Source organism: Pseudophryne corroboree, unplaced genomic scaffold (assembly GCF_028390025.1).
Source record: "Pseudophryne corroboree isolate aPseCor3 unplaced genomic scaffold, aPseCor3.hap2 scaffold_611, whole genome shotgun sequence".
NCBI classification, from domain to species: Eukaryota; Metazoa; Chordata; class Amphibia; order Anura; family Myobatrachidae; genus Pseudophryne; species Pseudophryne corroboree.
In genome coordinates this window covers 231,622-302,662 of record NW_026970207.1, presented here as the reverse complement: position 1 = coordinate 302,662, position 71,041 = coordinate 231,622, and the positions used below count along the sequence as shown (strand labels likewise).

Genomic DNA, 71,041 nt, shown 5'->3' with positions numbered 1-71,041 from the left:
CACTAGACCAGTGGTTCTCAAACTGCACCCTGGGGTGCCTCAGGACACTTGCAGGGGTGCCTTGGATTGGTGGTCCAGGACCAATTCAAAATATTTATAGTTAGTGTTATAGGCAAAACCAGTGCTGTTGGCTGGCAATCATAACATATGTGCACAAGCAGAAGCAAATCCTGTCCCCTACCAAAGGGCCAGTGCTAGGGTATTTGGCGCCTCCCTGCAAACTATTAATTTGGGCCCTCTCTCCAATACTTAATAAAGGGACAGTGCGCTCCTTAAAAAAAGAAGGTGTGGTATCACAAGGAAGGGGCATGGCCACACAATAGCACCCCAAATCAAAATACGCCACACAGTAGCACTATCTTATTGTCATTACACCGCATGTAATAATAATAATAATAATAATACCCACAGTCGCAGTGCCCTTTATACACATAACCACCATATCAGTGCAGTTTACACACATAATGCCAACAGTAGCAGTGCCCCTTCTACACATGCCCACGGTGGCAATCCTTTACATGGCAAATATCAACCTGGTTTTGCCATGTAAAGGATTGCCACTTTAAAAACAAACAATCAAACAAACAAAAAAAAAAACAACAGGAAAAAACACAAAATCTCTCACTTTCTGATTCTCACACCCTATTACATTCCTCCCTATATATTTAAATGTTTCTATTACTGTATGTTCCCTCTTCCCTTCTCCAAACTATACACATCAACATTTTTTAGTATTTCCAGGTAAGTTTTGTGATGTAGGCCATGCACAATTTTAGTTGCCCTAATGTATTTACAGCCTTCTGGAGATATGGCTTCTGGAACTGAACACAGGATTCTAAATGTGGCTGTACCAAGGACCTATACAGTGGCATTACAGGTTGAGTATCCCTTATCCAAAATGCTTGGGACCAGAGGAATTTTGGATATCGGATTTTTCTGTATTTTGGAATAATTGCATACCATAACGAGATATTATGGTGATGGGACCTAAATCTAAGCACAGAAGGCATTTATGTTTCATATACACCTTATACACACAGCCTGAAGGTCATTTTAGCCAATATTTTTTATAACTTTGTGCATTAAACAAAGTGTGTGTACATTCACAGAATTCATTTATGTTTCATATACACCTTATACACACAGTCTGAAGTTCATTTAATACAATATTTTTAATAACTTTGAGTATTAAACAAAGTTTGTGTACACTGAGCCATCAAAACACAAAGGTTTCACTATCTCAGTCTCACTCAAAAAAGTCCGTATTTCGGAATATTCCATATTTCGGAATATTTGGATATGGGATACTCAACCTGTATTACTTTTTTCTGCTACTGGTTCTTTAACCTATGCAAACAAGCATCTGACTTGCCTTTCCTATTGCTTTGTTACATTGCTCACCTGAAATAGTAATACTTAGATAGCTTTCCTCTTGCCATTATAATGCCCTTAATATTATAGTTAGCCTTTGCATTTTTGAGACGTGTATGATTTTGCATTTTTTGGCATTAAATGTTGCCATGTTCTTGACCATTCCTCTAGTCCAGGGGCGGAACTGCTCTGGCAGTCAACGGAGTCAGTTGCCGCCGGGCTCCAGCCCTAAAGGGGCTTCCTCCATTGCCCCCCGGCTGTTACGTGCCCTTCCTACTAAATAGACAAAGGCGCTACCAGCAGGGTCTCGCAGTTTGTACATTCCATGCCGTAACACCCTTCTTTCCACCTTCACAATGAAGCTATTGGTACTTTGCAAAAAAAAAATTATTAGCATTGCAACTCAGCAGATCTATGCAGTGTGCAGCCACACACTCCATATATCTGCTCAGCCACAAAGCTGATTATTTCTTCACAAAGTACAAGGTGAGCTCCAAATAGAATTCTCTAGCTTAGATTATACCTTTCTATGCAAGGGTAAATAGTAGAGATGAGCGCCTGAAATTTTTCGGGTTTTGTGTTTTGGTTTTGGGTTCGGTTCCGCGGCCGTGTTTTGGGTTCGAACGCGTTTTGGCAAAACCTCACCGAATTTTTTTTGTCGGATTCGGGTGTGTTTTGGATTCGGGTGTTTTTTTCAAAAAACACTAAAAAACAGCTTAAATCATAGAATTTGGGGGTCATTTTGATCCCAAAGTATTATTAACCTCAAAAACCATAATTTACACTCATTTTCAGTCTATTCTGAATACCTCACACCTCACAATATTATTTTTAGTCCTAAAATTTGCACCGAGGTCGCTGTGTGAGTAAGATAAGCGACCCTAGTGGCCGACACAAACACCGGGCCCATCTAGGAGTGGCACTGCAGTGTCACGCAGGATGTCCCTTCCAAAAAACCCTCCCCAAACAGCACATGACGCAAAGAAAAAAAGAGGCGCAATGAGGTAGCTGTGTGAGTAAGATTAGCGACCCTAGTGGCCGACACAAACACCGGGCCCATCTAGGAGTGGCACTGCAGTGTCACGCAGGATGGCCCTTCCAAAAAACCCTCCCCAAACAGCACATGACGCAAAGAAAAAAAGAGGCGCAATGAGGTAGCTGTGTGAGTAAGATTAGCGACCCTAGTGGCCGACACAAACACCGGGCCCATCTAGGAGTGGCACTGCAGTGTCACGCAGGATGTCCCTTCCAAAAAACCCTCCCCAAACAGCACATGACGCAAAGAAAAAAAGAGGCGCAATGAGGTAGCTGACTGTGTGAGTAAGATTAGCGACCCTAGTGGCCGACACAAACACCGGGCCCATCTAGGAGTGGCACTGCAGTGTCACGCAGGATGTCCCTTCCAAAAAACCCTCCCCAATCAGCACATGATGCAAAGAAAAAGAAAAGAAAAAAGAGGTGCAAGATGGAATTGTCCTTGGGCCCTCCCACCCACCCTTATGTTGTATAAACAAAACAGGACATGCACACTTTAACCAACCCATCATTTCAGTGACAGGGTCTGCCACACGACTGTGACTGATATGACGGGTTGGTTTGGACCCCCCCAAAAAAAGAAGCAATTAATCTCTCCTTGCACAAACTGGCTCTACAGAGGCAAGATGTCCACCTCATCTTCACCCTCCGATATATCACCGTGTACATCCCCCTCCTCACAGATTATCAATTCGTCCCCACTGGCTGCACATGTAAGTGCAAGAGATCCTGAAGCACTCACTCATCATGGGAAAGTACCAATGTGTTTCTTCGTTGGTTGATGGAAGAAACATCTTACAAAAACTCTCCAGATTATTGACTTTTTAAAGTTTTTCTAGGAAACGTTTTAGATGAATGCTTATTAGCCTTTGTCAGTATGGACTTTTGCAAAGTGTCTCTGTGGCGCAATCGGTTAGTGTGTTTGGCTATTAACCAAAATGTTGGTGGTTCAATCCCACCCAGGGACGTAATTAACCTTGTGATCAGATTTTGGTGATATTTAAGGAGACAAGTCAAAATTTCAAACCTCCTCTTATGGTGTAGGGTACATGGCCTTCTCTGATGTAATCAGAGTTAGATTTGATTCAGTGATTTTATAAAAAACAGCTAGGAAGCACAATTTAGCAGTGGGTTGCAGAGAAAAAAAATATGCTGGCAGAAAAATCCAATCGAGTGATTAAACAGCTCTTCATTTTCTGGCTTTATTTTTATGCTAACAAATTTGTTCTCTGAAAAGTGTCCACAAAGCCAAGTCTCTGATTAACACCTTTGTAAGGATGGTTTTTCACCTATTACTAAATTAAACTTGCTTCATTGGAAAGGCAGCAAGATGCATCCTCATTTCAATGTCTACTGAAATAATACAAGTTGACACCAGGAAACATTAACGCCACTGCATCCTTGCTGCTTTCTCATGTGGAAGTCTGTTTAATGTGAAAACAAGGTGATATCTAATTAGCACACAGGTAAGGAATTAAGAAAATCTTTATTTAAGGGTGAAGATGTTTCTCACAAAAATGTTGACCCAATGCAACATTGAAATTCAAGCTGGAAAGATGATTTTAATATATCACTTGTACATTTTGTATTGCTCTTCTGGTGACAATGTAGTTTGTTTTTGTCAATTACCATTTTAATAATAGGGTAAAGAAAATTAAGTGGATTTTTGAAAGAAAACAATACTGTCAATATACTATTAAAACAAATTAAAATGGTAAAAGTTATTGTACTTTAAGTAAAAATAAAAGAGACAAAATATCAATCCCAGTTTTGGATTACTTTAATTAACAAAAAAAATGCATATAGCAGAGGATAGTTTCAATCTGCCTACCTCTGGGTTATGGGCCCAGCATGCTTCCATTGCAGTACTCTGCTGCACATGTAAGTGCAAGAGATCCTGAAGCACTCACTCATCATGGGAAAGTACCAATGTGTTTCTTCGTTGGTTGATGGAAGAAACATCTTACAAAAACTCTCCAGATTATTGACTTTTTAAAGTTTTTCTAGGAAACGTTTTAGATGAATGCTTATTAGCCTTTGTCAGTATGGACTTTTGCAAAGTGTCTCTGTGGCGCAATCGGTTAGTGTGTTTGGCTATTAACCAAAATGTTGGTGGTTCAATCCCACCCAGGGACGTAATTAACCTTGTGATCAGATTTTGGTGATATTTAAGGAGACAAGTCAAAATTTCAAACCTCCTCTTATGGTGTAGGGTACATGGCCTTCTCTGATGTAATCAGAGTTAGATTTGATTCAGTGATTTTATAAAAAACAGCTAGGAAGCACAATTTAGCAGTGGGTTGCAGAGAAAAAAAATATGCTGGCAGAAAAATCCAATCGAGTGATTAAACAGCTCTTCATTTTCTGGCTTTATTTTTATGCTAACAAATTTGTTCTCTGAAAAGTGTCCACAAAGCCAAGTCTCTGATTAACACCTTTGTAAGGATGGTTTTTCACCTATTACTAAATTAAACTTGCTTCATTGGAAAGGCAGCAAGATGCATCCTCATTTCAATGTCTACTGAAATAATACAAGTTGACACCAGGAAACATTAACGCCACTGCATCCTTGCTGCTTTCTCATGTGGAAGTCTGTTTAATGTGAAAACAAGGTGATATCTAATTAGCACACAGGTAAGGAATTAAGAAAATCTTTATTTAAGGGTGAAGATGTTTCTCACAAAAATGTTGACCCAATGCAACATTGAAATTCAAGCTGGAAAGATGATTTTAATATATCACTTGTACATTTTGTATTGCTCTTCTGGTGACAATGTAGTTTGTTTTTGTCAATTACCATTTTAATAATAGGGTAAAGAAAATGAAGTGGATTTTTGAAAGAAAACAATACTGTCAATATACTATTAAAACAAATTAAAATGGTAAAAGTTATTGTACTTTAAGTAAAAATAAAAGAGACAAAATATCAATCCCAGTTTTGGATTACTTTAATTAACAAAAAAAAAATGCATATAGCAGAGGATAGTTTCAATCTGCCTACCTCTCGGTTATGAGCCCAGCATGCTTCCATTGCAGTACTCTGCTGCACATGTAAGTTCAAGAGATCCTGAAGCACTCACTCATCATGGGAAAGTACCAATGTGTTTCTTCGTTGGTTGATGGAAGAAACATCTTACAAAAACTCTCCAGATTATTGACTTTTTAAAGTTTTTCTAGGAAACGTTTTAGATGAATGCTTATTAGCCTTTGTCAGTATGGACTTTTTGCAAAGTGTCTCTGTGGCGCAATCAGTTAGTGTGTACGGCTATTAACCAAAAGGTTGGTGGTTCAATCCCACCCAGGGACCTAATTGACCTTGTTATCAGATTTTGGTGATCTTTAAGTAGACAAGTCAAAATTTCAAACCCCCTGTTATGGTGTAGGGTACCTGGCCTTCTCTGATGTAATCAGAGTTAGATTTGATTCAGTGATTTTATAAAAACAGCTAGGAAGCACAATTTAGCAGTGGGTTGCAGAGAAAAAAAATATGCTGGCAGAAAAATCCAATTGAGTGATTAAACAGCTCTTTATTTTCTGGCTTTATTTTTATGCTAACAAATTTGTTCTCTGAAAAGTGTCCACAAAGCCAAGTCTCTGATTAACACCTTTGTAAGGATGGTTTTTCACCTATTACTAAATTAAACTTGCTTCATTGGAAAGGCAGCAAGATGCATCCTCATTTCAATGTCTACTGAAATAATACAGGTTGACACCAGGAAACATTAACGCCACTGCATCCTTGCTGCTTTCTCATGTGGAAGTCTGTTTAATGTGAAAACAAGGTGATATCTAATTAGCACACAGGTAAGGAATTAAGAAAATCTTTATTTAAGGGTGAAGATGTTTCTCACAAAATCGTTGCCCCAATGCATCATTGAAATTCAAGCTGGAAAGATGATTTTAATATATCACTTGTACATTTTGTATTGCTCTTCTGGTGACAATGTAGTTTGTTTTTGTCAATTACCATTTTAATAATAGGGTAAAGAAAATTAAGTGGATTTTTGAAAGAAAACAATACTGTCAATATACTATTAAAACAAATTAAAATGGTAAAAGTTATTGTACTTTAAGTAAAAATAAAAGAGCCAAAATATCAATCCCAGTTTTGGATTACTTTAATTAACAAACAAAAAAATGCATATAGCAGAGGATAGTTTCAATCTGCCTACCTCTGGGTAATGGGCCCAGCATGCTTCCATTGCTGTACTCTGCTGCACATGTAAGTGCAAGAGATCCTGAAGCACTCACTCATCATGGGAAAGTACCAATGTGTTTCTTCGTTGGTTGATAGAAGAAACATCTTACAAAAACTCTCCAGATTATTGACTTTTTAAAGTTTTTCTAGGAAACGTTTTAGATGAATGCTTATTAGCATTTGTCAGTATGTAGTTTTGCAAAGTGTCTCTGTGGCGCAATCAGTTAGTGTGTACGGCTATTAACCAAAAGGTTGGTGGTTCAATCCCACCCAGGGACGTAATTGACCTTGTTATCAGATTTTGGTGATCTTTAAGTAGACAAGTCAAATTTCATACCCCCTGTTATGGTGTAGGGTACCTGGCCTTCTCTGATGTAATCAGAGTTAGATTTGATTCAGTGATTTTATAAAAACATCTAGGAAGCACAATTTAGCAGTGGGTTGCAGAGAAAAAGAAATATGCTGGCAAAAAAATCAAATTGCGTGATTAAACAGCTCTTCATTTTCTGGCTTTATTTTTATGCTAACAAATTTGTTCTCTGAAAAGTGTCCACAAAGCCAAGTCTCTGATTAACACCTTTGTAGGGATGGTTTTTCACCTATTACTAAATTAAACTTGCTTCATTGGAAAGGCAGCAAGATGTATCCTCATTTCAATGTCTACTGAAATAATACAGGTTGACACCAGGAAACATTAACGCCACTGCATCCTTGCTGCTTTCTCATGTGGAAGTCTGTTTAATGTGAAAACAAGGTGATATCTAATTAGCACACAGGTAAGGAATTAAGAAAATCTTTATTTAAGGGTGAAGATGTTTCTCACAAAATTGTTGACCCAATGCATCGTTGAAATTCAAGCTGGAAAGATGATTTTAATATATCACTTGTACATTTTGTATTGCTCTTCTGGTGACAATGTAGTTTGTTTTTGTCAATTACCATTTTAATAATAGGGTAAAGAAAATGAAGTGGATTTTTGAAAGAAAACAATACTGTCAATATACTATTAAAACAAATTAAAATGGTAAAAGTTATTGTACTTTAAGTAAAAATAAAAGAGACAAAATATCAATCCCAGTTTTGGATTACTTTAATTAACAAAAAAAAAATGCATATAGCAGAGGATAGTTTCAATCTGCCTACCTCTGGGTTATGGGCCCAGCATGCTTCCATTGCAGTACTCTGCTGCACATGTAAGTTCAAGAGATCCTGAAGCACTCACTCATCATGGGAAAGTACCAATGTGTTTCTTCGTTGGTTGATGGAAGAAACATCTTACAAAAACTCTCCAGATTATTGACTTTTTAAAGTTTTTCTAGGAAACGTTTTAGATGAATGCTTATTAGCCTTTGTCAGTATGGACTTTCGCAAAGTGTCTCTGTGGCGCAATCAGTTAGTATGTACGGCTATTAACCATAAGGTTGGTGGTTCAATCCCATCCAGGGACCTAATTGACCTTGTTATCAGATTTTGGTGATCTTTAAGTAGACAAGTCAAAATTTCAAACCCCCTGTTATGGTGTAGGGTACCTGGCCTTCTCTGATGTAATCAGAGTTAGATTTGATTCAGTGATTTTATAAAAACAGCTAGGAAGCACAATTTAGCAGTGGGTTGCAGAGAAAAAAAATATGCTGGCAGAAAAATCCAATTGAGTGATTAAACAGCTCTTCATTTTCTGGCTTTATTTTTATGCTAACAAATTTGTTCTCTGAAAAGTGTCCACAAAGCCAAGTCTCTGATTAACACCTTTGTAAGGATGGTTTTTCACCTATTACTAAATTAAACTTGCTTCATTGGAAAGGCAGCAAGATGCATCCTCATTTCAATGTCTACTAAAATAATACAAGTTGACACCAGGAAACATTAACGAAACTGCATCCTTGCTGCTTTCTCATGTGGAAGTCTGTTTTATATGAAAACAAGGTGATATCTAATTAGCACACAGGTAAGGAATTAAGAAAATCTTTATTTAAGGGTGAAGATGTTTCTCACAAAATCGTTGCCACAATGCATCATTGAAATTCAAGCTGGAAATATGATTTTAATATATCACTTGTACATTTTGTATTGCTCTTCTGGTGACAATGTAGTTTGTTTTTGTCAATTACCATTTTAATAATAGGGTAAAGAAAATTAAGTGGATTTTTGAAAGAAAACAATACTGTCAATATACTATTAAAACAAATTAAAATGGTAAAAGTTATTGTACTTTAAGTAAAAATAAAAGAGCCAAAATATCAATCCCAGTTTTGGATTACTTTAATTAACAAACAAAAAAATGCATATAGCAGAGGATAGTTTCAACCTGCCTACCTGTGGGTTATGGGCCCAGCATGCTTCCATTGCTGTACTCTGCTGCACATGTAAGTGCAAGAGATCCTGAAGCACTCACTCATCATGGGAAAGTACCAATGTGTTTCTTCGTTGGTTGATAGAAGAAACATCTTACAAAAACTCTCCAGATTATTGACTTTTTTAAGTTTTTCTAGGAAACGTTTTAGATGAATGCTTATTAGCATTTGTCAGTATGTACTTTTGCAAAGTGTCTCTGTGGCGCAATCAGTTAGTATGTACGGCTATTAACCAAAAGGTTGGTGGTTCAATCCCACCCAGGGACGTAATTGACCTTGTTATCAGATTTTGGTGATCTTTAAGTAGACAAGTCAAATTTCATACCCCCTGTTATGGTGTAGGGTACCTGGCCTTCTCTGATGTAATCAGAGTTAGATTTGATTCAGTGATTTTATAAAAACATCTAGGAAGCACAATTTAGCAGTGGGTTGCAGAGAAAAAGAAATATGCTGGCAAAAAAATCAAATTGCGTGATTAAACAGCTCTTCATTTTCTGGCTTTATTTTTATGCTAACAAATTTGTTCTCTGAAAAGTGTCCACAAAGCCAAGTCTCTGATTAACACCTTTGTAGGGATGGTTTTTCACCTATTACTAAATTAAACTTGCTTCATTGGAAAGGCAGCAAGATGTATCCTCATTTCAATGTCTACTGAAATAATACAGGTTGACACCAGGAAACATTAACGCCACTGCATCCTTGCTGCTTTCTCATGTGGAAGTCTGTTTAATGTGAAAACAAGGTGATATCTAATTAGCACACAGGTAAGGAATTAAGAAAATCTTTATTTAAGGGTGAAGATGTTTCTCACAAAATTGTTGACCCAATGCAACATTGAAATTCAAGCTGGAAAGATGATTTTAATATATCACTTGTACATTTTGTATTGCTCTTCTGGTGACAATGTAGTTTGTTTTTGTCAATTACCATTTTAATAATAGGGTAAAGAAAATGAAGTGGATTTTTGAAAGAAAACAATACTGTCAATATACTATTAAAACAAATTAAAATGGTAAAAGTTATTGTACTTTAAGTAAAAATAAAAGAGACAAAATATCAATCCCAGTTTTGGATTACTTTAATTAACAAAAAAAAAATGCATATAGCAGAGGATAGTTTCAATCTGCCTACCTCTCGGTTATGAGCCCAGCATGCTTCCATTGCAGTACTCTGCTGCACATGTAAGTTCAAGAGATCCTGAAGCACTCACTCATCATGGGAAAGTACCAATGTGTTTCTTCGTTGGTTGATGGAAGAAACATCTTACAAAAACTCTCCAGATTATTGACTTTTTAAAGTTTTTCTAGGAAACGTTTTAGATGAATGCTTATTAGCCTTTGTCAGTATGGACTTTTTGCAAAGTGTCTCTGTGGCGCAATCAGTTAGTGTGTACGGCTATTAACCAAAAGGTTGGTGGTTCAATCCCACCCAGGGACCTAATTGACCTTGTTATCAGATTTTGGTGATCTTTAAGTAGACAAGTCAAAATTTCAAACCCCCTGTTATGGTGTAGGGTACCTGGCCTTCTCTGATGTAATCAGAGTTAGATTTGATTCAGTGATTTTATAAAAACAGCTAGGAAGCACAATTTAGCAGTGGGTTGCAGAGAAAAAAAATATGCTGGCAGAAAAATCCAATTGAGTGATTAAACAGCTCTTTATTTTCTGGCTTTATCTTTATGCTAACAAATTTGTTCTCTGAAAAGTGTCCACAAAGCCAAGTCTCTGATTAACACCTTTGTAAGGATGGTTTTTCACCTATTACTAAATTAAACTTGCTTCATTGGAAAGGCAGCAAGATGCATCCTCATTTCAATGTCTACTGAAATAATACAGGTTGACACCAGGTAACATTAGCGCCACTGCATCCTTGCTGCTTTCTCATGTGGAAGTCTGTTTAATGTGAAAACAAGGTGATATCTAATTAGCACACAGGTAAGGAATTAAGAAAATCTTTATTTAAGGGTGAAGATGTTTCTCACAAAATCGTTGCCCCAATGCATCATTGAAATTCAAGCTGGAAAGATGATTTTAATATATCACTTGTACATTTTGTATTGCTCTTCTGGTGACAATGTAGTTTGTTTTTGTCAATTACCATTTTAATAATAGGGTAAAGAAAATTAAGTGGATTTTTGAAAGAAAACAATACTGTCAATATACTATTAAAACAAATTAAAATGGTAAAAGTTATTGTACTTTAAGTAAAAATAAAAGAGCCAAAATATCAATCCCAGTTTTGGATTACTTTAATTAACAAACAAAAAAATGCATATAGCAGAGGATAGTTTCAATCTGCCTACCTCTGGGTTATGGGCCCAGCATGCTTCCATTGCTGTACTCTGCTGCACATGTAAGTGCAAGAGATCCTGAAGCACTCACTCATCATGGGAAAGTACCAATGTGTTTCTTCGTTGGTTGATAGAAGAAACATCTTACAAAAACTCTCCAGATTATTGACTTTTTAAAGTTTTTCTAGGAAACGTTTTAGATGAATGCTTATTAGCATTTGTCAGTATGTAGTTTTGCAAAGTGTCTCTGTGGCGCAATCAGTTAGTGTGTACGGCTATTAACCAAAAGGTTGGTGGTTCAATCCCACCCAGGGACGTAATTGACCTTGTTATCAGATTTTGGTGATCTTTAAGTAGACAAGTCAAATTTCATACCCCCTGTTATGGTGTAGGGTACCTGGCCTTCTCTGATGTAATCAGAGTTAGATTTGATTCAGTGATTTTATAAAAACATCTAGGAAGCACAATTTAGCAGTGGGTTGCAGAGAAAAAGAAATATGCTGGCAAAAAAATCAAATTGCGTGATTAAACAGCTCTTCATTTTCTGGCTTTATTTTTATGCTAACAAATTTGTTCTCTGAAAAGTGTCCACAAAGCCAAGTCTCTGATTAACACCTTTGTAGGGATGGTTTTTCACCTATTACTAAATTAAACTTGCTTCATTGGAAAGGCAGCAAGATGTATCCTCATTTCAATGTCTACTGAAATAATACAGGTTGACACCAGGAAACATTAACGCCACTGCATCCTTGCTGCTTTCTCATGTGGAAGTCTGTTTAATGTGAAAACAAGGTGATATCTAATTAGCACACAGGTAAGGAATTAAGAAAATCTTTATTTAAGGGTGAAGATGTTTCTCACAAAATTGTTGACCCAATGCATCATTGAAATTCAAGCTGGAAAGATGATTTTAATATATCACTTGTACATTTTGTATTGCTCTTCTGGTGACAATGTAGTTTGTTTTTGTCAATTACCATTTTAATAATAGGGTAAAGAAAATGAAGTGGATTTTTGAAAGAAAACAATACTGTCAATATACTATTAAAACAAATTAAAATGGTAAAAGTTATTGTACTTTAAGTAAAAATAAAAGAGCCAAAATATCAATCCCAGTTTTGGATTACTTTAATTAACAAAAAAAAATGCATATAGCAGAGGATAGTTTCAATCTGCCTACCTCTGGGTTATGGGCCCAGCATGCTTCCATTGCAGTACTCTGCTGCACATGTAAGTTCAAGAGATCCTGAAGCACTCACTCATCATGGGAAAGTACCAATGTGTTTCTTCGTTGGTTGATGGAAGAAACATCTTACAAAAACTCTCCAGATTATTGACTTTTTAAAGTTTTTCTAGGAAACGTTTTAGATGAATGCTTATTAGCCTTTGTCAGTATGGACTTTTGCAAAGTGTCTCTGTGGCGCAATCAGTTAGTATGTGCGGCTATTAACCAAAAGGTTGGTGGTTCAATCCCACCCAGGGACCTAATTGACCTTGTTATCAGATTTTGGTGATCTTTAAGTAGACAAGTCAAAATTTCAAACCCCCTGTTATGGTGTAGGGTACCTGGCCTTCTCTGATGTAATCAGAGTTAGATTTGATTCAGTGATTTTATAAAAACAGCTAGCTGAATTTTCCAATGCGTAGCTCTTTGCAAAAGAGAGATATTGGCAAGGAAAAGCTGTCTTGTACCTTTGCATTTTTCTCCCAAACGAAGGACACTAGAAAGAAAATTTTAGAGCCTCCTGTTAGGCCATCATCTACACGACATAGTCCTGAATTTTCCAATGCGCAGCTCTTTGCAAAAGAGAGATATTGGCAAGGAAAAGCTGTCTTGTACCTTTGCATTTTTCTCCCAAACGAAGGACACTAGAAAGAAAATTTTAAAGCCTCCTGTTAGGCCATCATCTACACGACATAGTCCTGAATTTTCCAATGCGCAGCTCTTTGCAAAAAAGAGAGATATTGGCAAGGAAAAGCTGTATTGTACCTTTGCATTTTTCTCCCAAACGAAGGTCACTAGAAAGAAAATTTTAAAGCCTCCTGTTAGGCCATCATCTACACGACATAGCCCTGAATTTTCCAATGCGCAGCTCTTTGCAAAAGAGAGATATTGGCAAGGAAAAGCTGTCTTGTACCTTTGCATTTTTCTCCCAAACGAAGGACACTAGAAAGAAAATTTTAAAGCCTCCTGTTAGGCCATCATCTACACGACATAGCCCTGAATTTTCCAATGCGTAGCTCTTTGCAAAAGAGAGATATTGGCAAGGAAAAGCTGTCTTGTACCTTTGCATTTTTCTCCCAAACGAAGGACACTAGAAAGATAATTTTAAAGCCTCCTGTTAGGCCATCATCTACACGACATAGCCCTGAATTTTCCAATGCGCAGCTCTTTGCAAAAGAGAGATACTGGCAAGGAAAAGCTGTCTTGTACCTTTGCATTTTTCTCCCAAACTAAGGACACTAGAAAGAAAATTTTAAAGCCTCCTGTTAGGCCATCATCTACACGACATAGCCCTGAATTTTCCAATGCGCAGCTCTTTGCAAAAGAGAGATATTGGCAAGGAAAAGCTGTCTTGTACCTTTGCATGTTTCTCCCAAACGAAGGTCACTAAAAAGAAAATTTTAAAGCCTCCTGTTAGGCCATCATCTACACGACATAGCCCTGAATTTTCCAAAGCGTAGCTCTTTGCAAAAGAGAGATATTGGCAAGGAAAAGCTGTCTTGTACCTTTGCATTTTTCTTCCAAACGAAGGACACTAGAAAGATAATTTTAAAGCCTCCTGTTAGGCCATCATCTACACGACATAGCCCTGAATTTTCCAATGCGTAGCTCTTTGCAAAAGAGAGATATTGGCAAGGAAAAGCTGTCTTGTACCTTTGCATTTTTCTTCCAAACGAAGGACACTAGAAAGATAATTTTAAAGCCTCCTGTTAGGCCATCATCTACACGACATAGCCCTTAATTTTCCAATGTGTAGCTCTTTGCAAAAGAGAGATATTGGCAAGGAAAAACTGTCTTGTACCTTTGCATTTTTCTCCCAAACGAAAGACACTAGAAAGAAAATTGTAAAGCCTCCTGTTAGGCCATCATCTACACGACATAGCCCTGAATTTTCCAATGCGCAGCTCTTTGCAAAAGAGAGATATTGGCAAGGAAAAGCTGTCTTGTACCTTTGCATTTTTCTCCCAAACGAAGGACACTAGAAAGAAAATTTTAAAGCATCCTGTTAGGTCATCATCTACACGACATAGTCCTGAATTTTCCAATGCGCAGCTCTTTGCAAAAGAGAGATATTGGCAAGGAAAAGCTGTCTTGTACCTTTGCATTTTTCTCCCAAACGAAGGTCACTAGAAAGAAAATTTTAAAGCCTCCTGTTAGGCCATCATCTACACGACATAGCCCTGAATGTTCCAATGCGTAGCTCTTTGCAAAAGAGAGATATTGGCAAGGAAAAGCTGTCTTGTACCTTTGCATTTTTCTCCCAAACGAAGGACACTAGAAAGAAAATTTTAAAGCCACCTGTTAGGCCATCATCTACACGACATAGACCTGAATTTTCCAATGCGTAGCTCTTTGCAAAAGAGAGATATTGGCAAGGAAAAGCTGTCTTGTACCTTTGCATTTTTCTCCCAAACGAAGGACACTAGAATGAAAATTTTAAAGCCTCCTGTTAGTTCTTCATCTACACGGTATAGCCCTGAATTTTCCAATGCGTAGCTCTTTGCAAAAGAGAGATATTGGCAAGGAAAAGCTGTCTTGTACCTTTGCATTTTTCTCCCAAACGAAGGACACTAGAATGAAAATTTTAAAACCTCCTGTTAGTGCTTCATCTACACGGTATAGCCCTGAATTTTCCAATGCGTAGCTCTAAAAATCCAATTGAGTGATTAAACAGCTCTTCATTTCTGGCTTTATTTTTATGCTAACAAATTTGTTCTCTGAAAAGTGTCCACAAAGCCAAGTCTCTGATTAACACCTTTGTAGGGATGGTTTTTCACCTATTACTAAATTAAACTTGCTTCATTGGAAAGGCAGCAAGATGCATCCTCATTTCAATGTCTACTGAAATAATGCAAGTTGACACCAGGAAACATTAATGCCACTGCATCCTTGCTGCTTTCTCATGTGGAAGTCTGTTTAATGTGAAAACAAGGTGATATCTAATTAGCACACAGGTAAGGAATTAAGAAAATCTTTATTTAAGGGTGAAGATGTTTCTCACAAAATCGTTGCCCCAATGCATCATTGAAATTCAAGCTGGAAATATGATTTTAATATATCACTTGTACATTTTGTATTGCTCTTCTGGTGACAATGTAGTTTGTTTTTGTCAATTACCATTTTAATAATAGGGTAAAGAAAATAATTGAGGTGCAATTTAGTAATAGGTGAAAAACCATCCTTAAAAAGGTGTTAATCAGAGACTTGGCTTTGTGGACACTTTTCAGAGAACAAATTTGTTAGCATAAAAATAAAGCCAGAAAATGAAGAGCTGTTTAATCACTCAATTGGATTTTTCTGCCAGCATATTTTTTTTCTCTGCAACCCACTGCTAAATTGTGCTTCCTAGCTGTTTTTATAAAATCACTGAATCAAATCTAACTCTGATTACATCAGAGAAGGCCAGGTACCCTACACCATAACAGGGGGTTTGAAATTTTGACTTGTCTACTTAAAGATCACCAAAATCTGATAACAAGGTCAATTACGTCCCTGGGTGGGATTGAACCACCAACCTTTTGGTTAATAGCCGTACATACTAACTGATTGCGCCACAGAGACACTTTGCAAAAGTACATACTGACAAATGCTAATAAGCATTCATCTAAAACGTTTCCTAGAAAAACTTAAAAAAGTCAATAATCTGGAGAGTTTTTGTAAGATGTTTCTTCCATCAACCAACGAAGAAACACATTGGTACATTCCCATGATGAGTGAGTGCTTCAGGATCTCTTGCACTTACATGTGCAGCAGAGCACTGCAATGGAAGCATGCTGGGCCCATAACCCAGAGGTAGGCAGATTGAAACTATCCTCTGCTATATGCATTTTTTTTTGTTAATTAAAGTAATCCAAAACTGGGATTGATATTTTGTCTCTTTTATTTTTACTTAAAGTACAATAACTTTTACCATTTTAATTTGTTTGAATAGTATATTGACAGTATTGTTTTCTTTCAAAAATCCACTTCATTTTCTTTACCCTATTATTAAAATGGTAATTGACAAAAACAAACTACATTGTCACCAGAAGAGCAATACAAAATGTACAAGTGATATATTAAAATCATCTTTCCAGCTTGAATTTCAATGATGCATTGGGTCAACAATTTTGTGAGAAACATCTTCACCCTTAAATAAAGATTTTCGTAATTCCTTACCTGTGTGCTAATTAGATATCACCTTGTTTTCACATTAAACAGACTTCCACATGAGAAAGCAGCAAGGATGCAGTGGCGTTAATGTTTCCTGGTGTCAACCTGTATTATTTCAGTAGACATTGAAATGAGGATGCATCTTGCTGCCTTTCCAATGAAGCAAGTTTACTTTAGTAATAGGTGAAAAACCATCCCTACAAAGGTGTTAATCAGAGACTTGGCTTTGTGGACACTTTTCAGAGAACAAATTTGTTAGCATAAAAATAAAGCCAGAAAATGAAGAGCTGTTTAATCACGCAATTTGATTTTTTTGCCAGCATATTTCTTTTTCTCTGCAACCCACTGCTAAATTGTGCTTCCTAGCTGTTTTTATAAAATCACTGAATCAAATCTAACTCTGATTACATCAGAGAAGGCCAGGTACCCTACACCATAACAGGGGGTATGAAATTTGACTTGTCTACTTAAAGATCACCAAAATCTGAATACAAGGTCAATTACGTCCCTGGGTGGGATTGAACCACCAACCTTTTGGTTAATAGCCGTACACACTAACTGATTGCGCCACAGAGACACTTTCCAAAAGCACATACTGACAAATGCTAATAAGCATTCATCTAAAACGTTTCCTAGAAAAACTTAAAAAAGTCAATAATCTGGAGAGTTTTTGTAAGATGTTTCTTCTATCAACCAACGAAGAAACACATTGGTACTTTCCCATGATGAGTGAGTGCTTCAGGATCTCTTGCACTTATATGTGCAGCAGAGTACAGCAATGGAAGCATGCTGGGCCCATAACCCAGAGGTAGGCAGATTGAAACTATCCTCTGCTATATGCATTTTTTTGTTTGTTAATTAAAGTAATCCAAAACTGGGATTGATATTTTGGCTCTTTTATTTTTACTTAAAGTACAATAACTTTTACCATTTTAATTTGTTTTAATAGTATATTGACAGTATTGTTTTCTTTCAAAAATCCACTTAATTTTCTTTACCCTATTATTAAAATGGTAATTGACAAAAACAAACTACATTGTCACCAGAAGAGCAATACAAAATGTACAAGTGATATATTAAAATCATATTTCCAGCTTGAATTTCAATGATGCATTGGGGCAACGATTTTGTGAGAAACATCTTCACCCTTAAATAAAGATTTTCTTAATTCCTTACCTGTGTGCTAATTAGATATCACCTTGTTTTCACATTAAACAGACTTCCACATGAGAAAGCAGCAAGGATGCAGTGGCGTTAATGTTTCCTGGTGTCAACCTGTATTATTTCAGTAGACATTGAAATGAGGATGCATCTTGCTGCCTTTCCAATGAAGCAAGTTTAATTTAGTAATAGGTGAAAAACCATCCCTACAAAGGTGTTAATCAGAGACTTGGCTTTGTGGACACTTTTCAGAGAACAAATTTGTTAGCATAAAAATAAAGCCAGAAAATGAAGAGCTGTTTAATCACGCAATTTGATTTTTTTGCCAGCATATTTCTTTTTCTCTGCAACCCACTGCTAAATTGTGCTTCCTAGCTGTTTTTATAAAATCACTGAATCAAATCTAACTCTGATTACATCAGAGAAGGCCAGGTACCCTACACCATAACAGGGGGTATGAAATTTGACTTGTCTACTTAAAGATCACCAAAATCTGAATACAAGGTCAATTACGTCCCTGGGTGGGATTGAACCACCAACCTTTTGGTTAATAGCCGTACACACTAACTGATTGCGCCACAGAGACACTTTCCAAAAGTACATACTGACAAATACTAATAAGCATTCATCTAAAACGTTTCCTAGAAAAACTTAAAAAAGTCAATAATCTGGAGAGTTTTTGTAAGATGTTTCTTCTATCAACCAACGAAGAAACACATTGGTACTTTCCAATGATGAGTGAGTGCTTCAGGATCTCTTGCACTTATATGTGCAGCAGAGTACAGCAATGGAAGCATGCTGGGCCCATAACCCAGAGGTAGGCAGATTGAAACTATCCTCTGCTATATGCATTTTTTTGTTTGTTAATTAAAGTAATCCAAAACTGGGATTGATATTTTGGCTCTTTTATTTTTACTTAAAGTACAATAACTTTTACCATTTTAATTTGTTTTAATAGTATATTGACAGTATTGTTTTCTTTCAAAAATCCACTTAATTTTCTTTACCCTATTATTAAAATGGTAATTGACAAAAACAAACTACATTGTCACCAGAAGAGCAATACAAAATGTACAAGTGATATATTAAAATCATCTTTCCAGCTTGAATTTCAATGATGCATTGGGGCAACGATTTTGTGAGAAACATCTTCACCCTTAAATAAAGATTTTCTTAATTCCTTACCTGTGTGCTAATTAGATATCACCTTGTTTTCACATTAAACAGACTTCCACATGAGAAAGCAGCAAGGATGCAGTGGCGTTAATGTTTCCTGGTGTCAACCTGTATTATTTCAGTAGACATTGAAATGAGGATGCATCTTGCTGCCTTTCCAATGAAGCAAGTTTAATTTAGTAATAGGTGAAAAACCATCCTTACAAAGGTGTTAATCAGAGACTTGGCTTTGTGGACACTTTTCAGAGAACAAATTTGTTAGCATAAAAATAAAGCCAGAAAATAAAGAGCTGTTTAATCACTCAATTGGATTTTTCTGCCAGCATATTTCTTTTCTCTGCAACCCACTGCTAAATTGTGCTTCCTAGCTGTTTTTATAAAATCACTGAATCAAATCTAACTCTGATTACATCAGAGAAGGCCAGGTACCCTACACCATAACAGGGGGTTTGAAATTTTGACTTGTCTACTTAAAGATCACCAAAATCTGATAACAAGGTCAATTAGGTCTCTGGGTGGGATTGAACCACCAACCTTTTGGTTAGTAGCCATACATACTAACTGATTGCGCCACAGAGACACTTTCTGAAAGTACATACTGACAAATGCTAATAAGCATTCATCTAAAACGTTTCCTAGAAAAACTTAAAAAAGTCAATAATCTAGAGAGTTTTTGTAAGATGTTTCTTCTATCAACCAACGAAGAAACACATTGGTACTTTCCCATGATGAGTGAGTGCTTCAGGATCTCTTGCACTTATATGTGCAGCAGAGTACAGCAATGGAAGCATGCTGGGCCCATAACCCAGAGGTAGGCAGATTGAAACTATCCTCTGCTATATGCATTTTTTTGTTTGTTAATTAAAGTAATCCAAAACTGGGATTGATATTTTGGCTCTTTTATTTTTACTTAAAGTACAATAACTTTTACCATTTTAATTTGTTTTAATAGTATATTGACAGTATTGTTTTCTTTCAAAAATCCACTTAATTTTCTTTACCCTATTATTAAAATGGTAATTGACAAAAACAAACTACATTGTCACCAGAAGAGCAATACAAAATGTACAAGTGATATATTAAAATCATATTTCCAGCTTGAATTTCAATGATGCATTGGGGCAACGATTTTGTGAGAAACATCTTCACCCTTAAATAAAGATTTTCTTAATTCCTTACCTGTGTGCTAATTAGATATCACCTTGTTTTCACATTAAACAGACTTCCACATGAGAAAGCAGCAAGGATGCAGTGGCGTTAATGTTTCCTGGTGTCAACCTGTATTATTTCAGTAGACATTGAAATGAGGATGCATCTTGCTGCCTTTCCAATGAAGCAAGTTTAATTTAGTAATAGGTGAAAAACCATCCCTACAAAGGTGTTAATCAGAGACTTGGCTTTGTGGACACTTTTCAGAGAACAAATTTGTTAGCATAAAAATAAAGCCAGAAAATGAAGAGCTGTTTAATCACGCAATTTGATTTTTTTGCCAGCATATTTCTTTTTCTCTGCAACCCACTGCTAAATTGTGCTTCCTAGCTGTTTTTATAAAATCACTGAATCAAATCTAACTCTGATTACATCAGAGAAGGCCAGGTACCCTACACCATAACAGGGGTATGAAATTTGACTTGTCTACTTAAAGATCACCAAAATCTGAATACAAGGTCAATTACGTCCCTGGGTGGGATTGAACCACCAACCTTTTGGTTAATAGCCGTACACACTAACTGATTGCGCCACAGAGACACTTTCCAAAAGTACATACTGACAAATACTAATAAGCATTCATCTAAAACGTTTCCTAGAAAAACTTAAAAAAGTCAATAATCTGGAGAGTTTTTGTAAGATGTTTCTTCTATCAACCAACGAAGAAACACATTGGTACTTTCCAATGATGAGTGAGTGCTTCAGGATCTCTTGCACTTATATGTGCAGCAGAGTACAGCAATGGAAGCATGCTGGGCCCATAACCCAGAGGTAGGCAGATTGAAACTATCCTCTGCTATATGCATTTTTTTGTTTGTTAATTAAAGTAATCCAAAACTGGGATTGATATTTTGGCTCTTTTATTTTTACTTAAAGTACAATAACTTTTACCATTTTAATTTGTTTTAATAGTATATTGACAGTATTGTTTTCTTTCAAAAATCCACTTAATTTTCTTTACCCTATTATTAAAATGGTAATTGACAAAAACAAACTACATTGTCACCAGAAGAGCAATACAAAATGTACAAGTGATATATTAAAATCATCTTTCCAGCTTGAATTTCAATGATGCATTGGGGCAACGATTTTGTGAGAAACATCTTCACCCTTAAATAAAGATTTTCTTAATTCCTTACCTGTGTGCTAATTAGATATCACCTTGTTTTCACATTAAACAGACTTCCACATGAGAAAGCAGCAAGGATGCAGTGGCGTTAATGTTTCCTGGTGTCAACCTGTATTATTTCAGTAGACATTGAAATGAGGATGCATCTTGCTGCCTTTCCAATGAAGCAAGTTTAATTTAGTAATAGGTGAAAAACCATCCTTACAAAGGTGTTAATCAGAGACTTGGCTTTGTGGACACTTTTCAGAGAACAAATTTGTTAGCATAAAAATAAAGCCAGAAAATAAAGAGCTGTTTAATCACTCAATTGGATTTTTCTGCCAGCATATTTTTTTTCTCTGCAACCCACTGCTAAATTGTGCTTCCTAGCTGTTTTTATAAAATCACTGAATCAAATCTAACTCTGATTACATCAGAGAAGGCCAGGTACCCTACACCATAACAGGGGGTTTGAAATTTTGACTTGTCTACTTAAAGATCACCAAAATCTGATAACAAGGTCAATTAGGTCTCTGGGTGGGATTGAACCACCAACCTTTTGGTTAGTAGCCGTACATACTAACTGATTGCGCCACAGAGACACTTTCTGAAAGTACATACTGACAAATGCTAATAAGCATTCATCTAAAACGTTTCCTAGAAAAACTTAAAAAAGTCAATAATCTAGAGAGTTTTTGTAAGATGTTTCTTCTATCAACCAACGAAGAAACACATTGGTACTTTCCCATGATGAGTGAGTGCTTCAGGATCTCTTGCACTTATATGTGCAGCAGAGTACAGCAAAGGAAGCATGCTGGGCCCATAACCCAGAGGTAGGCAGATTGAAACTATCCTCTGCTATATGCATTTTTTTGTTTGTTAATTAAAGTAATCCAAAACTGGGATTGATATTTTGGCTCTTTTATTTTTACTTAAAGTACAATAACTTTTACCATTTTAATTTGTTTTAATAGTATATTGACAGTATTGTTTTCTTTCAAAAATCCACTTAATTTTCTTTACCCTATTATTAAAATGGTAATTGACAAAAACAAACTACATTGTCACCAGAAGAGCAATACAAAATGTACAAGTGATATATTAAAATCATATTTCCAGCTTGAATTTCAATGATGCATTGGGGCAACGATTTTGTGAGAAACATCTTCACCCTTAAATAAAGATTTTCTTAATTCCTTACCTGTGTGCTAATTAGATATCACCTTGTTTTCATATTAAACAGACTTCCACATGAGAAAGCAGCAAGGATGCAGTGGCGTTAATGTTTCCTGGTGTCAACTTGTATTATTTCAGTAGACATTGAAATGAGGATGCATCTTGCTGCCTTTCCAATGAAGCAAGTTTAATTTAGTAATAGGTGAAAAACCATCCTTACAAAGGTGTTAATCAGAGACTTGGCTTTGTGGACACTTTTCAGAGAACAAATTTGTTAGCATAAAAATAAAGCCAGAAAATGAAGAGCTGTTTAATCACTCAATTGGATTTTTCTGCCAGCATATTTTTTTTCTCTGCAACCCACTGCTAAATTGTGCTTCCTAGCTGTTTTTTATAAAATCACTGAATCAAATCTAACTCTGATTACATCAGAGAAGGCCAGGTACCCTACACCATAAGAGGGGGCTTGAAATTTTGACTTGTCTACTTAAATATCACCAAAATCTGATCACAAGGTCAATTACGTCCCTGGGTAGGATTTAACCACCAACCTTTTGGTTAATAGCCGTACACACTAACCAATTGCGCCACAGAGACACTTTGCAAAAAGTACATACTGACAAAGGCTAATAAGCATTCATCTAGAACGTTTCCTAGAAAAACTTTAAAAAGTCAATAATCTGGAGAGTTTTTGTAAGATGTTTCTTCCATCAACCAACGAAGAAACACATTGGTACTTTCCCATGATGAGTGAGTGCTTCAGGATCTCTTGCACTTACATGTGCAGCAGAGTACAGCAACGGAAGCATGCTGGGCCCATAACCCAGAGGTAGGCAGATTGAAACTATCCTCTGCTATATGCAATTTTTTTTGTTAATTAAAGTAATTCAAAACTGGGATTGATATTTTGGCTCTTTTATTTTTACTTAAAGTACAATAACTTTTACCATTTTAATTTGTTTTAATAGTATATTGACAGTATTGTTTTCTTTCAAAAATCCACTTAATTTTCTTTACCCTATTATTAAAATGGTAATTGACAAAAACAAACTACATTGTCACCAGAAGAGCAATACAAAATGTACAAGTGATATATTAAAATCATCTTTCCAGCTTGAATTTCAATGATGCATTGGGGCAACGATTTTGTGAGAAACATCTTCACCCTTAAATAAAGATTTTCTTAATTCCTTACCTGTGTGCTAATTAGATATCACCTTGTTTTCGCATTAAACAGACTTCAACATGAGAAAGCAGCAAGGATGCAGTGGCGTTAATGTTTCCTGGTGTCAACCTGTATTATTTCAGTAGACATTGAAATGAGGATGCATCTTGCTGCCTTTCCAATGAAACAAGTTTAATTTAGTAATAGGTGAAAAACCATCCTTACAAAGGTGTTAATCAGAGACTTGGCTTTGTGGACACTTTTCAGAGAACAAATTTGTTAGCATAAAAATAAAGCCAGAAAATGAAGAGCTGTTTAATCACTCAATTGGATTTTTCTGCCAGCATATTTTTTTTCTCTGCAACCCACTGCTAAATTGTGCTTCCTAGCTGTTTTTATAAAATCACTGAATCAAATCTAACTCTGATTACATCAGGGAAGGCCAGGTACCCACACCATAACAGGGGGTTTGAAATTTTGACTTGTCGACTTAAATATCACCAAAATCTGATCACAAGGTCAATTACGTCCCTGGGTGGGATTGAACCACCAACCTTTTGGTTAATAGCCGAACACACTAACCGATTGCGCCACAGAGACACTTTGCAAAAAGTACATACTGACAAAGGCTAATAAGCATTCATCTAGAACTTTTCCTAGAAAAACTTTAAAAAGTCAATAATCTGGAGAGTTTTTGTAAAATGTTTCTTCCATCAACCAACGAAGAAACACATTGGTACTTTCCCATGATGAGTGAGTGCTTCAGGATCTCTTGCACTTACATGTGCAGCAGAGTACAGCAACGGAAGCATGCTGGGCCCATAACCCAGAGGTAGGCAGATTGAAACTATCCTCTGCTATATGCAATTTTTTTTTGTTAATTAAAGTAATTCAAAACTGGGATTGATATTTTGGCTCTTTTATTTTTACTTAAAGTACAATAACTTTTACCATTTTAATTTGTTTTAATAGTATATTGACAGTATTGTTTTCTTTCAAAAATCCACTTAATTTTCTTTACCCTATTATTAAAATGGTAATTGACAAAAACAAACTACATTGTCACCAGAAGAGCAATACAAAATGTACAAGTGATATATTAAAATCATCTTTCCAGCTTGAATTTCAATGATGCATTGGGGCAACGATTTTGTGAGAAACATCTTCACCCTTAAATAAAGATTTTCTTAATTCCTTACCTGTGTGCTAATTAGATATCACCTTGTTTTCGCATTAAACAGACTTCAACATGAGAAAGCAGCAAGGATGCAGTGGCGTTAATGTTTCCTGGTGTCAACCTGTATTATTTCAGTAGACATTGAAATGAGGATGCATCTTGCTGCCTTTCCAATGAAACAAGTTTAATTTAGTAATAGGTGAAAAACCATCCTTACAAAGGTGTTAATCAGAGACTTGGCTTTGTGGACACTTTTCAGAGAACAAATTTGTTAGCATAAAAATAAAGCCAGAAAATGAAGAGCTGTTTAATCACTCAATTGGATTTTTCTGCCAGCATATTTTTTTTCTCTGCAACCCACTGCTAAATTGTGCTTCCTAGCTGTTTTTATAAAATCACTGAATCAAATCTAACTCTGATTACATCAGGGAAGGCCAGGTACCCACACCATAACAGGGGGTTTGAAATTTTGACTTGTCGACTTAAATATCACCAAAATCTGATCACAAGGTCAATTACGTCCCTGGGTGGGATTGAACCACCAACCTTTTGGTTAATAGCCAAACACACTAACCGATTGCGCCACAGAGACACTTTGCAAAAAGTACATACTGACAAAGGCTAATAAGCATTCATCTAGAACGTTTCCTAGAAAAACTTAAAAAAGTCAATAATCTGGAGAGTTTTTGTAAAATGTTTCTTCCATCAACCAACGAAGAAACACATTGGTACTTTCCCATGATGAGTGAGTGCTTCAGGATCTCTTGCACTTACATGTGCAGCAGAGTACTGCAATGGAAGCATGCTGGGCCGATAACCCAGAGGTAGGCAGATAGAAACTATCCTCTGCTATATGCATTTTTTTTTAATTAAAGTAATCCAAAATTGGGATTGATATTTTAGCTCTTTTATTTTTACTTAAAGTACAATAACTTTTACCATTTTAATTTGTTTAATAGTATATTGACAGTATTGTTTTCTTTCAAAAATCCACTTAATTTTCTTTACCCTATTATTAAAATGGTAATTGACAAAAACAAACTACATTGTCACCAGAAGAGCAATACAAAATGTACAAGTGATATATTAAAATCATCTTTCCAGGTTGAATTTCAATGATGCATTGGGGCAACGATTTTGTGAGAAACATCTTCACCCTTAAATAAAGATTTTCTTAATTCCTTACCTGTGTGCTAATTAGATATCACCTTGTTTTCACATTAAACAGACTTCCACATGAGAAAGCAGCAAGGATGCAGTGGCGTTAATGTTTCCTGGTGTCAACCTGTATTATTTCAGTAGACATTGAAATGAGGATGCATCTTGCTGCCTTTCCAATGAAGCAAGTTTAATTTAGTAATGGGTGAAAAACCATCCTTACAAAGGTGTTAATCAGAGACTTGGCTTTGTGGACACTTTTCAGAGAACAAATTTGTTAGCATAAAAATAAAGCCAGAAAATGAAGAGCTGTTTAATCACTCAATTGGATTTTTCTGCCAGCATATTTTTTTTCTCTGCAACCCACTGCTAAATTGTGCTTCCTAGCTGTTTTTATAAAATCACGGAATCAGATCTAACTCTGATTACATCAGGGAAGGCCAGCTACCCACACCATAACAGGGGGTTTGAAATTTTGACTTGTCGACTTAAATATCACCAAAATCTGATCACAAGGTCAATTACGTCCCTGGGTGGGATTGAACTACCAACCTTTTGGTTAATAGCCGAACACACTAACCGATTGCGCCACAGATACACTTTGCAAAAAGTACGTACTGACAAAGGCTAATAAGCATTCATCTAGAACGTTTCCTAGAAAAACTTTAAAAAGTCAATAATCTGGAGAGTTTTTGTAAGATGTTTCTTCCATCAACCAACGAAGAAACACATTGGTACTTTCCCATGATGAGTGAGTGCTTCAGGATCTCTTGCACTTACATGTGCAGCAGAGTACTGCAATGGAAGCATGCTGGGCCCATAACCCAGAGGTAGGTAGATTGAAACTATCCTTTGCTATATGCATTTTTTTTGTTAATTAAAGTAATCCAAAACTGGGATTGATATTTTTGCTCTTTTATTTTTACTTAAAGTACAATAACTTTTACAATTTTAATTTGTTTTAATAGTATATTGACAGTATTGTTTTATTTCAAAAATCCACTTAATTTTCTTTACCCTATTATTAAAATGGTAATTGACAAAAACAAACTACATTGTCACCAGAAGAGCAATACAAAATGTACAAGTGATATATTAAAATCATCTTTCCAGGTTGAATTTCAATGATGCATTGGGGCAACGATTTTGTGAGAAACATCTTCACCCTTAAATAAAGATTTTCTTAATTCCTTACCTGTGTGCTAATTAGATATCACCTTGTTTTCACATTAAACAGACTTCCACATGAGAAAGCAGCAAGGATGCAGTGGCGTTAATGTTTCCTGGTGTCAACCTGTATTATTTCAGTAGACATTGAAATGAGGATGCATCTTGCTGCCTTTCCAATGAAGCAAGTTTAATTTAGTAATAGGTGAAAAACCATCCTTACAAAGGTGTTAATCAGAGACTTGGCTTTGTGGACACTTTTCAGAGAACAAATTTGTTAGCATAAAAATAAAGCCAGAAAATGAAGAGCTGTTTAATCACTCAATTGGATTTTTCTGCCAGCATATTTTTTTTCTCTGCAACCCACTGCTAAATTGTGCTTCCTAGCTGTTTTTATAAAATCACTGAATCAAATCTAACTCTGATTACATCAGGGAAGGCCAGGTACCCACACCATAACAGGGGGTTTGAAATTTTGACTTGTCGACTTAAATATCACCAAAATCTGATCACAAGGTCAATTACGTCCCTTGGTGGGATTGAAACACCAACCTTTTGGTTAATAGCCGAACACACTAACCGATTGCGCCACAGAGACACTTTGCAAAAAGTACATACTGACAAAGGCTAATAAGCATTCATCTAGAACGTTTCCTAGAAAAACTTAAAAAAGTCAATAATCTGGAGAGTTTTTGTAAGATGTTTCTTTCATCAACCAACGAAGAAACACATTGGTACTTTCCCATGATGAGTGAGTGCTTCAGGATCTCTTGCACTTACATGTGCAGCAGAGTACTGCAATGGAAGCATGCTGGGCCGATAACCCAGAGGTAGGCAGATTGAAACTATCCTCTGCTATATGCATTTTTTTTTAATTAAAGTAATCCAAAATTGGGATTGATATTTTAGCTCTTTTATTTTTACTTAAAGTACAATAACTTTTACCATTTTAATTTGTTTAATAGTATATTGACAGTATTGTTTTCTTTCAAAAATCCACTTAATTTTCTTTACCCTATTATTAAAATGGTAATTGACAAAAACAAACTACATTGTCACCAGAAGAGCAATACAAAATGTACAAGTGATATATTAAAATCATCTTTCCAGCTTGAATTTCTATGATGCATTGGGGCAACGATTTTGTGAGAAACATCTTCACCCTTAAATAAAGATTTTCTTAATTCCTTACCTGTGTGCTAATTAGATATCACCTTGTTTTCACATTAAACAGACTTCCACATGAGAAAGCAGCAAGGATGCAGTGGCGTTAATGTTTCCTGGTGTCAACCTGTATTATTTCAGTAGATATTGAAATGACGATGCATCTTGCTGCCTTTCCAATGAAGCAAGTTTAATTTAGTAATAGGTGAAAAACCATCCCTACAAAGGTGTTAATCAGATACTTGGCTTTGTGGACACTTTTCAGAGAACAAATTTGTTAGCTTAAAAATAAAGCCAGAAAATGAAGAGCTGTTTAATCACTCAATTGGATTTTTTTGCCAGCATATTTCTTTTTCTCTGCAACCCACTGCTAAATTGTGCTTCCTAGCTGTTTTTTTTTTATAAAATCACTTAATCAAATCTAACTCTGATTACATCAGAGAAGGCCAGGTACCCTACACCATAAGAGGGGGTTTGAAATTTTGACTTGTCTACTTAAAGATCACCAAAATCTGATAACAAGGTAAATTACGTCCCTGGGTGGGATTGAACCACCAACCTTTTGGTTAATAACCAAACACGCTAACTGATTGCGCCACAGAGACACTTTGCAAACGTATGTTCTGACAAACGCTAATAAGCATTCATCTAGAACGTTTCCTAGAAAAACTTTAAAAGTCAATAATCTGGAGAGTTTTTGTAAGATGTTTCTTCCATCAATCAACGAAGAAACACATTGGTACTTTCCCATGATGAGTGAGTGCTTCAGGATTTCTTGCACTTACATGTGCAGCAGAGTACTGCAATGAAAGCATTCTGGGCCCATAACCCAGAGGTAGGCAGATTGAAACTATCCTCTGCTATATGCATACTATATTATTGCATACTATGCAATAATGTTTCAATTTGCATTACCCAGCAGAATTAGCTTTGCATATATAGATATAGTGCAGCAGAATATATTGGTGGTTGTAGTCAATTGTAATTACCTGTAGGTGACAAGAAGAGAAGAAACGTAAATTCACAATCGACATCAGCTGAAGATAAATTGATACTGATTGAACGCTGCTGTTATGTGTCAATTTTATCACGCTTTGATAAAAATGCACGCTTAGATCAATAAATGCACAGCCAAATGGCTTTGCACAGCCTACACCATTGGACTTAAGTAGAAGACTATTACAAGTGAAACCAATAATTGAAATCTGTAACCACCCCCCACCCCCTCAAATGCCAGGCAATAAATTACCTTAAAAACAACAACCAGGCATTCCACAAAGATTAAACTGGGTCTATATCATTCAAAACTTTAAAAAAGTACTTCAAAATCACATACTATGCAATAATGTTTCAATTTGCATTACCCAGCAGAATTAGCATTGCATATATAGATATAGTGCAGCAGAATATAATGGTGGTTGTAGTCAATTGTAATTACTCAGCAGAATTAGCTTTGCATATATAGATATAGTGCAGCAGAATATATTGGTGGTTGTAGTCAATTGTAATTACCCAGCAGAATTAGCTTGCATATATAGATATAGTGCAGCAGAATATATTGGTGGTTGTATTCAATTGTAATTACCCAGCAGAATTAGCTTTGCATATATATAGTGCAGCAGAATATATTGGTGGTTGTAGTCAATTGTAATTACCCAGCAGCAGCTCTACTGCACTCAACATCACCAGTGCTCACAATATATATAATGCTATATACTATGCCATAGTGGTGCTTACTATATAACACCTCCTACTGCGTTCCCCCTGGCAATGAGCATGACACCCAGAGAGTGAAACCCCTGGCAATGAGCATGACACCCAGCACGTGAAACTCTTGGCATTGAGCAGTTTTTGTAAAAGTAATTAGAAGCTTTACTGTAGGGCATAGTGTATCACAGATATTGTGGTGAGTGACATAATATGTTCCAAAGGGCATTAATGTGTGGGGCTTAACATGGTGGAAATGACTGTACTTTTTTCCCTGTGGTGGCCGAGGTCTGTTGGTGCAGGGTCAAGAACTGGGGTGTAAGGTAGTCTTTGCCTGAAAGGCTACGCCCATTTTATGGAGACCATACCCATTTTTGCGAGGTCACGCCCCCCCATCCCGTCCGGAGCGCTCATGCAAATATAGTTTTTTTTATATATATATATGGGGGAGGGGCACAATTTTTAATGCCAATGGTGGCGGGGGGCACGCATTTTTAAATCTCGCATTTGAAGCCAAATTGTTTAGAAACACCCCTGCAAGAAAATATCTGCAAATCCAATGTTACCATAAGTGTGGCATATACCTGCGCTTGCTCGCGGGGTGAGAACATCTCCCTAATTTAATTCAGCGATATGAATAGAGGTTGTGCAGCAGCCACAGAAAGGGTTAATCTCTGCAGCTTGTCACTAAATTACATTGTGGCAATTTTAGCTGGGAGCTGCAATAATTACTCTAATACATAACACAACCAACACTTCTATATTCACACAATATACTGCATGGTGAATATAGAAGTGGTGCTTGCTAAACAGCACCTCCTACTGCATTCCACATCACCGCTGGTCACACTCATATCAGGCCCATAATGCTGTATACTATGCCATAGTGGTGCTTACTATATAACACCAGGTGCTGTGCAGTGGTCAAAACACACTAACTGGTCCCATGCTGTTGTTGAACTAAAGGCCTATACACACGATGAGATTCGGTCTATGCTAATAGGTTTAAAAAGGTTACATAAAAGCTACTTTGGGGTATATGCAATTCACGGCGAATCGCGGCAAATTATGGCCGTTTTTAAATTCGACACAATTCGACATGTGAATTCCGGCAGGTGGCTGCCGGAATTCACCATATTCAATGAAAAACGGATTCGACAGTCCCGCGGGCGAAAAACGGACAATTTGACGTATTTTGCCGCGAATTAAAAAAACGGGAAAAAACGGAAAAAACACGGAAAAAAAAATGGCGTGGGGTCCCCCCTCCAAAGCATAACCAGCCTCGGGCTCTTCGAGCTGGTCCTGGTTCCAAAAATGCGGGGGGAAAATTGGGCAGGGATCCCCCGTATTTTTAAAACCAGCACCGGGCTCTGCGCCTGGTGCTGGTGCAAAAAATACGGGGGACAAAAAGAGTAGGGGTCCCCCGTATTTTTTACACCAGCATCGGGCTCCACTAGCTGGACAGATAATGCCACAGCCGGGGGTCACTTTTATGCAGTGCCCTGCGGCCGTGGCATTAAATATCCAACTAGTCACCCCTGGCCGGGGTACCCTGGGGGAGTGGGGACCCCTTCAATCAAGGGGTCCCCAGCCACCCAAGGGCAAGGGGTGAAGCCCGAGGCTGTCCCCCCCATCCAATGGCTGCGGATGGGAGGCTGATAGCCTAGAGTAAAATGACAAGAATATTGTTTTTTCCAGAAGAACTACAAGTCCCAGCAAGCCTCCCCCGCATACTGGTACTTGGAGAACCACAAGTACCAGCATGCGGGAGAAAAACGGGCCCGCTGGTACCTGTAGTTCTACTGGGGAAAAAATACCCAAATAAAAACAGGACACAGACACCGTGACAGTAAAACTTTATTACACACTGCCGACACATTCATACTTACCTATGTTGACACGCCGACTGCCACGGTCTCCGACGATCCGAGGGTACCTGTGAAAAAAATTATACTCACCTTCCAGCGTCCAGAGGTACATCCACGTCCAGAGATACATCCACGTACTTGGCAAAAAAAGAAAACGGACACACGGACCACCGGACTGAAAGGGGTCCCATGCTGACACATGAGACCCCTTACCCCGAATGCCGGGACACCACGTGACTCCTGTCACTGAAGTCCCTTCAGCCAATCAGGAAGCGCTACTTCCGTGGCGCTCACCTGATTGGCTGTGCGCTGTCTGTGCTGTGACAGCGCATCGCACAGCTCCGTCCATTATATTCAATGGTGGGAACTTAGCGGCTAGCGGTGAGGTCACCCGCCGGTCAGCGGCTGACCGCGGGTAACCCCACCGCTGACGGCAAAGTTCCCACCATTGAAACTAATGGACCGAGCTGTGCGATGCGCTGTCACAGCACAGACAGCGCACAGCCAATCAGGTGAGCGCCACGGAAGTAGGCGGCGGCTTAGCGTGTGTAACTCTGCTAAATTCGCCTTGCGACCGATCAACTCGGAATGAGGGCCTATATTTCTTTATATAATGGACACCTCAGTTTCTATTCATTCATGTCCTGCCCCCTACTCTGTCAGACCCCTTCCCCTCTACTTTTCTGACCCCAAACGCCACTCATTCTTGTTGAGTGCTGGTGGGCCCATTCAGAATTTTGCTATGGGGACCACAAAGGTCTAGTTACGTCACTGGGCAGGGTTATAGAGGAGGCGGTGCAAGGCATCCTGGGAACAGTCAAAGCTTTAGCCTGTTGGTGCCTTGGATCAAGATCCAACTCTACACCCCTATGTTAGTGTAGTGCCTTTTGGGGTTAAGGTTTTACAGAAAGTTACAGGTTTTTTTAATTTAGTAAAATATGCCCCATTTTAAAGATAGGGCATTTAAATTTGTTGCACCTGTGCAGTACATAGCAGCCTGCAGGGCATGTACAGTGGCTTCATTTGGGTGCACATACATTGCCGGCTCCTGGTCGCAAACTGAAATTATTGTGTGTAAGTGTAATTAGCGGTGTTTATGTCATACAGGGGGGTGGGGGAGGTTTGTGGTTGGTGGGGGGCACGCTGTGTGATTATTATCCTGCATCTATACATACATGCGCTGACACCTGGACATACACTGATGTACCCACACCTAATATCCATACATACACACCCTGACACCTGGACATACACTAACATTCCCACACCTGCATCTATACATACACACGCTGACACCTGGACATACACCAACATACAAGCACCTGCATCTATATATACACGCGCTGACAAATGGACATACACCGACGTACCCACACTTGCATCTATACATACATGCACTGACATCTGGACATACAAGCACCTGCATCTATACATACACGCGCTGACATCTGAACCTACACTGACGTTCCCACACCTGCATCTATACATACACATTCTGACACCTGGACATACACAGACGTACCCTCACCTGTATCTATACATACACGCGTTGACACCTGGACGCACACCGACGTACACACACCTACATCTATATATGCATGGATGCAAATGTGGGTACGTTGTAGCATACCGCTGTGTTTCACCAACCATCACAGCGCTCTCCCCCTGTTTTCTTTCATTACTCACGTGAGTTACATATGAACTTTAACTGCAGTAAATAAGAGGCGTTGGTTACAACTGTTGCTGTTCATCCACAAGAAGGAATTTAATGTATCAATTACAATTGGAAAGTAACGATTTAATTACAACAGCTGTATCCAGGAGGATTTTTTGGACACTTTAATAGACATTCCGTTGTCATCAAGGGCAATATGAAATAGATACTGATTACATTTAGATATGGATAGTGGTGCCTATATATGTTGACTCCATTGTATTTTGTTGAATGTGGGTTTCTTCTGTCTATATATATTTTTTTTAAAATAAAGAGCTTGTATATTCTATTTTTTGCGCTCCCTTGATAACAAGTGTGATTATCTTTAAAATTTGGTTTATTATTGGTAGAACAGTACTAACTATGGGAGCAGCATTTTATAATATATGGTAAAAATTAATAGATGTATAAAGATTAAATAAGCAACAAATTGGTGAAATAGATAAGTTTTGATAGGAGCGCTGGGTTCTATATATATATATATATTGACATTTGGTTATATATATGTATAGACTTTATAAATTCTTGACAGAGATGTGCCTGAGCAGCAGCCCTCCCCAGCCCTATCTCAAATCATACTTATTTTGCATAGGAGATACCATGGTCATGAAGATTGTTCTCCCAGGGTGAGGTTCATTCATTGCATTCTGGGTATGCTGATCCCTGTGATTTCCCCAAATGTGGGAAACTGGACTGCATTATTTGTGGTAGTGAGGTACTGTGTTTGTGCTTTCCTCTGGTCAGCTCTGGTAAAAGTCAGATTTCTTTATCTCAGATCTTCCTCTAGCCTTGTTCTTCTTTCGAGAGTTCCCTTGTGCTGCCTCAGTTGGATCTCCTTCACTTGACAGGGGGGTGCCCGAGCAGCGACCCTCCCCAGCTCTAGCCCAACTCCTACTTACCTGCCAGGTGAGATACTATGATCATGAAGGTGCTTCTCCCAGGGCAAGGCTCACCCATTGCACTCTGGGTGTGCTGCTCCTGCGGTTTCCCCAAATGTTGGACACTTGACTGCATAATTTGTGTTTCCCCTGGTCGGCTCTCGTATAATATAGATCTCTTTGTCTCAGGTCTCTCTCCAGCCTAGTTTGCTGTCTGTTTCCACTTCTCTTTTCTTGAGCCACTCCCTTCTATGCCCTTGCTCACTATCCTGACTTCTCCAGTCTGCTTACTTTGTGCCTTCCAACGCACAATACAAACTACAGGTAGTGCTGCAGGGCCCACGCCCTTTTACTTGCCTTACAGAGCAGCTCTGGAGCTGTTACAGTGCCCAGCTGCTGCAAGAAATCAGCTTGAATGCTTCAGGGGCTGGGGCATAGCCAACATGAGCCCCACACCGAAGGAGGGTGGAGGTGTTTAATGTGAACTAGGGGTCATCCAAGCGCCGCAAAAGGCCGCCATGCCCTGCACGCCCCTTTTCTCTTTTCATATGCAGACGAGGGTTGACGCCAACTTTGACCCACTGCTTGGATGACATCACCATATGCAAATCCATCTGCTGCAGGCCTTCCCCCAGGAATGCTTGCACTAGTTGTTGCATTTGGTTTGTTGTTTGGGGGTGCTTCAGTATTAGGCAGCCTTCTGCCCTCCCATGTTCATCTGAAAATATGTGTTCTCCCTGCAGTTGTTGTCCCCAGATGAGAGTTTCCTTATGCTGCCTCAGTCGTTAACCGTGGCTGGATCTTATTGGCACTCGCGGTCGGGATATTCCTCCCTGCCGTGGGGTAGAGACCTCCTTTTGCTCGGTCTCAAATTGCTTTTTCCCCTTCACCGCTGTCTTTACATCAGACGTCCGCCGTGATGTAGCTCGTTCATGAATGGGCTTATATCTCAGCAATCAGAGTGTCTGGTAGTCACCTTCCTTACGCGTTTCTCCGCTGTTATCCAAGAGCGGTTTCGTCAGAGGATACATCAGCAGCCTAGCAGGCTCTTTTTAAAATGCACCGGACCAATAGCATTACTAATTAGTTGATTGGATATATACATGTACTAATTGGATGCATACATGTAATGACTCACATATGGAACAACTTTCTAATTGCAATTGCACATATAAAGGCATTTCATAATATAAAAATAAGCAACATGGTGATTAAAAATAATAATAAAATAAGCAACAAGGTGGTTTAAAAAATAACAGAAAATATATAATCTATATACAGATTAACCTCTAATCTTTCAATCAATACCTCATCTCTATAATCACATACACATAATTCAGAGACCCAGCACTAAGGATCCCCATTTACTTATATAAAACCTTTTAGGGTAACATAAATCCAACACACTACTAAAGCAGCTCTTGTGGCGCAGGGGAAACATCACCTGCACTCTATGCAGCGAGTCCCATGTTCGAATCCAACCCGCTCAGCTTAACATCCATATTATTTATTTACTTTTAATGGGATCATTCTATCAATTCATTTTTACCTTTAATTTTTGTTAATATTATTTCTATATTTCATTATTTTAACCCCTGGAATAATTACATTGCTGCTTAAACAACAAAAAGAATTGAAGAAAGAATAATTATTAAACAGACAATTTAAGGATTCGAAGATTTAAAGATTTAAAGATGTAAAAATTTAAAACAGGGAGGGGGGGGGGGGGAGGGAGGGGGGCCTTTTGGGAGAAGGAGGGAAAAAAAATAAAAAAATAAAAAATATATATATATATAGAACCAAGAGAAAGTGTAAAAAGAGGATGGAGGAAGAAATCTGATGTTCATCATTACTAGTGGATTTTACTAAAGAACTTTAAAGGAACACACACAACAGGATTATACAGTTTCATACTAAGAGGAATGCTGTTCCCAAAATAGCTACTTCTAATAATTTTGTTTATTTATTAAACATACAATAAATGGATATTCAATAAATAATATATTAGGTAAATCAATAGATAAAATCTTCAGAGACTGCCAATGTTGTTCAGTTCGATGCTCTCAATCAGACCATCAGGTGTAGGGGTACCCAAAGAAAAAATCCAAAATGCCTCCCTTGTCAAGTAAAGGAGATTCAACTGAGGCAGCACAAGGGAACTCTCATCTGGGGACAACAACTGCAGGGAGAACACATATTTTCAGATGAACATGGGAGGGCAGAAGGCTGCCTAATACTGAAGCACCCCCAAACAACAAACCAAATGCAACAACTAGTACAAGCATTCCTTGGGGAAGGTCTGCAGAAGATGGAATTGCATACGGTGATGTCATCCAAGCAGTGGGCCAAAGTTGGCTGGAACCCTTATCTGCATATGAAAAGAGAAAAGGGGTATGCAGGGCATGGCGGCCTTTTGCTGCGCTTGGATGACCCCTAGTTCGCATTAAACACCCCCACCCTCCTTCGGTGTGGGGCTCATGTTGGCCATGCCCCAGCCCCTGAAGCATTCAAGCTGATTTCTTGCAGCAGCTGGGCACTGTAACAGCTCCAGAGCTGCTCTGTAAGGCAACTAAAAGGGTGTGGGCCCTGCAGCACTACCTGTAGTTCGCATTGTGCGTTGGAAGGCACAAAGTAAGCAGACGGGAGAAGTCAGGGTAGTGCGCAAGGGCATAGAAGGGAGCGGCTCAAGAAAAGAGAAGTGGAAACAGTCAGCAAACTAGGCAGGAGAGAGACCTGAGACAAAGAGATCTGAATTATATGAGAGCCGACCAGGGGAAACACAAATTATGCAGTCAAGTTTCCCACATTTGGGGAATTCAAAGGGGCAGCACACCCAGAGTGCAATGGGTGAGCCTTGCCCTGGGAGAAGCACCTACATGATCATAGTATCTCACCTGGCAGGTAAGTAGGAGTTGGGCTAGAGCTGGGGAGGGTCGCTGCTCGGGCACCCCCCTGTCAAGTGAAGGAGATCCAACTGAGGCAGCACAAGGGAACTCTCGAAAGAAGAACAAGGCTAGAGGAAGATCTGAGACAAAGAAATCTGACTTTTACCAGAGCTGACCAGAGGAAAGCACAAACACAGTCCCCCACTACCACAAATAATGCAGTCGAGTTTCCCACATTTGGGGAAATCACAGGGGTCAGCATACCCAGAATGCAATGAATGAACCTCACCCTGGGAGAACAATCTTCATGACCATGGTATCTCCTATGCAAAATAAGTATGATTTGGGATAGGGCTGGGGAGGGCCGCTGCTCAGGCATATCTCTGTCAAGTAAAGGAGATTCAACTGAGGCAGCACAAGGGAACTCTCATCTGGGGACAACAACTGCAGGGAGAATACATATTTTCAAATGAACATGGGAGGGCAGAAGGCTGCCTAATACTGAAGCACCCCCAAACAACAAACCAAATGCAACAACTAGTACAAGCATTCCTGGGGGAAGGTCTGCAGAAGACGGATTTGCATACAGTGATGTCATCCAAGCAGTGGGCCAAAGTTGGCTGGAACCCTCATCTGCATATGAAAAGAGAAAAGGGGTATGCAGGGCATGGCGGCCTTTTGCGGCGCTTGGATGACCCTTAGTTCGCATTAAACACCCCCACCCTCCTTCGGTGTGGGGCTCATGTTGGCAATGCCCCAGCATTCAAGCTGATTTCTTGCAGCAGCTTGGCACTGTAACAGCTCCAGAGCTGCTCTGTAAGGCAAGTAACAGGTTGTGGGCCATGCAGCACTACCTGTAGTTTGCATTGTGCATTGGAAGGCACAAAGTAAGCAGACAGGAGAAGTCAGGATAGTGCACAAGGGTATAGAAGGGAGGGGCTCAAAAAAAAAGAAGTGGAAACAGACAGCAAACTAGGCTGGAGAGAGACCTTAGACAAAGAGATCTGAATTATATGAAAGCCGACCAGTGGAAACACAAATTATGCAGTCAAGTTTCCCACATTTGGGGAAATCACAGGGGCAGCACACCCAGAGTGCAATGGGTGAGCCTTGCCCTGGGAGAAGCACCTTCATGATCATAGTATCTCACCTGGCAGGTAAGTAGGAGTTGGGCTAGAGCTGGGGAGGGTCGCTGCTCGGGCACCCCCCTGTCAAGTGAAGGAGATCCAACTGAGGCAGCACAAGGGAACTCTCGAAAGAAGAACAAGGCTAGAGGAAGATCTGAGACAAAGAAATCTGACTTTTACCAGAGCTGACCAGAGGAAAGCACAAACACAGTCCCCCACTACCACAAATAATGCAGTCGAGTTTCCCACATTTGGGGAAATCACAGGGGTCAGCATACCCAGAATGCAATGAATGAACCTCACCCTGGGAGAACAATTTTCATGACCATGGTATCTCCTATGCAAAATAAGTATGATTTGGGATAGGGCTGGGGAGGGCCGCTGCTCAGGCACATCTCTGTCAAGTAAAGGAGATTCAACTGAGGCAACACAAGGGAACTCTCATCTGGGGACAACAACTGCAGGGAGAACACATATTTTCAAATGAACATGGGAGGGCAGAAGGCTGCCTAATACTGAAGCACCCCCAAACAACAAACCAAATGCAACAACTAGTACAAGCATTCCTGGGGGAAGGTCTGCAGAAGACGGATTTGCATACAGTGATGTCATCCAAGCAGTGGGCCAAAGTTGGCTGGAACCCTCATCTGCATATGAAAAGAGAAAAGGGGTATGCAGGGCATGGCGGCCTTTTGCGGCGCTTGGATGACCCTTAGTTCGCATTAAACACCCCCACCCTCCTTCGGTGTGGGGCTCATGTTGGCAATGCCCCAGCCCCTGAAGCATTCAAGCTGATTTCTTGCAGCATCTGGGCACTGTAACAGCTCCATAGCTGCTCTGTAAGGCAAGTTAAAGGGTGTGGGTCCTGCAGCACTACCTGTAGTTCGCATTGTGCATTGGAAGGCACAAAGTAAGCAGACGGGAGAAGTCAGGATAGTGCGCAAGGGCATAGAAGGGAGCGGCTCAAGAAAAGAGAAGTGGAAACAGACAGCAAACTAGGCTGGAGAGAGACCTGAGACAAAGAGATCTGAATTATACGAGAGCCGACCAGGGGAAACACAAATTATGCAGTCAAGTGTCCCACATTTGGGGAAATCGCAGGAGCAGCACACCCAGAGTGCAATGGGTGAGCCTTGCCCTGGGAGAAGCACCTTCATGATCATAGTATCTCACCTGGCAGGTAAGTAGGAGTTGGGCTATAGCTGGGGAGGGTCGCTGCTCAAGCACCCCTCTGTCAAGTGAAGGAGATCCAACTGAGGCAGCACAAGGGAACTCTCAAAAGAAGAATAAGGCTAGAGGAAGAAATGAGACAAAGAAATCTGACTTTTACCAGAGCTGACCAGAGGAAAGCACAAACACAGTCCCCCACTACTACAAATAATGCAGTCAAGTTTCCCACATTTGGGGAAATCACAGGGGTCAGCATACCCAGAATGCAATGAATGACCCTCACCCTGGGGGAACAATCTTCTTGACCATGGTATCTCCTATGCAAAATAAGTATGATTTGAGATAGGGCTAGGGAGGTCCGCTGCTCAGGCACATCTCTGTCAAGTAAAGGAGATTCAACTGAGGCAGCACAAGGGAACTCTCATCTGGGGACAACAACTGCAGGGAGAACACATATTTTCAGATGAACATGGGAGGGCAGAAGGCTGCCTAATACTGAAGCACCCCCAAACAACAAACCAAATGCAACAACTAGTGCAAGCATTCCTGGGGGAAGGCCTGCAGCAGATTGATTTGCATATGGTAATGCCATCCAAGCAGTGGGTCAAAGTTGGCTTCAACCCTCGTCTGCATATGAAAAGAGAAAAGGTGCGTGCAGGGCATGGCGGCCTTTTGCGGCGCTTGGATGACCCCTAGTTCGCATTAAACACCTCCACCCTCCTTCGGTGTGGGGCTCATGTTGGCTATGCCCCAGCCCCTGAAGCATTCAAGCTGATTTCTTGCAGCAGCTGGGCACTGTAACATCCCCAGAGCTGCTCTGTAAGGCAAGTAAAAGGGTGTGGGCCCTGCAGCACTACCTGTAGTTTGCATTGTGCATTGGAAAGCACAAAGTAAGCAGACGGGAGAAGTCAGGATAGTGCGCAAGGGCATAGAAGGGAGCGGCTCAAGAAAAGAGAAGTGGAAACAGACAGCAAACTAGGCTGGAGAGAGACCTGAGACAAAGAGATCTGAATTATACGAGAGCCGACCAGGGGAAACACAAATTATGCAGTCAAGTTTCCCACATTTGGGGAAATCGCAGGAGCAGCACACCCAGAGTGCAATGGGTGAGCCTTGCACTGGGAGTAGCAACTTCCTGATCATAGTATCTCACCTGGCAGGTAAGTAGGAGTTGGGCTAGAGCTGGGGAGGGTCGCTGCTCGGGCACCCCCCAGTCAAGTGAAGGAGATCCAACTGAGGCAGCACAAGGGAACTCTCGAAAGAAGAACAAGGCTAGAGGAAGATCTGAGACAAAGAAATCTGACTTTTACCAGAGCTGACCAGAGGAAAGCACAAACACAGTCCCCCACTATCACAAATAATGCAGTCGAGTTTCCCACATTTGGGGAAATCACAGGGGTCAGCATACCCAGAATGCAATGAATGAACCTCACCCTGGGAGAACAATCTTCATGACCATGGTATCTCCTATGCAAAATAAGTATGATTTGGGATAGGGCTGGGGAGGGCCGCTGCTCAGGCATATATCTGTCAAGTAAAGAAGATTCAACTGAGGCAGCACAAGGGAACTCTCATCTGGGGACAACAACTGCAGGGAGAACACATATTTTCAAATGAACATGGGAGGGCAGAAGGCTGCCTAATACTGAAGCACCCCCAAACAACAAACCAAATGCAACAACTAGTACAAGCATTCCTGGGGGAAGGTCTGCAGAAGACGGATTTGCATACAGTGATGTCATCCAAGCAGTGGGCCAAAGTTGGCTGGAACCCTCATCTGCATATGAAAAGAGAAAATTGGTATGCAGGGCATGGCGGCCTTTTGCTGCGCTTGGATGACCCTTAGTTCGCATTAAACACCCCCACCCTCCTTCGGTGTGGGGCTCATGTTGGCAATGCCCCAGCCCCTGAAGCATTCCAGCTGATTTCTTGCAGCAGCTGGGCACTGTAACAGCTCCAGAGCTGCTCTGTAAGGCAACTAAAAGGGTGTGGGCCCTGCAGCACTACCTGTAGTTCGCATTGTGCGTTGGAAGGCACAAAGTAAGCAGACGGGAGAAGTCAGGATAGTGCGCAAGGGCATAGAAGGGAGCGGCTCAAGAAAAGAGAAGTGGAAACAGACAGCAAACTAGGCTGGAGAGAGACCTGAGACAAAGAGATCTGAATTATACGAGAGCCGACCAGAGGAAACACAAATTATGCAGTCAAGTGTCCCACATTTGGGGAAATCGCAGGAGCAGCACACCCAGAGTGCAATGGGTGAGCCTTGCCCTGGGAGAAGCACCTTCCTGATCATAGTATCTCACCTGGCAGGTAAGTAGGAGTTGGGCTAGAGCTGGGGAGGGTCGCTGCTCGGGCACCCCCCTGTCAAGTGAAGGAGATCCAACTGAGGCAGCACAAGGGAACTCTCGAAAGAAGAACAAGGCTAGAGGAAGATCTGAGACAAAGAAATCTGACTTTTACCAGAGCTGACCAGAGGAAAGCACAAACACAGTCCCCCACTACCACAAATAATGCAGTCGAGTTTCCCACATTTGGGGAAATCACAGGGGTCAGCATACCCAGAATGCAATGAATGAACCTCACCCTGGGAGAACAATCTTCATGACCATGGTAACTCCTATGCAAAATAAGTATGATTTGGGATAGGGCTGGGGAGGGCCGCTGCTCAGGCATATCTCTGTCAAGTAAAGGAGATTCAACTGAGGCAGCACAAGGGAACTCTCATCTGGGGACAACAACTGCAGGGAGAACACATATTTTCAAATGAACATGGGAGGGCAGAAGGCTGCCTAATACTGAAGCACCCCCAAACAACAAACCAAATGCAACAACTAGTACAAGCATTCCTGGGGGAAGGTCTGCAGAAGACGGATTTGCATACAGTGATGTCATCCAAGCAGTGGGCCAAAGTTGGCTGGAACCCTCATCTGCATATGAAAAGAGAAAAGGGGTATGCAGGGCATGGCGGCCTTTTGTGGCGCTTGGATGACCCTTAGTTCGCATTAAACACCCCCACCCTCCTTCGGTGTGGGGCTCATGTTGGCAATGCCCCAGCCCCTGAAGCATTCAAGCTGATTTCTTGCAGCAGCTGGGCACTGTAACAGCTCCAGAGCTGCTCTGTAAGGCAAGTAAAAGGGTGTGGGTCCTGCAGCACTACCTGTAGTTCGCATTGTGCATTGGAAGGCACAAAGTAAGCAGACGGGAGAAGTCAGGATAGTGCGCAAGGGCATAGAAGGGAGCGGCTCAAGAAAAGAGAAGTGGAAACAGACAGCAAACTAGGCTGGAGAGAGACCTGAGACAAAGAGATCTGAATTATACGAGAGCCGACCAGGGGAAACACAAATTATGCAGTCAAGTGTCCCACATTTGGGGAAATCGCAGGAGCAGCACACCCAGAGTGCAATGGGTGAGCCTTGCCCTGGGAGAAGCAGCTTCATGATCATAGTATCTAACCTGGCAGGTAAGTAGGAGTTGGGCTATAGCTGGGGAGGGTCGCTGCTCAAGCACCCTTCTGTCAAGTGAAGGAGATCCAACTGAGGCAGCACAAGGGAACTCTCAAAAGAAGAATAAGGCTAGAGGAAGAAATGAGACAAAAAAATCTGACTTTTACCAGAGCTGACCAGAGGAAAGCACAAACACAGTCCCCCACTACTACAAATAATGCAGCCAAGTTTCCCACATTTGGGGAAATCACAGGGGTCAGCATACCCAGAATGCAATGAATGACCCTCACCCTGGGAGAACAATCTTCTTGACCATGGTATCTCCTATGCAAAATAAGTATGATTTGAGATAGGGCTGGGGAGGGCCGCTGCTCAGGCACATCTCTGTCAAGTAAAGGAGATTCAACTGAGGCAGCACAAGGGAACTCTCATCTGGGGACAACAACTGCAGGGAGAACACATATTTTCAGATGAACATGGGAGGGCAGAAGGCTGCCTAATACTGAAGCACCCCCAAACAACAAACCAAATGCAACAACTAGTGCAAGCATTCCTGGGGGAAGGCCTACAGCAGATGGATTTGCATATGGTGATGTCATCCAAGCAGTGGGCCGAAGTTGGCTGGAACCCTCATCTGCATATGAAAAGAGAAAAGGGGTATGCAGGGCATGGCGGCCTTTTGCAGCGCTTGGATGACCCTTAGTTCGCATTAAACACCCCCACCCTCCTTCGGTGTGGGGCTCATGTTGGCAATGCCCCAGCCCCTGAAGCATTCAAGCTGATTTCTCTGCAGCAGCTGGGCACTGTAACAGCTCCAGAGCTGCTCTGTGAGGCAGTTAAAAGGGTGAGGGCCCTGCAGCACTACCTGAAGTTTGCATTGTGTGTTGGAAGGCACAAAGTAAGCAGACGGGAGAAGTTAGGATAGTGCGCAAGGGCATAGAAGGGAGCGGCTCAAGAAAAGAGAAGTGGAAACAGACAGCAAACTAGGCTGGAGAGAGACCTGAGACAAAGAGATCTGAATTATACGAGAGCCGACCAGGGGAAACACAAATTATGCAGTCAAGTTTCCAACATTTGGGGAAATCACAGGGGCAGCACACCCAGAGTGCAATGGGTGAGCCTTGCCCTGGGAGAAGCACCTACATGATCATAGTATCTCACCTGGCAGGTAAGTAGGAGTTGGGCTAGAGCTGGGGAGGGTCGCTGCTCGGGTACCCCCCTGTCAAGTGAAGGAGATCCAACTGAGGCAGCACAAGGGAACTCTCGAAAGAGGAACAAGGCTAGAGGAAGATCTGAGACAAAGAAATCTGATTTTTACCAGAGTTGACCAGAAGAAAGCACAAACACTGTCCCCCACTACCACAAATAATGCAATTGAGTTTCCCACATTTGGGGAAATCACAGGGGTCAGCATACCCAGAATGCAATGAATGAACCTCACCCTGGGAGAACAATCTTCATGACCATGGTATCTCCTATGCAAAATAAGTATGATTTGGGATAGGGCTGGGGAGGGCCGCTGCTCAGGCACATCTCTGTCAAGTAAAGGAGATTCAACTGAGGCAGCACAAGGGAGGACATCTTGCCTCTGTAGAGCCAGTTTGTGCAAGGAGAGATTGATTGATTCTTTTTTGGTGGGGGCCCAAACCAACCAGTCATTTCAGTCAGTCGTGTGGCAGACCCTGTCGCTGAAATGATGGGTTCGTCAATGTTTTTCTTTTCAATCTAAGCACCAGCAGTTTTCTGTAAGCATCTGCTTCGCTATGATGATCAACACGTCACAAGGGAAAACACTCAGGGCTGGAGGCGTAGATCTTAGGACCAGCTGCTACAAGCATGGCAGAGGTGTCACTATCACTGGTGACACCCAGAGAGGCGGCGAGGGAGATTGTAATGCAGTGCGCGCAGATAAGCAGGGCAATGGTAAAAAGGAGGCATGGTCTCATAGGTAGGGGCGTGGCCTGAATCACCATTTTGTTGCTGCGGGTATCCCGGGGGTTGGGGGCTGCACCCGGGGACTAGTGTGTGAGTAGTGCTGGCTCCTGCACAGTGACAGAAACTGGGTGTTGCACGTAATGTCACAGTGAAACACCCATATTCTGTCACTGAAGAAGAGCCGGCACTTTGGTGTCACCCCCCTTGGCGGGTGACACTCGGGTGTGTGCCGCAACCCCGTTGTGATGCCACTGACCCATGGGAAGCTTTACGTGGCTTACCCATGTGTTAGTAGCCCCAAGCATCTTTTGTGTTAGTCCCTGAAGAAAAACTTCAAATATTGTTTATAATTTTGTAATCAATGGGCCTAATTCAGTAAGGATTGCACATTCTGCTAAGTAACAGAATTTGCAATCCTTTGGTTCGCATGCTGGGGCCACCCATCACAGGGCATGGCCACCCAGTATGCCGCCTCCCTTCTTGACCACGCTGAAATTGCAGTCTCAGTGCAGTTCAGCGTGATCATAAAAAATGGTTTAGCCTCCTGTTGGTGCAGACTGTACGTGTGCGCAGGAAGCCGCCACCATTTTTGTGATCGCAGCGGCTGCATGTGATGTCATGCAGCCGCTCTGACCACGCCTCCTGTTTCTCCGTTGAAGCCCTGCCCCCGCACCGCTCCATCTCCGACTTTGAAATGGAGTGTTGCTGACCCCCCCCCCCGCACCGATTGAAAGTCAGAGGCGATCGCATTATCTGCGGGGTGCCACAGAAAATGCAGGCGCATGCGTATGCTCTTAGCAATTTTTGCAGTTGGATTGCTTATTGCAGGCGGGTGGGCTCGGAATTCTTAGCCTTTTCCTCGCACCCCCAGTTGCGGGAGAATGTGAAGGAGGAGCTGTTGACGGGTCACGTTCCGCTTGACTTGACAATTTTCTCACCAGCAGGTCTTTGAACCTCTGCAGACTTGTGTCTGCCGGAAAGAGAGATACAATGTAGGTTTTAAATCTAGGATCGAGCACGGTGGCCAAAATGTAGTGCTCTGATTTCAACAGATTGAATCCTGGTTAAGCGAATTAAGGGCTCCATCCACAAGTTCCACATGCCTAGTGGAATCGCTCTGTTTTAGCTCCTCCTTCAATGTCTCCAGCTTCTTCTGCAAAAGCCTGATGAGGGGAATGACCTGACTAGGGCTGGCAGTGTCTGAACTGACTTCACGTGTGGCAAGTTCAAAGGGTTGCAGAACCTTGCACAACGTTGAAATCATTCTCCACTGCGCTTGAGTCAGGTGCATTCCCCCTCCTTTGCCTATATCGTGGGCAGATGTATAGGCTTGAATGGCCTTTTGCTGCTCCTCCATCCTCTGAAGCATATAGAGGGTTGAATTCCACCTCGTTACCACCTCTTGCTTCAGATGATGGCAGGGCAGGTTCAGGAATGTTTGGTGGTGCTCCAGTCTTCGGCATGCGGTGGCTGAATGCAGAAAGTGGCCCGCAATTCTTCGGGCCACCGACAGCATCTCTTGCACGCCCCTGTCGTTTTTTAAATAATTCTGCACCACAAAGTTCAATGTATGTGCAAAACATGGGACGTGCTGGAATTTGCCCAGATGTAATGCACGCACAATATTGGTGGCGTTGTCCGATGTCACAAATCCCCAGGAGAGTTCAATTGGGGTAAGCCATTTTGCGATGATGTTCCTCAGTTTCCGTAAGAGGTTGTCAGCTGTGTGCCTCTTATGGAAAGCGGTGATACAAAGCGTAGCCTGCCTAGGAACGAGTTGGCAATTGCGAGATGCTGCTACTGGTGCCGCCGCTGCTGTTCTTGCTGCGGGAGGCAATACATCTACCCAGTGGGCTGTCACAGTCATATAGTCCTGAGTCTGCCCTGCTCCATTTAACCACAGACAAGTGGACATTGGGTACAACTGCATTTTTTAGGACACTGGTGACTCTTTTTCTGAGGTCTGTGTACATTTTCGGTATCGCCTGCCTAGAGAAATGGAACCTAGAGGGTATTTGGTACCGGGGACACAGTACCTCAATCAAGTCTCTAGTTGCCTCTAAATTAACGATGGATACCGGAACCACGTTTCTCACCACCCAGACCTGAGTTATCCGCTTTGCAGCAGGATGACTGCTGTGATATTTCATCTTCCTCGCAAAGGACTGTTGGACAGTCAATTGCTTACTGGAAGTAGTACAAGTGGTCTTCCGACTTCCCCTCTGGGATGACGATCGACTCCCAGCAGCAACAACAGCAGCGCCAGCAGCAGTAGGCGTTACACTCAAGGATGCATCGGAGGAATCCCAGGCAGGAGAGGACTCGTCAGACTTGCCAGTGACATGGCCTGCAGGACTATTGGCTCTCCTGTCTAAGGAGGAAATTGACACTGAGGGAGTTGGTGGTGTGGTTTGCAGGAGCTTGGTTACAAGAGGAAGGTGGTCAGTGGACTGCTTCCGCTGTCATCCAAAGTTTTTGAACTTGTCACTGACTTATGATTAATGCGCTGCAGGTGACGTATAAGGGAGGATGTTCCGAGGTGGTTAACGTCCTTATCCCTACTTATTACAGCTTGACAAAGGCAACACACGGCTTGACACCTGTTGTCCGCATTTGTGTACAGGATGCATACCTTCATGTCCCCATTTATCCACCTCATCAGGCGTACCTCAGATTTGCGGTACAGGACTGTCATTGCCAATTTCAGACGTTGCTGTTTGGTCTCTCCATGGCCCTGAGAATTTTCACCAAGGTAATGACGGAAATGATGGTGCTCCTGTGCAAGCAAGGTGTCACAATTATCCCGTACTTGGGCGATCTCATAAAAGCGAGATCAAGAGAGCAGTTGCTGAACAGCGTATCACTTTCACTGAAAGTGTTACAGCAACACGGCTGGATTCTCAATATCCCGAAGTCGCAGTTGATTCCTACTACTCGTCTGTCTTTCTTGGGCATGATTCTGGACACGGACGAGAAGAGGGTTTATCTCCTGATAGAAAAGGCCCAGGAACACATGACTCTTGTCAGGAACCTATTGAAACCAAAACAGGTGTCAGTGCATCACTGCACTCGAGTCCTGGGAAAGATGGTGGCATCATACAAGGCCATTCCATTCGGCAGGATCCATGCGAGGACTTTCCAATGGGGGGTGGGATTGTATCTGCACACACACAATTGTATTATATCAGATTTGGAACTATATACAGCTCCAAAATAACCCCTATTGCATTCAAGTATTCACAATTATTTGTGGGGGTGCTATCGACTACAGCTAAGGTTAGTCAGCAAAAAGAAAAAGAGAAAAGGACTGTATTTGTCGATGCACAGGAAGAAGGGTGACCTGATTATCACAATCTTCTGGAGAATTATTAAAATTTAACTTTTATTAGTGTCAAATTAAAATAGTGTGAGATATTATAATACTCCAGATATTATAAATACTGACAAATGGTCATGTGAACATATGAAGACCAATTGCTGACAACTATTATCAGACTGAGTAAATATTGTGAGCAATATTATATAATTGGATATAAGAACAGACACGCGGACACATATTTTAATCTTTAATCACACTTATTATTTCATTGCACTTGTGGTATATGTTGTATACGTCTTGATTTTAACCTTTATGTTTCGTCTATACTCGTAGTTTGTTGTCAGTTATCATCACACTATTTTAATTTGACACTAATAAAAGTTAAATTTTAATAATTCTCCAGAAGATTGTGATAATCAGGTCACCCTTCTTCCTGTGCATCGACAAATACAGTCCTTTTCTCTTTTTCTTTTTGCTGACTTTCCAATGGGACCTACTGGACAAGTGGTCCGGGTCACATTTACAGATGCATTGGTTGATCACCCTGTCCCCCAGGGTCAGGGTATCACTCCTGTGGTGGCTGCAGAGTGCTCACCTTCTCGAGGGACGCAGATTCAGCATTCAGGGCTGGATCCTGGTGACCACAGACGCAAGCCTCCAAGGTTGGGGAGCAGTCACACAGGGAAGAAATTTCCAAGGTATTTGGTCAAGTCAAGAGACTTGTCTTCACATCAACATCCTGGATCTAAGGGCCATATACAATGCCCTACGTCAAGCGGAGACCTTACTTTGCGACCAACCGGTTCTGATCCAGTCAGACAACGTCACCGCAGTGGCTCATGTAAACCGCCAAGGCGGCACAAGGAGCAGAGTGGCGATGGCACAAGCCACCAGAATTCTTCGCTGGGTGGAGAATCACGCAAGCGCACTGTCAGCAGTGTTCATTCCGGGAGTGGACAACTGGGAAGCAGACTTCCTCAGCAGACACGACCTACATCCGGGAGAGTGGGGACTTCATCAGGAAGTCTTTGCACAGATTACAAGTCAGTGGGAACTGCCACAGATAGACATGATGTTGTCCCGGCTCAATAAAAAGCTACAGAGGTATTGCGCAAGGTCAAGAGACCCTCAGGCAGTAGCTGTAGACGCCCTAGTGACACCGTGGGTGTTCCGGTCGGTCTATGTATTTCCTCCTCTTCCTCTCATACCCAAGGTGTTGAGGATAATAAGACAAAGAGGAGTGAGAACAATCCTCATTGTTCCAGATTGGCCACGGAGTATCCGGAGTATTGGCCATCTGGTATCCGGATCTGCAGGAAATGCTCACAGAAGATCTGTGGCCTCTCCCTCTAAGACAGGACCTGTTGCATCAGGGGCCCTGTCTGTTCCAAGACTTACCGCGGCTGCGTTTGACGGCATGGCGGTTGAATGCCGGATCCTAGCATTCCGGTTGAGGTCATCCCTACGCTGATAAAGGCTAGGAAGGATGTAACGTTAAAACATTACACCGTATATGGCGAAATTATGTTTCTTGGTGTGAGGCCAGGAATGCTCCTACGGAAGAATTCCATCTGGGCCGTTTCCTTCACTTCCTACAAACTGGAGTGAATTTGGGCCTAAAATTAGGCTCTATTAAGGTCCAGATTTCGGCCTTATCCATTTTCTTTCAAAAAGAATTGGCTTCTCTTCCAGAAGTTCAGACTTTTGTAAAAGGAGTGCTGCATATTCAGCCTCCTTTTGTGCCTCCGGTGGCACCTTGGGACCTTAACGTGGTGTTAAGTTTTCTAAAATCACACTGGTTTGAACCACTTAAAACAGTGGAGTTAAAATATCTCACATGGAAGGTGGTCATGTTATTAGCCTTGGCTTCGGCTAGGCGAGTGTCGGAATTAGCGGCTTTGTCACATAAAAGCCCATATTTGGTATTCCATGTGGATAGAGCGGAATTGCGGACCCGTCCTCAATTCCTACCAAAAGTGGTCTCATCTTTTCATATGAACCAACCTATTGTGGTGCCTGTGGCTACGCGTGACTTGGAGGATTCCGAGTTACTTGATGTGGTCAGGGCTTTGAAAATTTACATGGCCAGGACGGCTAGAGTCAGGAAAACTGAAGCGCTGTTTGTCCTGTATGCAACCAACAAGATTGGTGCCCCTGCTTCAAAACAGGCTATTGCTCGCCGGATTTGTAACACGATTCAGCAAGCGCATTCTATGGCTGGATTGCAGTTACTGAAATCGGTCAAGGCCCATTCCACGAGGAAAGTGGGCTCTTCTTGGGCGGCTGCCCGAGGGGTCTCGGCACTACAGCTTTGTCAAGCTGCTACTTGGTCGGGTTCAAACACCTTTGCAAAATACTATAAGTTTGATACCCTGGCTGAGGAGGAACTCATGTTTGCTCAATCGGTGCTGCAGAGTCATCCGCACTCTCCCGCCCGTTTTGGAGCATTGGTATAATCCCCATGGTCCTTACGGAGTCCCCAGCATCCTCTAGGACGTTAGAGAAAATAAGATTTTAAACCTACCGGTAAATCTTTTTCTCGTAGTCCGTAGAGGATGCTGGGCGCCCATCCCAAGTGCGGACTACTTCTGCAATACTTGTATATAGTTATTGCTTCAATAAGGGTTATGTTATAGTTGCATCGGTCCTGCACTGATGCTATGTTGTTTTTTCATACTGATAACTGGGTAGTTTATCACAAGTTATATGGTGTGATTGGTGTGGCTGGTATGAATCTTGCCCTGGATTAACAAAATCCTTTCCTCATACTGTCCGTCTCCTCTGGGCACAGTTTCTCTAACTGTGGCATAGAGGGAGGAGCCAGTGCACACCCAGAACTAAAGTCTTTCTTAAAGTGCCCGTGTCTCCTGTGGAGCCTGTCTATCCCCATGGTCCTTACGGAGTCCCCAGCATCCTCTACGGACTACGAGAAAAAGATTTACCGGTAGGTTTAAAATCTTATTTTCTACTTTATTCTTTTCTATCCTAGTTTATTACGACCATGCATGTATACCAGGTGGAATTCAACCCTATATATGCTTCAGAGGTTGGAGGAGCAGCAAAAGGCCATTCAAGCCTATACAATTGAGCACGATATAGGAGGTGGAATGCACCTGTCTCAAGCGCAGTGGAGAATGATTTCAACGTTGTGCAAGGTTCTGCTGCTCTTTGAACTTGCCACACGTGAAGTCAGTTCAGACACTGCCAGCCTGAGTCAGGTCATTCCCCTCATCAGGCTTTTGCAGAAGAAGCTGGAGACATTGAAGGAGGAGCTAACACAGAGCGATTCCGCTAGGCATGTGGGACTTGTGGATGGAGCCCTTAATTCGCTTAACAAGGATTCACGGGTGGTCAATCCGTTGAAATCAGAGCACTACATTTTGGCCACCGTGCTCGATCCTAGATTTAAAACCTACCTTGGATCTCTCTTTCTGGCACACACAAGTCTGCTGGGGTTCAAAGACCTGCTGGTGAGAAAATTGTCAAGTCAAGCGGAACGCGACCTGTCAACATCTCCTCCTTCACATTCTCCCGCAACTGGGGGTGCGAGGAAAAGGCTCAGAATTCCGAGCCCACCCGCTGGCGGTGATGCAGGGCAGTCTGGAGCGACTGCTGATGCTGACATCTGGTCCGGACTGAAGGACCTGACAACGATTACGGAGTCGGACATGTCGTCTACTGGCACTGCATATGATTCTCTCCCCATTGAAAGAATGGTGGAGGATTATATGAGTGACCGCATCCAAGTAGGCAAGTCAGACAGTCCGTACTTATACTGGCAGGAAAAAGAGGCAATTTGGAGGCCCTTGCACAAACTGGCTTTATTCTGCCTAAGTTGCCCTCCCACAAGTGTGTACTCCGAAAGAGTGTTTAGTGCCGCCGCTCACCTTGTCAGCAATCGGCGTACGAGGTTACTTCCAGAAAATGTGGAGAAGATGATGTTCATTAAAATGAATTATAATCAATTCCTCCGTGGAGACATTGACCAGCAGCAATTGCCTCCACAAAGTACACAGGGAGCTGAGATGGTGGATTCCAGTGGGGACGAATTGATAATCTGTGAGGAGGGGGATGTACACGGTGATATATCGGAGGATGATGATGAGGTGGACATCTTGCCTCTGTAGAGCCAGTTTGTGCAAGGAGAGATTAATTGCTTCTTTTTTGGTGGGGGTCCAAACCAACCCGTCATTTCAGTCACAGTCGTGTGGCAGACCCTGTCACTGAAATGATGGGTTGGTTAAAGTGTGCATGTCCTGTTTATACAACATAAGGGTGGGTGGGAGGGCCCAAGGACAATTCCATCTTGCACCTCTTTTTTCTTTCATTTTTCTTTGCGTCATGTGCTGTTTGGGGAGTATTTTTTTGAAGGGCCATCCTGCGTGACACTGCAGTGCCTCTCCTAGATGGGCCAGGTGTTTGTGTCGGCCACTAGGGTCGCTTATCTTACTCACACAGCTACCTCATTGCGCCTCTTTTTTTCTTTGCGTCATGTGCTGTTTGGGGAGTGTTTTTTGGAAGGGCCATCCTGCGTGACACTGCAGTGCCACTCCTAGATGGGCCAGGTGTTTGTGTCGGCCACTAGGGTCGCTTATCTTACTCACACGGCTACCTCATTGCGCCTCTTTTTTTCTTTGCGTCATGTGCTGTTTGGGGAGTGTTTTTTGGAAGGGCCATCCTGCGTGACACTGCAGTGACACTCCTAGATGGGCCAGGTGTTTGTGTCGGCCGCTGGGGTCGCTTAGCTTACTCACACAGCTACCTCATTGCGCCTCTTTTTTTCTTTGTGTCATGTGCTGTTTGGGGAGTGTTTTTTGGAAGGGCCATCCTGCGTGACACTGCAGTGCCACTCCTAGATGGGCCAGGTGTTTGTGTCGGCCACTAGGGTCGCTTAGCTTAGTCATCCAGCGACCTCGGTGCAAATTTTAGGACTAAAAATAATATTGTGAGGTGTGAGGCATTCAGAATAGACTGAAAATGAGTGGAAATTATGGTTTTTGAGGTTAATAATACTTTGGGATCAAAATGACCCCCAAATTCTATGATTTAAGCTGTTTTTTAGTGTTTTTTGAAAAAAACACCCGAATCCAAAACACACCCGAATCCGACAAAAAAAATTCGGTGAGGTTTTGCCAAAACGCGGTCGAACCCAAAACACGGCCGCGGAACCGAACCCAAAACCAAAACACAAAACCCGAAAAATTTCAAGTGCAGATCTCTAATAGAGGGGTCAGTAATGCAGTGATGGTTATAGAAAGGTCAGTGATGTAGTGTAGGGTATAGAGGGGTCAGTTATGTAGTGTGGGGTAAAGAGGGGTCAGTAAAGATACTAAGCTGAAGTACTTAGAACACTTCTTGAATTAAGACACAACCTGCAAGAAAAAGTATGCAATATGGGTGAAAAGGCAAATGTCAGAGGTCTGATACAAGTGACCAGCTCCACACCTTGCACCACATAGCGTTATGTTAAACTGGGATATGTTCTTTTTTGTGTGTGTGTGTGTGTGTGTGTGTGTGTATGTGTGTGTGTGTGTGGGGGGGGGGGGGGGGTGCCAAAGGAAATTTTTGCCATTGGCTCCTTTGGTCTAGAACCAGCCCTGATCACAAAATATTTTTGTCTGAGCAGACTGGACACTGATCAGCGTTGGCTCATTCTCAGCCCCCCGCCCAGCCTCTGCTGCCAACAGACTGCTATTCTGCTATTAGCTAGTTAACCTTCTGCCTTCCCTATCTATGACACAGGCTGCTGCTAATGCTACCAGAATGTTCCCAGTGGCTTCACACCAACAGTGAATCCCAGCCGATGATGTAGGGCAGCGTGTGGGGGAGGGGGTCAGTTGCTGTGGCTCCAACATGGTAACCGCCAATGGACTGCAATGCTTTATCGAAAGGGGGGGCGCCAGTCCCTTACTTTGCCAGGGGCGCTTGGACCCCTAGCTACACCTCTGTTGACCCTAACCGATACCCCTAAACTAACCATAATTCCTGCAGTAAAAATCCATGTTTCTATGTATATAGGGGGTCATTCCGAGTTGATCGCTTGCTGCCGTTGTTCGCTGCGTAGCAATCAGTTGAAAAAAAATGGCTAATCTGTGCATGCGCATGCTCCGTAATGTGCATGCGCATCGTACGGGTACAAAGTCCATTGTGGTTTTGCACTAGTTCTAGCGATTATTCCAATCACAGAACAGGCCACAAGGAGATTGACAGAAAGAGGGCGTTTCTGGGTGTCAACTGACCGTTTTCAGGGAGTGCTTGGAAAAATGCAGGCGTGGCAGAAGAAATGCAGACGTGGCTGGGCATTCGCTGGATGGGTGTGTGACATCAAAAGCCGTCCCTCGGTTGTTAGAATCAACGCACACGAAGTGTAACTACAGTGCTGGTCTTATTTTGAAACGATTTTGCAGGCGCTCTGCTACTCAAGTATTCGCACTTCTCCAAAGTGAATATACACTCTCCAGTGGGCAGCGACAATGCGTTTGCATGGCTGCTAAAAACTGCTAGCGAGCAATCAACTCAGAATGACCCCCATAGTGTATTGCAAGAAAATATCTGTAAATCCAATGGTACCGTAAGTGCGGTATATACTCGCACTTCTATGCGGGGTGAGAACATCTCCCCTAAGTGAAGTCAGCCCTATGAATAGAGTTTGTGTGATCCCTGTGCAGCAGTCACAGAAAGGGTTCATCTCTGCAGTTTGTCACTCAAATTACATTGCTGCATTTTTTCTAGAAGTGGATCTGAGAGCTGTTACCCGCAGACCAGCTACAATAATTATCCTGGGTACTCACTATACCAGTGGTTCTCAAACTGCACCCTGGGGTGCCTCAGGACACTTGCAGGGGTGCCTTGGATTGGTGGTCCAGGACCAATTCAAAATATTTATAGTTAGTGTTATAGGCAAAACCAGTGCTGTTGGCTGGCAATCATAACATATGTGCACAAGCAGAAGCAAATCCTGTCCCCTACCAAAGGGCCAGTGCTAGGGTGTTTGGCGCCTCCCTGCAAACTATTAATTTGGGCCCTCTCTCCAATACTTAATAAAGGGACAGTGCGCTCCTTAAAAAAAGAAGGTGTGGTATCACAAGGAAGGGGCATGGCCACACAATAGCACCCCAAATCAAAATACGCCACACAGTAGCACTATCTTATTGTCATTACACCGCATGTAATAATAATAATAATAATAATAATAATACCCACAGTCGCAGTGCCCTTTATACACATAACCACCATATCAGTGCAGCTTACACACATAATGCCAACAGTAGCAGTGCCCCTTCTACACATGCCCACGGTGGCAATCCTTTACATGGCAAATATCAACCTGGTTTTGCCATGTAAAGGATTGCCACTTTAAAAACAAACAATCAAACAAAAAAAACAAAAAACAACAGGAAAAAACACAAAATCTCTCACTTTCTGATTCTCACACCCTATTACATTCCTCCCTATATATTTAAATGTTTCTATTACTGTATGTTCCCTCTTCCCTTCTCCAAACTATACACATCAACATTTTTTAGTATTTCCAGGTAAGTTTTGTGATGTAGGGCATGCACAATTTTAGTTGCCCTAATGTATTTACAGCCTTCTGGAGATATGGCTTCTGGAACTGAACACAGGATTCTAAATGTGGCTGTACCAAGGACCTATACAGTGGCATTACAGGTTGAGTATCCCTTATCCAAAATGCTTGGGACCAGAGGAATTTTGGATATCGGATTTTTCTGTATTTTGGAATAATTGCATACCATAACGAGATATTATGGTGATGGGACCTAAATCTAAGCACAGAAGGCATTTATGTTTCATATACACCTTATACACACAGCCTGAAGGTCATTTTAGCCAATATTTTTTATAACTTTGTGCATTAAACAAAGTGTGTGTACATTCACAGAATTCATTTATGTTTCATATACACCTTATACACACAGTCTGAAGTTCATTTAATACAATATTTTTAATAACTTTGAGTATTAAACAAAGTTTGTGTACACTGAGCCATCAAAACACAAAGGTTTAACTATCTCAGTCTCACTCAAAAAAGTCCGTATTTCGGAATATTCCGTATTTCGGAATATTTGGATATGGGATACTCAACCTGTATTACTTTTTTCTGCTACTGGTTCTTTAACCTATGCAAACAAGCATCTGACTTGCCTTTCCTATTGCTTTGTTACATTGCTCACCTGAAATAGTAATACTTAGATAGCTTTCCTCTTGCCATTATAATGCCCTTAATATTATAGTTAGCCTTTGCATTTTTGAGACGTGTATGATTTTGCATTTTTTGGCATTAAATGTTGCCATGTTCTTGACCATTCCTCTAGTCCAGGGGCGGAACTGCCAGAGACAACGGAGTCAGTTTCCGCCGGGCTCCAGCCCTAAAGGGGCTTCCTCCATTGCCCCCCGGCTGTTACGTGCCCTTCCTACTAAATAGACAAAGGCGCTACCAGCAGGGTCTCGCAGTTTGTACATTCCATGCCGTAACACCCTTCTTTCCACCTTCACAATGAAGCTATTGGTACTTTGCAAAAAAAAAAAATTATTAGCATTGCAACTCAGCAGATCAATGCAGTGTGCAGCCACACACTCCATATATCTGCTCAGCCACAAAGCTGATTATTTCTTCACAAAGTACAAGGTGAGCTCCAAATAGAATTCTCTAGCTTAGATTATACCTTTCTATGCAAGGGTAAATAGCTCAATTGTTTGACTGCAATGCCACAGGAAATGGTTTGGATCCAAGACAGTGTGACTGAATAATAAAGAAACCTTAAGATGAGTTCATGAATGTTGTATAAGTATTAGTGAGAGAAGGGGTCAGGAGCATGCTAGGCTGCAAAAAATAAGGTAGGCTGCAAGTGAAAGTAATGATCTCCTATATATTTTCCCAGATCTGTCACTCTGTGTGGCTAACTCTGGGGGAAGTCACAGCAATGGGCGGAGACGGCATCTGCAGGACGATACACCAGTGCCAGCAGCAGACCGTAACAAAGTGACAGATCAGGGAGAATATATAGGAGGTAGGGAGGTGGCCATGGTACATGGCTGGCCAAGGGACACTAGCTCATGTACCCCTTTACCACTGAGGCTGGCCACCAAGGATGGACCTGTCACCAGTGCACATGCAATAACCTCTTCTGCTGCCCTCTTTGCAACTCAGATTGCCCAGTGCTCCCCTTTGCTAACAGTCCACAAAGTTTCCCCATCTCACGATCTGCCTCCTCACCCCCACTTTCATCTCTACAGCACACGCGCATATCATACAAGATCCCATCATGCGTACGTAGGTCTGAAATGCAAGAGGGAGGTTGGGGGGAGATTGGCATGCGCCAGCAACACCACACAGCTCACTGTGACCACAGTGGAGAGGCGCTGCAACAGGACAATACACCAACCTCGGAGCAAGGAACTGCGTCGGTCAGGAGGAGAACTATTTCAATAGCATAAAAAGGTTAATGCGTCCCACCCTATGGACACCAGACTCATCAAGTCACTGTTGCCAGAGTCTCATACAATGACTCTGAACCTCTAAGCACACTATTTGACTGTCCACACCCTGCTGTGCCTATTACCCATCTCCTCCACCACCCTCAACACTGACCCACACATCATTCACCCACAAAGATACAATAAAGGTAGTTTGGATAAATTAGCTAAATGAAATGGATTTAACCAATTTATCTAAATGACCATTTTTGGATGTTTTCCAGTGTTTGTGAGCAAATGGTCAATTGTCATTTGCTGCCACATATTAGCATAATTTTGTTTCAACTAGAAAAAAAAAATTGGACAGATAATCTAAGTGTGGATCCAGTTTAAAGGTCCGTATTCACGGCCCGATTTTGGGGAGAGATGTGTGCTGAGCGAACTGCTCAGCACACATCTCTGCCCCCGCTCAGCACAGCGTGATGTGTGCTGAGCGTACGGGGGGGGGGGGGGCGCTCATTTCACCCCCTGTGTAGGGCATTCTGTGTGTATCCAGTTTAACAGGTGTGAGCATCATACAACTACTGACTTGCGAGTAACTATACAGCAGCTCCATACCTTGTGACTTGAAGAAACACCAGTTAACCCCGGGAATGCTGCAGTCAAAGCAACAATTTCTCTTCTTACATTCCGCTGCACTTATTGTGGGGTAGCCGCAATCCCTTCTGCTGTACGGTTCCACATTACATTGTTTCTTGTCACTTCCTGTTGATGCAGTAAGGAAACATCCAGGAATTACAGCAGCTTAGTTTTTTTTTTTTTTTAACTGGGGCAATTTAGCTAGATCACAGGGCAATTTAGCGCCTTTGGTCCTTTTTTAGGACCAGTTAATCAGACAGTTGAGCAAACTGAAAAACAGCTAACAGGAAATTTCCACTTAAATGGTATTTTCTAATCTTATCTGACCATGACTAAGAATAAAGGATACACAAGATAAACTCTTAGAGCCATGGACCTTATCCATGTTTAAGCTCCATCAAAACTGTAATCAATAGCACTACATGCTCCCACTTTACCACTGTACTATATACTCTACCTGTGTTTTTAAGGTAAAAACACCATTTAACCCCAGTGACACTTGAATTAAAGCAGCAGCCTCTGGAATAGCATTCCTTAGCATTAATCCCAGGAAATCTGCAATCTTCACGCTCTTTGATAGCCATGCTACATTGCTGTTTACTTGGATGGAGCAGAGAGCACAACATCAGGACATAGGAAATATTACAATGCATGATAAGAAAGGTGTGAGCTCTACAGCAAGGCCTCTAACCCTTTGCCAGTGCCAAATACATAGGGCTTAACTCAGATCTGATCACAGCAGCAAATGTATTAGCTAAAACCATGTACACTGCAGGGGGGGGGGGTGTATAATATGTGCAGAGAGAGTTAGATTTTGGTGCGGTGTGTTCAAACTGAAATCTAAATTGCAGTGTAAAAACAAAACAGCCAGTATTTACCCTGCACACAAACAATATAACCCACCTAAATCTCTCTGCAAATGTTATATCTGCCCCCCCCCCCAACCCTGCAGTGCACATGGTTTTGCCCACTAGCTAACAAATTTGCTGCATCTGGGAATTACAGCAGCTTAATATTTCTTTTTACAGAAGGTTCAGCAAATTAAATTATTTAGTGAAATACTGTAATCATAACAGTTACAGGGATATTGTAGGTAGATTTATTGTCAGTGGATAAATGTAAAAATTAAACCCTTAGGCATAGTTCCAAAATGCTGTCATTGCAATCCAGATTTTAAGGATATCATGCTTGAGCACAGGTGACTTAATTAGAACTTCGGTCAATGTGAATTAACCATTGGACTCAACCATGGTTATCCTTAAAACCCAGGGGTCTATTTAAGATCGATCTTAATCGATGTTGGGCTTCCAGGTTGAAAAAAAAAACACACATTTACTAACATTTTAAAATTTATATAAAAAATCATCTGTTCGTAAATGCAGTGCACATGGTTTTGCCCAACTGCTAACAAAAATCCTGCTGCGATCAACTCAGAATTACCCCCCATGGCCCTCATTCCGAGTTGTTCGCTCGCAAGCTGCTTTTAGCAGCATTGCACACGCTAAGCTGCCGCCTACTGGGAGTGAATCTTAGCATCTTAAAATTGCGAACGAAAGATTTGCAATATTGCGATAAGACATCTCTGTGCAGTTTCTGAGTAGCTCGAGACTTACTCTGCCAGTGCGATCAGTTCAGTGCTTGTCGTTCCTGGTTTGACGTCACAAACACACCCAGCGTTCGCCCAGACACTCCTCCGTTTCTCCAGCCACTCCCGCGTTTTTCCCAGAAACGGTAGCATTTTTTCCCACACGCCCCTAAAACGGCCTGTTTCCGCCCAGAAACACCCACTTCCTGTCAATCACATTACGATCACCAGAACGATGAAAAAACCGTGAGTAATATTCCTAACTGCATAGCAAATTTACTTGGCGCAGTCGCAGTGTGAACATTGCGCATGCGCATTAAGCGGAAAATCGCTGCGATGCGAAGAAAATTACCGAGCGAACAACTCGGAATGACCACCTATGTGCACTGCAGGGAAGGCAGATTTAACATGTGCAGAGAAAGTTAGATTTGGGTGTGGTGTGTTCAATCTGCAATCTAATTTGCAGTGTAAAAATAAAGCAGTCAGTATTTACCCTGCACAGAAACAAAATAACTCACCCAAATCTAACTCTTTCTGCACATGTTATATCTGCCTCCCCTGCAGTACACATGGTTTTGCCCAACTGCTAACAAAATTCCTGCTGCGATCAACTTGGAATTACCCCCATCGATTGATGTTTTCACACTGCTCGTGTATATAAGACATAGGGCCTAATTCAGTTTGGATCGTAATACGCGTTCCAACCGCAAAAACTATGAAGAGGATGGGGGCATATACGCAGGGTCCATCCTGTGCGTGTGCCTACATTTTCTCCGGGTGCCCCGCAGAAAATGCGAATGCCTCTGCCTGTCAATCAGTAGAGGGCGTACCTTCGCAGGTATATCGCGATCATGAGCCATGTCTCCCATTTTTGTCATTATAGGTGCTCTGTGAGCTGCTGGCCATGCCCCAGCCCCTCTGTCTCCCGTGAATAGAGATTGAGGCTTATTCAGACCAGATCGCTTCAATTTATTTTCACCCAGCGGGCAATTTGGTTTGCACTGCACATGCGTATGCGCCACAATGCGTAAGTGCGACGGTCCGGAGATCACAAGAAGATTGACAAGAAGAGGGTGTTTGTGTGGGTGGCAACTGAATGTTTCTAGGGAGTGTCCGGAAAAACACTGGAGGGACCCGGCGTTTTGTGGGAGGATTTGTGACGTCACCTCAATGGCTGAGTAAGTGCTGAGCTGTGCAGCTCTTGTGCACATGTGATCACACACCTGCACAGCAAATTTTCCCTTCCGCTGTAGGCGACAACTACCTGATTACAGGGATGCAAAAAACACACCCTAGCGATCAGGTCTGAATTACCCACAATGTGCATATTTGCAGAGCAACAAGCTACAGGGAGCCTTCCACCCCCCCACCCCTTTCCCATGGGAAGGGGGGGGGGTTGTTTGGGTTAGCTGGACATTCCCCAAAAAAGTGACTGTCCTGCAAAAATTGGGATAGTTGGGAGGTATGTTCAAATACATTTATTGTTTTGCATGCAGGGTAAATACTGGCTTCTTTGACATTTAGCCACAAATGCTGCACAGCTGAATTACAGTATTACACTGCAATTAACAGTTATGCTAGGACATTCCCCCTCCCAAATCTACCTCTCTCTGCATGTTACATCTGTCCCACAGTGGCGTGCGGTGAGGTCAGTGGCTAGTGAGGCACTACAGCCATAATGTCCGCCGAATCCTGCCGATGACCCTTAGCCAATGCCCGCTACTGCCTCTGAGCCGATACCCGCTGCCACCGCCAATGGCTTACAAACTCGCCCACAATCAACTGACCCAGCCCTCCACCACTAATTTCTATCTCAGTCCGATGCCGCCAATGCCCGCTGCCTGCCTGCTCATTGTTCTCGTTATATATTATAAATTTTTAAAGAAAAAAAAAATGAGTGTTTGGGACTGGGAAGGGTGAGGGAGGAGGACATGAATGCAATTTTGTTGTCCAGGGCTTCCATTAACTTAAAGGAGAAGGGTCTGAATGGGTTAAAAAAATGCGTGAGGTCCCCCCTCCTTAGTATAACCAGCCTCGGGCTCTTTGAGCCGGTCCTGGTTATTTAAATACTGGGGGAAAAATTGGACAGGGGTTCCCCGTATTTAGACAACCAGCACCGGGCTCTTAGACCGGTCCAGGTTCCAAAAATACGTGGGACAATAGATGTAGGGGTCCCCCATATTTTTAAAACCAGCACCGGGCTCCACTAGCCAGAGAGATAATGCCACAGCCGGGGGACACTTTTATGTAGGTCCCTGCGGCCCTGGCATTACCCCTCCAACTAGTCACCCCTGGCCGGGGTTCCCTGGAGGAGTGGGGACCCCTTAAATCAAGAGGTTCCTCCCCTCGAGGCACCCAAGGGCCAGGGGTGAAGCCCGAGGCTGTCCCCAGCACCCCTGGGTGGTGGGTGCCGGGCTGATAGCCATGTGTGTAAAAAAAGAATATTGTTTTTTCGTTGTGGAACTACAAGGCCCAGCAAGCCTCCCCCGCTTGCTGGTACTTGGAGAACCTCAAGTACCAGCAGGCGGGGAAATAACGGGCTTGCTGGTACCTGTAGTTCTACAACAACACAAAATACCCAAATAAAAACACAAACACACACAGCGTGACAGTAAAATTATTGAGACAGGCTGTAGCATGTGGGTGCATGTAACCCTATAAAAGTGATGGATTGGGTGACTATTACAATACCCACTGTTGCTGTCTGAAAAATGATGGATTTATAGATTGCTCTGCCGAGACATGTTTTTTTCTAAAATGCACCACAGGTATGGATGGATAGTATACTTGACGACACAGAGGTAGGTAGAGCAGTGGCCTACTGTACCGTACTGCTATATATTATATTATTTATTATTATTATTATCCTTTATTTATATGGCGCCACAAGGGTTCCGCAGTGCCCAATTACAGAGTACATAAACAAATAATCAAACAGGAAAACAGCAACTTACAGTTGACGACAATATAGGACAAGTACAGGGTAAATAAACATAGCTACATCAGCAGATGACACTGGAATAAGTATCAGGTGGCAGAAGACTGCTGGATTTGGTGCAGCTGAAGATTATTAAAGTAAGAAAAGAGTAAGCACATGAGGGAAGAGGGCCCTGCTCGTGAGAGCTTACATTCTAAAAGGGAGGGGTAGACAGACAGGGGTGAGACAGATGGGGTACATAGAGAGCATGGAACAGAGGTTTAGGATGAGATTTGGCTGGGTTTGGTGAAGAAGTGGGTCTTGAGAGCCCGTTTGAAGTTTTGTAGAGAGGTGGAGAGTCTGAGGGGGAGAGGTAGGGAATTCCAGAGAAGTGGTGCAGCACGTGAAAAATCTTGGAGGTAGGAGTGGGAGGAAGTAATCCGTAGGCAGGAGAGTCGGTGTGCATTAGCAGAGCGAAGAGGACGGGTGGGAGTGTAAAGCGAGATAAGATCAGAGATGTAGATGGGAGAGGAGTGGGTGAGGGCTTTGTAAGCAAGTGTGAGAAGCTTGAAATGGATTCTGAAAGGGAAGGGGAGCCAGTGAAGGACTAGTAAGAGAGGAGAGGTGGACGTAGTGCGTTTGGTGAGGAAAATGAGCCGGGCAGCAGCATTGAGGATAGATTGGAGTGGAGAGAGGTATTTGTCAGGAATGCCAGTCAGGAAGAGATTACAGCAGTCCAGTCTGGAGATGACCAGTGAGTGGATAAGAGTCTTAGTAGCATCCTGGGTCAGAAAAAGTCTGATCCTGGAAATATTTTTTAGATGAAAACGGCAGGTTTGTGAGAGGTGCTGAATGTGTGGTTTGAAGGAGAGGGAGGAGTCAAGGATTACTCCAAGACAGCGCGCTTGGGGGGTAGAGGAGATAGTAGTGCCATCAATAGATAATGAGATTGTAGGAGGTGAGATTATGCGGGAGGGAGGGAAGATGATCAGCTCGGTCTTAGACATGTTAAGTTTAAGAAAGCGCTGGGACATCCAGGAAGAGATAGCAGAGAGACAGTTGAAGATACGAGTGAGGAGAGTAGGGGAGAGGTCTGGAGAGGAAAGATAGATTTGAGTGTCATCAGCATAGAGATGATATTGGAAACCAAAAGAACTAATGAGCTTACCTAGTGAGGACGTATAGAGAGAGAAGAGAAGAGGACCAAGGACAGAACCTTGGGGTACCCCTACAGTTAGTGGAAGTGAGGGGGAGGTGGAGTCATGAGAGGAGACAGAGAATGAACGGTCAGAAAGGTAGGACGACAACCAAGAGAGGGCAGTGTTACGCAGACCAATGGAGTGAAGGATTTGCAGTAGGAGAGGATGGTCCACAGTGTCAAAAGCAGCAGAGAGATCAAGTAGAATAAGTAGAGAGTAGTGTCCCTTAGATTTAGCAGCATGGAGGTCATTGCATACTTTTGTAAGGGCAGTTTCAGTGGAGTGGAGAGGACGGAAGCCAGACTGGAATGGGTCAAGCAGTGAGTGTGAGGAAAGAAAGGAAGTAAGGCGGTTGTAGACAATACGCTCAAGGAGTTTGGAGGCAAAAGGGAGGAGAGAGATGGGTCGGTAGTTGGAGAGAGTGTTTGGATCAAGGGTAGGTTTTTTAAGAATAGGAGAGATGAGAGCGTGCTTGAAGGCAGAGGGGACAGTGCCTGATGAGAGGGAGAGATTGAGAAGGTGGGAAAGATGGGAACAAGCAGAAGAAGAGAGGTGGCAAAGGAGGCGGGAGGGGATAGGGTCAAGTGGGGAGGTGGTGAGGGGACAGGAATGAATGAGGGCCATGACTTCCTCTCCAGATGCATGGGAGAAAGATGACAGAGTTGGTGCGAGGGATGGGGAGGGTTGGTAAGGGATGGGAGAAGGCTGGTTACTGATAGTCTGGTGTGATGTGATGTCCTGACGTATGGAGTCAATTTTGGATGTGAAGTAAGTGGCAAAGTCAAGAGCAGAGAGTGAGGAAGGGAGACGAGGTGGAGGTGGGCAGAGGAGTGAGTTGAGAGTGGCAAAGAGGCGCCGGGGGTTGGAAGACTGGGAGGAGATGAGGTTCTTGAAGTATGACTGTTTAGCAAGAGAAAGGGCAGCACTGAAGGATGAGAGCATAAGTTTGAAATGGAGGAAGTCTGCCTTAGAGCGTGATTTCCTCCAGTGTCGCTCAGCAGTACATGAGCATTTTTGCAGATATCTGGTGCATTTGGTGTGCCAGGGTTGAGGTGTTAATTTGCAAGGGTGAATAGTGGTTGGTGGAGCAACAGAGTCAAGAGCAGAAGTAAGGGAAGCATTGTATGTGGAAGTGGCTTGTTCAGGGCATGAGAGAGAGAGAATAGGAGAGAGAAGTGAGTCAAACAGGGAGGAAAGGAATGTGGTGTCAATAGCTTCAATGTTACGCTTAGTGATGGTAGCCTTAGGAGGTAGAGATGGGGAAGTCGAGAGAGATAGGTTGAAGGAGAGCAGGTGGTGGTCAGAGAGGGGAAATGGGGAGTTGGAAAAATCAGAAATATCACAGCGGTGAGTGAAGACCAGATCCAGTGAGCTCCCATTCACATGGGAGGGTGAGGAGGTCCACTGGGAGAGACCAAGTGAAGAGGTGAGGTTAAGGAGTTTAGAGGCAGGGGATTGTGTGGGGATGTCAATAGGGATGTTGAAATCGCCTAGGATAATGGTGGGAATGTCAGAAGAGAGGAAGTGAGGAAGCCAGTAAGCAAAGTTGTCGATGAATTTGGAAGCAGTGCCAGGGGGGCGGTAAATGACAGCTACTCTAAGATGGACTGGTTGGAAGAGGCATATGGCGTGGACCTCAAATGTAGAGAATATAAGGGATGGTTCTGGTGGTATGAGTTGGTAGGAGTAACTAGAAGGTAAAAGGACCCCAACACCACCCCCATGGCGACCCCCAGGTCGGGGTGTGTGTGTGAATGTAAGGCCCCCAGCAGAGAGAGCAGCAGCAGAAGTAGTGTCAGAGGGCATAATCCAAGTTTCAGTAATGGCTAGTAGGTGTAGGGAGTTGGAAATGAAAAGGTCATGAGTGGGGACCAGTTTGTTACAAACAGATCTGGCATTCCAGAGGGCACAGGATAGGGGGTATGAGTTTGTGGGAGAGATGTGAATTAGATTTTCAAGGTATGAAATGAGTCAAAAGCGTAGATAAAGTGGGTGCAGAAATGTATTTGGAGTGTAAGAAATGAAAGGATTGTGAGAGGTTTAAGAAGCAATGGTAATTATGTTAGATGTTTTAAGTGTTTGCAGGTAAAATTGCATTGGTGCAGCTGTGCTTAAAAAACAAAATTACAATAATACAGATACAGGCATTTGTAGGTGAAATGGATGGTTTATGAAATGTCCAAGTAAGGTAGTTCTGTGCTATGTAATCAGATGCAACAATCAGGAGGTGAGTGATCTGAGGAGTAAGTGACTCACATTTGTTATTAGTTCTTCAGTTTTCTTTGTTTTGTTAGATTGGTGTGCTTCTGTTTTCCTTCTTTTTCACTTCGATTGAACGCTGACTGAACACTGCTGTTATGTGTCAATTTTATCACGCTTTGATAAAAATGCACGCTTAGATCAATAAATGCACAGCCAAATGGCTTTGCACAGCCTACACCATTGGACTTAAGTAGAAGACTATTACAAGTGAAACCAATAATTGAAATCTGTAACCACACCCCACCCCCTCAAATGCCAGGCAATAAATTACCTTAAAAACAACAACCAGGCATTCCACAAAGATTAAACTGGGTCTATATCATTCAAAACTTTAAAAAAGTACTTAAAAATCACATACTATGCAATAATGTTTCAATTTGCATTACCCAGCAGAATTAGCTTTGCATATATAGATATAGTGCAGCAGAATATATTGGTGGTTGTAGTCAATTGTAATTACCTGTAGGTGACAAGAAGAGAAGAAACGTCAATTCACAATCAATATCAGCTGAAGATAAATTAACGCTGATTGAACGCTGCTGTTATGTGTCAATTTTATCACGCTTTGATAAAAATGCACGCTTGGATCAATAAATGCACAGCCAAACGGCTTTGCACAGCCTACACCATTGGACTTAAGTAGAAGACTATTACAAGTGAAACCAATAATTGAAATCTGTAACCACACCCCACCCCCTCAAATGCCAGGCAATAAATTACCTTAAAAACAACAACCAGGCATTCCACAAAGATTAAACTGGGTCTATATCATTCAAAACTTTAAAAAAGTACTTAAAAATCACATACTATGCAATAATGTTTCAATTTGCATTACCCAGCAGAATTAGCTTTGCATATATAGATACAGTGCAGCAGAATATATTGGTGGTTGTAGTCAATTGTAATTACTCAGCAGAATTAGCTTTTCATATATAGATATAGTGCAGCAGAATATATTGGTGGTTGTAGTCAATTGTAATTACCCAGCAGAATTAGCTTTGCAAATATAGATATAGTGCAGCAGAATATATTGGTGGTTGTAGTCAATTGTAATTACCCATCAGAATTAGCTTTGCATATATATAGTGCAGCAGAATATATTGGTGGTTGTAGTAAATTGTAATTACCCAGCAGCAGCTCTACTGCACTCAACATCACCAGTGCTCACAATATATATAATGCTATATACTATGCCATAGTGGTGCTTACTATATAACACCCCCTACTGCGTTCCCCCTGGCAATGAGCATGACACCCAGAGAGTGAATCCCCTGGCAATGAGCATGACACCCAGCACGTGAAACTCTTGGCATTGAGCAGTTTTTGTAAAAGTAATTAGAAGCTTTACTGTAGGGCATAGTGTATCACAGATATTGTGGTGAGTGACATAATATGTTCCAAAGGGCATTAATGTGTGGGGCTTAACATGGTGGAAATTACTGTACTTTTTTCCCTGTGGTGGCCGAGGTCTGTTGGTGCAGGGTCAAGAACTGGGGTGTAAGGTAGTCTTTGCCTGCAAGGCTACGCTCAAGTACCCCCCTGTCAAGTGAAGGAGATCCAACTGAGGCAGCACAAGGGAACTCTCGAAAGAGGAACAAGGCTAGAGGAAGATCTGAGACAAAGAAATCTGATTTTTACCAGAGTTGACCAGAAGAAAGCACAAACACAGTGGATTTGGCAAAAGCAGAGGACGATCTCTGCTCCTGCGATCTTGAAGAGGCTACAGACCTCTTCCCTCTTTTCCTTCCTCTACCTGCAAAGAAAGGGGAATCTTAACTTCTTGCATATCTATTGGGCCGAAATGACTGCGTCAGATAATGATGCGTCTTCATCCGTTGAGAGGGAACATAGGGCAAGAAGGATGACTTACCTGCGGGAGCTGCCGAGATCAAATTAACTAGGCCGTCGCCAAACAAGGCTTCACCTTCATAGGGAAGAGACTCCCTTTCTTCTTGGAGTCAGCATCAGCATTCCCTTGGTGAATCCACAATGCCCTCCTATCCGAGACTGCCATGAAATTGGCCCGTGAGCACTTGTGCCCGGTGTAGGATTTTTAAATATGTGTAGTTTACTGTATGCAAAGGTTTAAAACCTTTAGGAACTGAGATCTAAGGTGTATTACATGTAGTTTAAAAAAAACAAAAAAGGTTTATTTTATGGCAGTAGTTTCCAAACTGGGGTTCTTGCACTGGTAGCATAGTTTGGTGGTCCAGGACCAATTAAAATTATTTATACTTTATTAAATTGGCAAAACCATTCCCTCACAACATAACTGAACCTGAGGATGACATGCTATAAACACAATTTACTTAATTTTATATTTTTTTCTGAATTTCTCAATAAAAAAAACTTTGGCCTAGGGGTGCCGTGAAACAAATTTTGATACTCTAGGGCAGGGGTGTCAAACCCATGGGCCGCATGCCGCCCCCAATGCATCCTTTTGTGGCCCACAGGCCGGGGTCCGACAGGGGTCCTTTTGTGGCCCGATCACCTTGCTTAGAGCGAGGGCAGGAGAGTACAGCCAGAGTCTTTGCTTTCTATGTGCGGCACCATCTTCCCGAAGAGATCACCGGGAAGATAGTGCCCCTTCCACTGGCTACAGCACAGGTATACTGGGGTGGGGTAGCAAACTGGGGGCCCCAATGGGCCCCTCCAGCAGTCCCTCTACCAAAACACGTCTTTTGGTGGTTTTGCGGTGTTGTTATAACTACATGGTGACGATACTGTAGCACAGAGATTTTCAACCATTTACAACTCACGTCACACAGAACAAGATTTAAATATTGACAAGGCACACTGAAATATAATGGTGATGCATGGTGCAGTATCGTGTCCTAGGATGTCATGTCGCAGCTTCTCCATAGGTAACGCCTGAACAGGCCCGGTGACAGGGGGGACAAAGGGGACACTTGTTCAGGGCTCCAAGTATTAAGAACAGAAATAATGGGGCCACAGTGCCAATATTGCTTTTTAAAGTGTATCCACCAACTGCTCAATTTAAGCAGGAAAACAATTAACAGGCCAACTAAACCCTCCCCCCTCCTTTTACCCCATCACTTTGTCCAGTCCCTGTGGTCCATACTGTATTGCCATTATTATGCATGTTGCTGTGCTGGCCCTTTTCTGAATGTCCCTGCCACCGCCACCGAAGAGCTGGATAGCCCAGTATGAAAACCACCTGCCGGCCTCACTGACGGTCCGAGTCAAAGGCTCCATTTTTTTTTAAAGATCCCTCTGCCAAGTTAAGGGGGGGTTGAGGGGGCCCCAGAGATATCAGTGTACTGGGCCCCGAGATTTCTGTTGCTGGCCCTGACCCTCAGGGGCGTATCTACCCATTGGCCAGGATGGCACTTGCCAGGGGCACCATCCAGCTGTGCCAACCGTGGCTAAGGGATAGAGTTCTGCAGTCTCGGCGTGGGACTGACCAATTAGACGGTGAGGGAAGGATACTGAAATTGTCCCAACCCTGTTACAGTTTGAAACGCCCCTCAACTGCTGTCACTGCTTCACTCCTAGCTCTGCCCCTTTGAAATTATTAATCCCTACCCCCCGGTAGGCGGAGTTCTCCAGGCCCATACTCAGGAGTCACCACTGCTGTACATTATGTGCCGGTTGTAGAGGCAGAGCGGGGAACATCAGAGAACGCCACAAATTACACAGTGGGCAAGGAGATGGCTGGAGACAGCTGCACAGCCATGCCTTGCAAGTTCGAGAGAGCTGTTGAATTTCAGCACTTCAAGTCAGAGCCTGCCCCCTGCTGCCCAAGCAGTCCGTGACAGTTAGTGTCGAGGAGGGGGGGATTTGTGCATGTGTGCTATCAGTGTGTGTGTGGGGGGGTGGAGGATGTGTGTGACTGTGAGGGAGCTGTCAGTGTCAGTGGGGAGAGGAGCAGGAGGGAGTTGTCAGTGTGTGGAAGTGATGAGAGTTGTCAGTATTGGGGAAATGTGTGTGTGTGTGTGTGTGTGTGTGTGTGTGTGTGTGTGTGTGTGTGTGTGTGTGTACTAGATTTAGGAGTGTGTGTTTGTGAGAGGTTTCAGTTGGGGAATTAGAGTTCATACAGTAATTAAATGTTTTCATATTGAGAACTACATCTCCCAGCATATACAGTGTGCTGGGGATGCTAACAAGCTTTATTTAAAAGTTTAAAAAACATTGCTTTTATGACTGCAATGGTTAAAAAGGGAGAGCTATAAATCAATTTATCAGTGAATGATCGCAGTTTGAGCTGTTACATTTTACTGAACCACCTATCCCTCCACACTCACTACCTGTCCTCAGGATACATTTACCATCCCGGCAGACGGTATACCGGCGGTCATTTGACCGATGTTGGAATCCTGACACCACTTGGGAGACTGGTGCCGGCACACAGACAGCCAACATCCCGAAGGCGAGTATTGGAGGGAGGGTTAGGACCGGGGGAGGGGGTGTTAGGGAAGGCACTAGGAGGGGGGGGGGGGGGGGTTAGTCCTAGCTGCCACCCCCTGAGGGTTAGCCCTATCCGCCACCCCCCCAGAGGGTTAGGATTAGGTATCATGTGACTGCTGGAATCCCGAGCGCCGGATGCCATACCCAACCCCCTTTACTTTTTCAGGCATTTCTATCTCTCCTCTCTCTATGGTGTTCCGATTGCCCACTTTCCCTTGTGCTTTTCTCTCTCTCTCTCTCTCCT

At 42.3% G+C, this 71,041-nt stretch overlaps 18 non-coding genes and 2 pseudogenes across 18 annotated transcripts; 4 read left to right on the top strand and 16 right to left on the bottom strand.

The window, feature by feature from the left end:
• Positions 1-3,300: 3,300 nt before the first annotated feature.
• Positions 3,301-3,374, top strand: TRNAN-AUU (transfer RNA asparagine (anticodon AUU)). The gene has a single exon. It is a non-coding gene; the product is annotated as a tRNA-Asn (tRNA).
• Positions 3,375-4,468: 1,094 nt separating this feature from the next.
• On the top strand, positions 4,469-4,542 carry TRNAN-AUU (transfer RNA asparagine (anticodon AUU)). Its single transcript has one exon. It is a non-coding gene; the product is annotated as a tRNA-Asn (tRNA).
• A 20,770-nt stretch (positions 4,543-25,312) lies between these two features.
• On the bottom strand, positions 25,313-25,386 carry TRNAN-AUU (transfer RNA asparagine (anticodon AUU)). The gene has a single exon. It is a non-coding gene; the product is annotated as a tRNA-Asn (tRNA).
• Positions 25,387-28,814: 3,428 nt separating this feature from the next.
• TRNAN-AUU (transfer RNA asparagine (anticodon AUU)) lies at positions 28,815-28,888 on the bottom strand. The gene has a single exon. It is a non-coding gene; the product is annotated as a tRNA-Asn (tRNA).
• Positions 28,889-34,147: 5,259 nt separating this feature from the next.
• On the top strand, positions 34,148-34,311 carry LOC135035783 (U1 spliceosomal RNA). The gene has a single exon (XR_010230745.1). It is a non-coding gene; the product is annotated as a U1 spliceosomal RNA (small nuclear RNA).
• Positions 34,312-34,463: 152 nt separating this feature from the next.
• LOC135035738 (U1 spliceosomal RNA) lies at positions 34,464-34,605 on the top strand (annotated as a pseudogene).
• A 2,612-nt stretch (positions 34,606-37,217) lies between these two features.
• Positions 37,218-37,359, bottom strand: LOC135035733 (U1 spliceosomal RNA; annotated as a pseudogene).
• Positions 37,360-37,511: 152 nt separating this feature from the next.
• Positions 37,512-37,675, bottom strand: LOC135035732 (U1 spliceosomal RNA). Its single transcript, XR_010230703.1, has one exon. It is a non-coding gene; the product is annotated as a U1 spliceosomal RNA (small nuclear RNA).
• A 662-nt stretch (positions 37,676-38,337) lies between these two features.
• LOC135035712 (U1 spliceosomal RNA) lies at positions 38,338-38,500 on the bottom strand. Its single transcript, XR_010230686.1, has one exon. It is a non-coding gene; the product is annotated as a U1 spliceosomal RNA (small nuclear RNA).
• A 152-nt stretch (positions 38,501-38,652) lies between these two features.
• On the bottom strand, positions 38,653-38,816 carry LOC135035756 (U1 spliceosomal RNA). Its single transcript, XR_010230719.1, has one exon. It is a non-coding gene; the product is annotated as a U1 spliceosomal RNA (small nuclear RNA).
• A 671-nt stretch (positions 38,817-39,487) lies between these two features.
• Positions 39,488-39,650, bottom strand: LOC135035705 (U1 spliceosomal RNA). Its single transcript, XR_010230679.1, has one exon. It is a non-coding gene; the product is annotated as a U1 spliceosomal RNA (small nuclear RNA).
• A 152-nt stretch (positions 39,651-39,802) lies between these two features.
• Positions 39,803-39,966, bottom strand: LOC135035777 (U1 spliceosomal RNA). The gene has a single exon (XR_010230739.1). It is a non-coding gene; the product is annotated as a U1 spliceosomal RNA (small nuclear RNA).
• A 671-nt stretch (positions 39,967-40,637) lies between these two features.
• LOC135035726 (U1 spliceosomal RNA) lies at positions 40,638-40,800 on the bottom strand. Its single transcript, XR_010230700.1, has one exon. It is a non-coding gene; the product is annotated as a U1 spliceosomal RNA (small nuclear RNA).
• A 152-nt stretch (positions 40,801-40,952) lies between these two features.
• On the bottom strand, positions 40,953-41,116 carry LOC135035750 (U1 spliceosomal RNA). Its single transcript, XR_010230713.1, has one exon. It is a non-coding gene; the product is annotated as a U1 spliceosomal RNA (small nuclear RNA).
• A 671-nt stretch (positions 41,117-41,787) lies between these two features.
• On the bottom strand, positions 41,788-41,950 carry LOC135035789 (U1 spliceosomal RNA). Its single transcript, XR_010230751.1, has one exon. It is a non-coding gene; the product is annotated as a U1 spliceosomal RNA (small nuclear RNA).
• Positions 41,951-42,102: 152 nt separating this feature from the next.
• Positions 42,103-42,266, bottom strand: LOC135035762 (U1 spliceosomal RNA). Its single transcript, XR_010230725.1, has one exon. It is a non-coding gene; the product is annotated as a U1 spliceosomal RNA (small nuclear RNA).
• Positions 42,267-42,937: 671 nt separating this feature from the next.
• On the bottom strand, positions 42,938-43,100 carry LOC135035744 (U1 spliceosomal RNA). Its single transcript, XR_010230708.1, has one exon. It is a non-coding gene; the product is annotated as a U1 spliceosomal RNA (small nuclear RNA).
• A 152-nt stretch (positions 43,101-43,252) lies between these two features.
• On the bottom strand, positions 43,253-43,416 carry LOC135035770 (U1 spliceosomal RNA). The gene has a single exon (XR_010230732.1). It is a non-coding gene; the product is annotated as a U1 spliceosomal RNA (small nuclear RNA).
• A 672-nt stretch (positions 43,417-44,088) lies between these two features.
• Positions 44,089-44,251, bottom strand: LOC135035719 (U1 spliceosomal RNA). Its single transcript, XR_010230693.1, has one exon. It is a non-coding gene; the product is annotated as a U1 spliceosomal RNA (small nuclear RNA).
• A 152-nt stretch (positions 44,252-44,403) lies between these two features.
• On the bottom strand, positions 44,404-44,567 carry LOC135035764 (U1 spliceosomal RNA). Its single transcript, XR_010230727.1, has one exon. It is a non-coding gene; the product is annotated as a U1 spliceosomal RNA (small nuclear RNA).
• Positions 44,568-71,041: the final 26,474 nt, after the last annotated feature.